At 46.3% G+C, this 71908-nt stretch overlaps 1 protein-coding gene and 1 long non-coding RNA gene across 2 annotated transcripts; both read left to right on the top strand.

The window, feature by feature from the left end:
* Positions 1 to 47621: 47621 nt before the first annotated feature.
* On the top strand, positions 47622 to 52577 carry PDX1 (pancreatic and duodenal homeobox 1). Its single transcript, XM_081547226.1, has 2 exons — positions 47622 to 48036; positions 52132 to 52577. Exons 1-2 carry the CDS (start codon positions 47622 to 47624, stop codon positions 52575 to 52577), a joined length of 861 nt encoding a protein of 286 aa, XP_081403352.1.
* Positions 52578 to 55826: 3249 nt separating this feature from the next.
* Positions 55827 to 70159, top strand: LOC145529745 (uncharacterized). Its single transcript, XR_014071327.1, has 5 exons — positions 55827 to 56233; positions 56334 to 56412; positions 57148 to 57578; positions 65897 to 65983; positions 69596 to 70159. It is a non-coding gene; the product is annotated as an uncharacterized LOC145529745 (long non-coding RNA).
* The last annotated feature ends 1749 nt before the right edge of the window (positions 70160 to 71908 follow it).

Raw genomic sequence — 71908 nt, 5'->3', positions numbered from 1 at the left:
TGTGGGATGTGTTTGGGGAGCTGGTTTTTCTTTGTGAAGTGTGTTGTTTCCATGGGTAGTGGGTTTTGCTTGTTGATTTTTTTTATGTATAGGTTAAAATTTGTCATTCTAGAAAAGCGCTTTTTTCCCAGAGTGACTTGACACATCTCTGGCAATTTCCCTTCTTAAATAACTGATGGAAAAAGAACAATGCGAATAGGTAAAAATAAGAGAGAAACTTCCCAAGGGACTGTTTATCAACCTTTGACTCCCCTCTTGCCCCCACTTCCATACACACTGCTACTGGAAATGAGATTCATTAAGTCAAAAAGCAATGTCAGAGCCGGAAGCCGGTGTTGAAATTAAACCACCTTCTCATTGTTAGGTAGATGGAACAGGAGGCCCAGAGGGGATAAAGGACTCGTCCAAGGTCACAGCGCCCTTGAGCATGGTGGGACTGAAGCTTTCATGGTGTGTGTGAAGCTTTCGTTCTACACCTTTCTATAACAAGATCACTGCAGGAAAGGAAGGGAAAGTGAAATGATTTTAACATCCTAGAATCCTATCGTTTCAAGGTGGTAGATGTTTGTATTTTTGCTGTATAATTTTCCATAATTTTAAACTTATATCAATCACTTCAGTTCAGTCGCTCAGTCATGTCTGACTTTTTGCGACCCCATGGACTGCAGCACGCCAGACTTCCCTGTCCATCACCAACTCATGGAGCTTACTCAAACTCATGTCCATCAAGTCAGTGATGCCATCCAACCATCTCATCCTCTGTCATCCCCTTCTCCTCCTGCCTTCAATCTTTCCTAGCATCAGGGTCTTTCCCAATGAGTCAGCTCTTCACAAAAGGTGGCCAAAGTATTGGAGTTTCAGCTTCAGCATCAGTCTTTCCAATGAATATTCAGGACTGATTTTCTTTCGGATGGACTGATTTGATCTCCTTGCAGTCCAAGGGACTCTCAAGAATCTTCTCCAACACAATTTGAAAGTATCAATTCTTCAGCGCTCAGCTTTCTTTATGGTCCAACTCTCACATCCATACATGACTACTGGAAAAACCATAGCTTTGACTAGATGGACCTTTGTTGGCAAAGTAATGTCTCTGCTTTTTAATATGCTGTCTAGGTTGGTCATAGCTTTTCTTCCAAGGAGCAATCATCCTTTAATTTCATGGCTTCACTCACCATCTGCAGTGATTTTGGAGCCCAGAAAAATAAAGTCAGCCACTGTTTCCACTGTTTACCCATCTATTTGCCATGAAGTGATGGGACAAGATGCCATGATCTTAGTTTTTCGAATGTTGAGTTTTAAGCCAGCCTTACTCTCTGAACAAGAGCTCCTGGAATTTTGTGAAGATGTTTTAGGTTTGAAACTTCAGTTGCTAAAAGATATTTCCATGTTTTTCTAATTAAATTGAGTCATTGACTATGTCCACAATGTAATGCCAGTCAAAAAAGAGAAAAGTACCCTAAAGGAAGGCTGCCCTGTTTCCCAGGATTCGCTTCTCCCTTCAGGTTCCGAGTCAGGGTTGGACACAAGGAAAACGTGTGTCAGACTGGGAGGTGGAGGTGAAGCTCACCATGATGTCCTGGAGGTTGGCCGGGGACCCGGCGTCAGTGCCACCCGCCCACAGTGGCAGCACGCATGCAGGGGTGGGCCACACCGGGGCCTAAAGTTGCCCCAGCTCCCACCACGTCTCCTCCCAGAACGTCTCCGGGTTGGGTGCATACAGCTTCAGGCCCGCAGGCACCAGCTCCCGTCTGACGGAGGCAATGAGACACAGATGCAGGGTCCAGCTTGTCCCCACGGGTTCCAGTTAATTCCTGCAGGGTTGAGTTTGTCCCTGTTCTCAGCCGCTTCACATCCAGCTGTTCATCCCCACTAACCAGTGTCGATGGTGACTTCAGGCCACCAGCAAACACAGAGGTCTCAGCCTCACCAGCTCCCACCACTGATTCCTATAGTACATCCTCTACTCCTTTTAGCCCTGCTTTTCTACTTCTGGGAACTTATCCACAGGAAACAAAGCCAGCATCTCAAAGAGTACCTGCACCCCCATGTTCATTGCAGCATGGTTCACAAAAGCCAAGATACGGAAACAACCCAAGTGTCTGCTGACAGATGAGTGGATAAAGAAGATGTGCTGTGTATGTGCAATGGAATATTACTCAACCATAAACAAGAATGAAATTCTGCCATTTGCAGCAACATGGATGAACCTGGAGGACATTATGGCAAATGAAAAAAGCCAGACAGAGAAAGATGAATACTCTACCATGTCACTCATATGTAGGATCTAAAAAGGTCAAGCTCATAGAACCAGAGAATAAAAACAGTGGTAGCAGGGGCTGGGGAGGTGGCGGGGGCGGGGGGGATTGGGGATATGTTAGTTAAGGGCACAAACTTTCAGTTTTAAGATGAACAAGTTCTGGGGATATAACATATAGCCTGGTGACTATAGTTAATAATCTCATCTTATATGCTTGAATGGGCTTCCCAGGTGGCACTAGTCATAAGGAATCTGCCTGCCAATGCAGGAGACCCAAGAGATGTGGGCTCAATCCCTGTGTCGGGAAGATCCCCTGAAGGAGCAAATGGCAATCCACTCCAGTATTCTTGCCTGGAAAATTCCGTGGACAGAGAAGCCTGGCAGGCTGCAGTTCATAGGGTCGCAAAAAGTCCCACACAACTGAGGGACAGAGCACGTGCTCATATGCTTGAAACCTGCTAACAGGGTGGACCTTAAATGTTCTCACCAGGCACACACACAAAGGTAACTATGTGAGACGTCGATTAGCTTGACTATGGTGCTCATTTCAGAAAGTATACATACATAAAATCATCACGCTGTGCACCTTAAATATATACATTTTGTTTGTCAATTATACCTCAATAAATCCTGAAACGGTTTTAATTTTTAAAAAACTGCAGCAAATGTGTCTTTCTGGTGGGAGATGTTGACACTGTGGGAGGCTACGCATGAGTAGGGGTAGGGAATGTATGGAAAATTTCTGTATCTTCTGTTAATTTGCTGTGAACCTAAATATAAAGTCTATTTTTACAAAAAAAGAAAGAAAAGCAAGAGAAGTTTTCCAGTGCCTCAAAAATGCGATGTGAGAACTACAATTTGAGGACAAGGAAAAGTGAACAGCACAGTCCTTGAAGCAGGGGTTCTGCTGAATGGCCCGGAGGCAGGCAGCTCACGTCAGCGGCCGCAGGGAGAGGAGGACCAAGTGACTTGGAGGGATGCGTGGATTAACACACCCAAAGCGCTGAGAACACTGCCTGACACACAGTAGGGGCTCAGGGTGCTTGCTATTACTGTAATTCTGCATTTTAACCCAACAAATAGCACTTGAGCAATTAACCATCTACCCTCTGAGAGAATGATCATAAAAGGGCTTATTTGCCAAGAGAACCTTGAGAGAAAGCTGCAAGGCTGAATTCAAGCAATGCCTCCCTTGAGGGGCCCTTCCTCACCCCAGGCTGAGTTTCCCATCCTTTCCTCTCTGTTACGTCTTTTTTTTTCTTTATATCTTTTATTTCTCCAGGCCAGAATACTGGAGCCGGTAGCTGTTCCCTTCTTCAGCGGATCTTCCCAACCTGGGAATAGAACCAGGGTCTCCTGCACTGCAGGTGGATTCTTTACCAGCTGAGCTACCAGGGAAGCCCGTGTTTAAATAGATACAACTTATTTAATCTATTAAATTTTTTTAAATGAAGCAGTTTATTTGTTTTATTTTTAACTTAATTTTTATTTTATGTTCGAGTATAGTTTAAAAGGGGCTTCCCAGGTGGCACTAGTGGTAAAGAATCCACCTCCCAGTGCAGGAGACGCAAGAGATGTGGGTTTGATCCCTGGGTTGGGAAGATCCCCTGGAGAAGGGTATGGCAACCCACTCCAGTGTTCTCGCCTAGAGAATCCCATGGACAGAGGAGCCTGGCGGGCTACAGTCCATGGGGTCGCAAAGAGTCGGACACGACTGAGAGACTAAACAACAAACAAGTACTGCAAATGCTCCCTGACCCCCATCACTCAGGATGCTGGTGCTGGACCCTGGAAAGGATGGTGCAGCCGTGGCCTCACTGCCTGTAGAGCTTATCCAAGAGCATTCCCGGGGACCTGTGCCAAATTCCTGTCCTCCACGTCCATGCGAGTGCATGTGGAATGTAGCCTGGTGCATTTTTGGCTGCAAGGGAGCAAGGAAAATAGGGTTTCAGCTTTGCAGGCTCTGAGATCAGAAAGGCGCCCTTGGAAAGAGATGGAACTGGTTGGTAAGTGCCGGTGGACCCACCCAACAAAAACCCAGATAGCGTTTCTTACCCTCTAATGGACTAGGAACCTCAACAACTGGAAAGGGCCAAGCAGCCTTGAGAAACACTATTTATAGTAGGAATGAGCAAGACAAAGATTTTATTTTTTTGACATTTATTTATTTATTTGGCTGCAGTGGGTCTTAGTTGCACCATGCTGGGTCTTCAGTCTTCACTGTGGCATGTGGGATCCACTTCTGTGACCAGGGATCAAACCCCAGCCCCCTGCATTGGGAGTATGGTGTCTTAGCCACTGGACTACCAGAGATGTCCCAAGATTTTGTTTTAAATTTACTTTCAGATTCTCTTAGGTTTTGGTTAAGCTCTTGAATATTATCTGCTTCCCCCAACACTGAATCTGCCTCTTACAGACACTCCTGAAATCACAGCCTGATTGTGCAGGTACCTGAATGTTTTTTCAGGAAGGTTTTTATGTTTTAAATTTGTTTTAAATTTATTTTATTTTTATTTTAAAATTTTTAATTTATTTACTTTTTGATTTGCTTTTTGATTGTGCTAGATCTTTGTTGCTGGGTGATGGCTTTCTCTAGTTGTGGCAAGCGGCGGCTACTCTCTAGCTGTGGTGCACAGGCTTCTTTCTCATTGCGTGGCTTCTCTACTTGCAGAGCACAGGCTCTAGAAGCATGGGCCTCAGTAGTTGCAGCATGCGGGCTCAATAGTTGTGGTTCACAAGCTTAGTTGCCCTGCGGCATGTGGGATCTTTCCAGACTAGGGATCAAACTTGTGCCCTGTCCCCTGCATTGGCAGGTGGATCCCTACTACACCATCACGGAAGTCCAGGAAGGTTCTCAAAGGTACACAAGAGCTAAAAAGGTTGAGAAACACTGTGCTGAGGGCAGTGGGGTTCACTTATGACACCCCTGAGCCTGAGTGGAGGCAGGGACCATATGGGCTGGTGGCCACTGTGAAGATAGACACCCCCAAGTGTGTGGTCTTGTGGGGGTCCCCAGCCCCCTCCATTAGCAGCTAAATTTGGGTGTGCCTCATGGTCACCTGCAGAATTTGTTCACATATAGAATTCTGGTCCCCACCCTAGCCCAGACCTACTGAGAGAAACCAGTTTGACCAGACATCCACATTTTTAACACACTTGATGACTAATTTAGATACAGCTCCAAATTTGGGGACCAAGGCACAGAGAACCCTGCGCTTTGTTTCTTCTAGGTCCTGGCTTCCTCTCCTGGTACACCCATGCTGACTGCCATCCCAGTGACTCAGGGAAGTCCGGGTACCTGCCAGGGGCAAGTGAGCGCTCATCAGCCACTCAGTGACCCCTGGGGCCAGTGCCCAGCATGTGCACAGGCTCCTTATCTGGAAAAATGAAGGCTATCACTCATAGGAGGCACCAGGGTGGAATGACTCACGTCAGGAACCTTGAAATCTGCAGATAAAAGGCAGCACCGATTCCCCACTGGAACTGCAGTCACAGAGACCACTCTCCTGGGAGGGCACGAGGTCCTTGCAGGCCATCTGTGCGTGAAAACACCCACCGCTCCATAGCCAACACGGCCGCGCCCTCCGCCATCGAAGTCACCATCCCCACTGGGTGTTAGTCACTCAGTCATGTCCAACTCTATGCGACCCCATGTACTGGAATCCACCAGGCTCCTCTGTCCATGGGATTCTCCAGGCAAGAATATTGAAGTGGGTAGCCATGCCCTCCTCCGGGGGATCTTCCTGACCCAGGAACTGAACCCAGGTCACCATCCCTACACCACGCTGAAAAGACACATTGTTGCATGAGGACCACTGCAGGGCATTTCTTCCTGAGTTTCACTCCAAATGTTTCTGCCTGGGATCAACCCCAGCTGTGGGACCTGCTGGTTGCATTGAACACTGTCGTCATGTCCCCGTGGACCTTACACTCTCTTTATTGCACCGAACAGCAGTCAGCACTCCACGGGGTGAAGGGCACCGGATGACGCCCTCGCCAGGCGGCCAGATGTCGCCATGGGGCCAGCGGCTTTTATCCTGTGGCTCCTGAATTTCACGTATATCATATTTATCAGCAGGAACGTTGTCAGTTTTATAAACGGAAACTGAACGACCATAAATCATTCTGCAAGAGGTAACTGTAGGGGACGAGGGGTAGGTCTGCTTGTCAGCCTGCCAGCCAGGTGTGTTAGTCCAGCAAGCGAGCAAATCTTCAGAGTGACGACCCCCGCCCTGACCACTGGCCCGGCTGGTGTCCACCATTCTTTCTGCTAGGAGACACACCCTGGCAGACGGGGCAAAAGCCACTCGCCAGCCTTGAAATCTTCATTGGCTTATCTATAAGATGTTCTTATATATTTCCCTGTTCTTTCCACAGCGTCAAGGTCACAGGATCAGAGTAACTAAACATATGTCTCAGGGTCTAAACATATACACAAGTATTACTGTTTGGTCTCCTAATTTGGGGTTATCCTGGTGGCTCAGACAGTAAAGAATCCGCCAGCAATGCAGGAGATTCAGGTTTGATCCCTGAGTTGGGAAGATCCCCTGGTGAAGGAAATGGCAACCCACTCCAGTATTCTTGCCTGGAGAATCCCATGGACAGAGGAGCCTGGCAGGTTACAGACCATGGGATTGCAAAGAGTCGGATGTGACTGAGCGACGAACACTTTCACACTTTTACCTTGCCTGCCTTCCATACCCATCATTACAAGTTGATTTCCTCGAGGTCTAGTCTAACTTCTTCAAGTTTATTTTATTTTTTGGCCTGGCCGTGCAGCATGTGGGATCCTTGTTCCCCGACCAGGGATTGAACCTGTGCCCTCTGCAGAGGAAGCACGGAGTCTTAACCACTAGACCACCAGGAAAGTCTCAAACTTCTTCAAGTTGAGATGACACTGCATGACTGACGGATCATACCCACCTCTGAGCATTTACTGTGTGTACACAGCGCAGGGACCTTCGGGAAGCCCTGGTCAGTTGGACCCTATGATTAGCCCCATTTTACAGACGGGAAAACTGAGGGTCAGAGAGGTTAAGTAACTTGCTGGGGTTCCCCCAGCAAATTAGTGGCAGAGCCAGGGTTAGAAATTGTATTCAGTGTGTTTTCAAATCGAGACTGTCACGATAGGATGACGAGGGCTTCAGTAGATGGGGCCAGGGGCAAGGATCCCCAGAGAACATTCCAAGGTCTGAAGCTTCAGTCCAACACAACTTTGTCGTGACAGCTTTTTCAAGGGCAGAGAATGTCAGGGAGTAAAAGACAGTCAAGAAAACAGCCCTCTGTCACTCTTCCCAAACAAGCTGTGTTTGTTTCTGAGCTATGCAGAAAGCATTTATAAAATTAACAAGCTGTTAGATTTTGAGGGGGCTATATTTTTTGCTATGAATTCCTGTGGGTCTTTGTCCTGTAGTTATTGAGATTTTCTTTGCTTTACGCATGATCAAGTTTTGTAATTAGTTTTACGATCACATAAAAGAGTGAATGAACTCCTAAACATTCCTCACTCAAAGCTGTCTCTTCTTTCTCTCTAGATGCAATGTTCTCTTGAGTTTCACTGAGAAGAGTAATATAATCAGTATTTAAAAATTCTTTTAAAAAGAAAACTGTCGTTCCCTCAGAGGCTCTCAGACTTGGGTGTGAGTCCGTGTTACCTGCAGGGCTTGTTCAAGCCAGATTGCCAGGCCCTACTCACAATCTTCCGACTGAGCAGATCTGGGCTGCAGCTGGTGCGGGGCCAACACGGCTGCTCAGGGCTACCCAACAAACAGGGTCCCAGCCTCTGCTCTTCCCACCCTCTCACTCACACCCCTCCCTCATCCACGCTCCCCAGGGGGGTTGTCCCCCAATGCCAGGTCCTGCCTGCAGGGAGGTTGGACAGTCACTGTCACCTGCAGCCGTCATCTGTCCCAGGGGTCGCTGACACAGAGCACAGGAGGGAGCGGACGGCTCCTAACCCCGTGGAACAAACCGGGGAGGTGACATTTCAGGCATCAGGCCTGCCTCTAGGCTACCTGGGTTTTCCCGGTCCCTTGAGTCGCGTTCCATGTGGTCCACATCTCTTCCGCAGACTAAGCTCCTTCCCACAGACTAAGCTCCGCATCGCAAGCTTGAGGCTACTGACCCAGATTCTACTTTCAAGAAAAAGGCACAATCAGGCATGTGTCAGACAAAAGTACAAGAATAAGCTTCTGGGAGGTGGTGTGCCATTGGTGCAGCTGAGAGGAACGACAAGTTCCCAGCTCCAGGCTGGTCTTGCCCACGTCAAGCTTAGGTCTCTGCATGGGCAGCAACAGCAGGGGTGGCTTTTCTCCCCTTATCTTCTCTCCAATCGAGTCCTGCGCTGCTTTCAAGTTACTCCTTGGGACGGACCCTGGACCTCTCTCAACCCACGCCCTCCTTTCATCTGCTCCGTCCGTCCCCACACCCTCCTCTGCCTCAACGTGACCTTTCCTCACCCAGATTCCATTTGGGTCCCTTGCTGGCTGCTGGTCACGTAGGCGGGATGCACTTTGGGAAGCTCTGGGCTTCACCCCACCTCCTGCAGCTCCTTTGAGCCCAGGCTCAGAGGTGCCAAGGAGGGCTTCGGACAGTAAAGAATCCTCCTGCGATGCGGAAGACCTGGGTTCGATTCCCGGGTCAGGAAGATCCCCTGGAGGAGGGCATGGCAACCCACTACAATATTCTTTCCTGGTGAATCCCCATGGAGAGAGGGCTGCAGTCCATGGGGTCACAAAGTGTCAGACACGACTGAGCAACTAAGCACAGCAAGGTGCCCAGGAAGCCTCCTCAACCATCAGGGCCCCCAAGAGCCTCAGCTGCTATAGCCTCAGATGAGGAATCAGACAGAGCGGAGACGACAGCATGCAGAGAGGACAGCAGGAAATGAGGTCAAGGGGACGCTGCTCCCCTGGCAGCTCCGAAGGGTCCCACTGCAGCCCAGAGCAGAGGGATGGGTTTACATAGGGATTGCAGGCTCCAGGGCTACCACCTGTCCTCCCATGAGCAGAAACAGAATCCAAGCCAAAAAGGGGAGTGAGGAGTGACTGTCCCTCCCTTTCAGGGCACCCCAACCCGGCCATAGAGAAGGGCAGGCATTAGCCGGTCAGATGTGGGTCTTTTCTGGGCAGGTCAGAGAAAGGACAGTCCTGCCCATGCGAGCAGCAGCATCGGCCTGTGCTGGCCCAACAGTCACCTCTGCCACCCCACAGAGACGCCCAGGCCCTCCCCCACCTGGCAAAGGGCTAGATTGCGATGGGCTGACCACTGTTATTTGGCCAAGTCAGGAACACAGGGGCCTGGCAGCTTACCCACAGTGGGGTCGACCAGACATCCAGGGGCTGAATCCTTGAAAGCACACTGCTCAGAGCCAGCCTCCCATGTACACACATTCCCAACATAACACAGGCCCAAATTCAAGTGCCTGCATTTCATTCCAGCTGTCAGCATTGTAGGAGGCCAACAGGTCTCCACTGCTTGGGAAGATGGCTTAGGGTCCAAGGGAAATCTTATCAAGATGGTTTTTGCCAGAAAGGGTCCAGGTCGTGGTCTAGGATTGGGGGTTCCCACTCTAGGACCCTGGCTCTTTGTACCCACCTGCTGCCAACCCCCTCAGGGTCTTTCTGAAGGGCTGGCCATGCCCACACCAAGCACCTAGATTCTTCCCTGACTCCAAGCAGTCTAGTGTTGCTGTTGAGTCACTCAGTCATGTCCAACTCTTTGCTCCCCCACGGACTGGAGCACACAAGGCTTCCCTGTCCATCACTGTTTCCCAGAGTTTGCTCAAACTCATGTCCATTGAGTCAATGATGCCATTCAACCATCTCATCCTCTGTCACCCTCTTCTTCTCCTGCCCTCAATATTTCCCAGCATCAGGGTCATTTCCAATGAGTTGGCTCTTCACATCAGGTGGCCAAGTATTGGAGCCTCAGCTTCAGCATCAGTCCTTCCAATGGAAATTCAGGGTTGATTTCTGAGTGACCACAGACAAGTTCGCAACACTGAGTCAGACTGGTCACAGACCAGCCCACCAGAGTGAAACCTACAGGACAAGCCCATCATCAGGGGATGAGTTAGTAAATGTAAGCGTATCCACACCACAGAACCCTACATCATCATTAAAAAAAAAAAAGTACTGATACAAAATGAACTCCAAAATGTGAAAAGAGCTGGGTGCAGAACAATGTAATGTATATGAAGAGGACAAAGAAGGTATTTGCATACATTTCCATATTACCTCTGATTTTACAGGAGACTGATAACACGGGCTGTCTCTGAGATGCACAGGGAAAAGACAGGAGGAAATTCTTTCAATCTTTACCCTTTTGAATTTCAACTGTGGGAATATGTTAGCTCTTCGCTAAAAACTTTAAAGTTAAAAAAAGTCAGGAAGGGATAAATTAGGAGTTTGGGAATAGCAGATACAAACTATTATATATATAAAATAAACAGCAAGATCCTACTGTATAGCACAGGGAACTAAGCACAGTATCTTGTAATAAATAGAATGGAAAAGAATCTGAAAATAGACTGTATATATATGAAACTGAATCACTTCGTTGTACCCCAGAAACTAACACAACATTGTAAATCAACTATGCTTCAATTAAAGAAAAATGATGACTCTGAGATGTGAGATGTTAGTCTGAACGACTCGATTGACTAAAAATATGGAGCCAAGGAATAAAGGGAAGTTTTCGGAAAGAGAAAATAAATTTAAACTTCAACTATTGAGGTGGAAATGCAAGAAATATCCAAATTAAGATGTTTAGCAGAAAACTGAAGACATGTCAAGAGAGCTCACAAGATGACACGGTACTGAAAAACGGAGACTTGGGGCCATGATTTCAGAAGATGTGGGATTGGATGATGGGCTGGTCTTCAGGTGAAAAGGGGCAGAAACCTAAGTCCACCTGCCTTAAAATATAAAGGGGGGAGGGACTCTATTAGAATAAATTACTGTGAAATCCAAGGAAAGGCACAGATAGGGCTGAACCTAGGCACTGAAAAAACATCGTCAAAATGCCGAGCGGGGAAAGGCAGGTCCTATTACATAAGTTCAAGAAAGAATAAGGAAATTGTTACTTAGCTCTAGTCCCAGGGCACGAGCACGCAGCCACGCAGAAAGTTTCAGAGGCACCCCCTCACTGGGTGTACATCTCACACCAATGCCACACCTTCCCTCTGAAACCAGAGGGCACAGCTGACACACAGATCAGCTAATCCCCAAACCCAAGCTGCCCACAGCTGTACACGAGGACAGTGCTCGCGTGGTTGAACAAGCAGCACAGTTCTCCCGGGTGAGCAAGAAAGTCGACGCACACACAGAACAAGCATGACGCGCCCTCTCCCTACCGTGCTCCCTTGGCTGCGGCCACCTTCCCGCTCGCCTCCGTCCACAGATGGTCCCGGCCACTTGTCCACGAGTTGCTCCCCGGCCGCTCCAGGCTCCCATGGTCCACAGAGCTCTAGTCCCAGGATCCCTAACGACGCAAGGAAGAGACACGGAGGAGTCTATCAGTTCAGTTTAGAGCACACGCTCAACTGAGTGGAAAAGAGGACAAGGCCCTAAAAAATGTGCCCCCTGCCCATAATTTACATTCTTCTCATGAGGGGTGGTGCCTGTGACCCTTTGACTTGAATCTGGGCTGGTTTACAACTGTTCTAACCAACAGAGTTCAGCAGAGGAGGGCTTGTGTGGCTTCTGAGGCCAGGTTAGAAAATGCCATGAAACTGGAGGCTGGCCTTCGGATGCTCGATTTGGGCGAAACCAGACACGACGTCAAAAGTCCAAAAGTGCTGCATCTCCTGGGCTGGTGCCTCAGGTACCAGCCTGGAAGAACCACACAGGCTGTCCCCTGCCCTCCACAGCCAGTGTCCACTAGCGGCCATGCGAGTGAGCCACGCTGAGCATCCAGCCCCATCGAGACTTCACGTATTTGGTCTACACAACACACAGGTCACCTCAAGCAAGAGCTTCCCCTCAGTCCTTCCCAAATTCTTATTCCACAAAATCATGAGAAGAGTTATATGGCTGGTGGCTTTTTTTTTTTTAATTGAAGTAAGTTGATGTACAATATTATATAAGTTACAGGTGTACAATATGGGGATTCCCACTTTTTAACTGTTATACTCCAAAATAATTATTACAATATATTGGCTATATTCCCTGTGTTGTACGAGTTACCCCGTGGCTTATTTTATACATAAGCGTTCGTACCTCTTAGTCCCCTTCCCCTCTATTGCCGCTCCTCCCTTTCTTCTCCCCACTAGGAACCACGAGTTTGTTCTCCGTGTTTGTGTATCTGCTTCTTTTTTGTTATAGTCACTAGTTTGTCATGCCTTGTCTGTTTTGGGGGTGGGGAGGGGGAACGCTGCATCGGGTCTTAGCTGTGGCTTCTCTAGTTGTGGTGTACAGACCTCTTTGGTTGTGGACCTTGGGCTTAGTTGCTCCGCACTATGTGGGATCTTGGTTCCTCGAGCATGGGTCAAACCTGTGTCCCCTGCAGTGGAAGGCAGATGCTTAACCACTGGACCACCAGGGAAGTCCCTGTTGTATTTTGCCATAAGTTGCTAAGTTTTAGGGGTGGTTTGTTACACAGCAATAGTAACAAACAGATTCTGGCGCTGGAGGTGAGGTGCTCAATATGAAAATCAGTCTTAGACGTGTGGGACTGGCTTTGGGACTAAGCCAAACAAAGCTCAGGGGACTGGAGGAGACTTAGTGATAGTCTGATGGACCTCAAAAGATCATGTCAGTGGTGGCTTAAAAGGAGAATGAGGGAAATGCTCTTGGAAAAAGGAGGAAAGCAGACCCTTGTTATAAAGTGGCAAAAAGTTCAGCAAAATTCTGTGCCTCCCATTTTCCAGTTTTTAATTTACTTTATTTTTTAAAAATGTATTTGGCTGCTCTAGGTCTTATTGCAGCATGTGGGATCTAATTCCCTGACCAGGGATCGAACCTTGGCCTCCTGCATTGGAAGCTTGGAGTCTTCGCCATTGGACCACAAGGGAAGTCCCCCATTTTTAAAATAGGAGTATCTATAAGCAGTTATCCCATGCCCAACACAGTAGTTTAAGTGAGTGGAAAGTAAATCACATGATCCTTTAGTTCACAGATCTTCAGAGAGGCACTGTACTCAAGAAAGCTCATTCATAAAGCCTCTTCTGCTTGGGGACCCAGCTTAGATGGCAGGATCCAGCCTTGGACTCGGATGCTGTAATGGTATGAGATTTTAGTGGGTCAAGAGACTTCAGTGGATTCTTGGGAGAAGAGGAGCACTTTCCATGTAGGAGAAACGTAAATAATTCATGACCAGAAGGTGGACTATGGTCATTTGAAAACATGGTCCCAAAATTTTTGACACTGCTCTCATTGAGAAGTGGGGTCCACTCCCCTCTCCCCTTGAATCTGGGCAGGCTGATACAGATTCAGTAGTGGAGTCATGAACCAATACAGTAGTGGAATCGTGAAAGTGACCTTGTGTGACTTCTGGTGTTGGAGTGAAAAGAGCAGCTTCTGCTGGGGCACTTCGGGGACACTGCCTCTGGGTCAAGCCGGCTATCATGACCCCCTGAACCTGCCAGATGGAGAGGTCAGATGGAGGTCTTCCAGCAGACAGACCCAGCTGAACTTTCAGACAAGTCAGCAGTAACTTCTCAGAGCTGTAATGACCATTAAACAAGTTAACACATGGGAAATATCCCTGAAACGTGCCTGGCACATGCTAAGTGCTGTATGAGTGAGTGCTGTTATTACTTATTATAGTGGAAAACCACTAGAAAATGCCTCAACTGAAAAGAAAGAACACGTAGCCATTTAATTATTTCTAGACATGGATATAAATACCAAAGTAATTAGGTAAAAATGGTTGCCTTTGAGGAAAAAGGAAGAAAAGAAGAAATAAATAGCTTATCCCTTCCAACAAAACAGTAGAAGTGGTTGATTCTTATGTGCGTTATAACTCTGAGAAAAATTAAAATTAATAATAAAGAAAGATGAAAAGTGAGAAGATGTCAAGCCATGGATAAGGAAAATAGCCACTGTATTTCTTGGGTGGTGGAAAGTCAAATGGTTCTATAATGTTAGAAACAGAAGGTAGAGATCAAAATACCGAGTTCCAGCAGCACATAGAAGGTGTCTACAGAAGGAAAGACTTGCTGATTTTTACTTAATCCAAGACACAATATTATGTTTTTAATCAGAAAAAAACACAACAGTTGGGCTCAGTAATGTCCTAACTGCTGCAACACAGTATTCGCTATTATTTAATGCATTACTCTAGTCCTCCCTCTCTTCTGTTCATTTGGGGCACACTAAATAATCTGTGAATCAGTTCAGTTCAGTTCAGTCACTCAGTCATGTCCGACTCTTTGCAACCCCATGAGCTGCAGCATGCCAGGCCTCCCTGTCCAACACCATCCCCAGAGTTTACTCAAACTCATGTCCATTGAGTCGGTGATGCCATCCAACCATCTCATCCTCCGTTGTCCCCCTCTCCTCCTCCCCTCAATCTTTCCCAGCATCAGGGTCTTTTCAAATGAGTCAGCTCTTCACATCAGGTGGCCAAAGTATTTACTCATAGGCATAATGTACTTTTTTGTTTTTCCAAATTAAACCACTGAATATGAGAACATCAAATAAATTTGGAGGTTTAAAGCAAATTCATTCTATTAAAGTTCCACTTTTGTCAATACTGCCATTCTCTTACAACTTTTATGTTCTAGGTAGTTTAGTTCTTACCAGTTAAAACAATCAATCCCCTAAAAACTTTTCATAAAAAAAAAGAAAGAGAAACAAAAGCTAACCAGATCAGCCAGAATATGAAATCACTTCATATAAAATTAATATTATAAGGTAGTCTGACAAAAGTATATAAAAATATGTCCCAGATTTTTAAAGAGAGAAATAAATACATAACTTCAATTGAAAATGAAAAATAAAATATAAAAGTGCATAAATTTAAAAAATAGATCTATTTTTAAAAAGAAACCACTAGAAATCTTAAAAATGAAAAATACAACCATCGACATAAAATATTCAACAAGTGGGATATGCTCAACACCTGACACGGTCAAAGATAAAGTCAGTGGACTGAGAAATGGTCGTGAGGAATTAACTCAGAATGCAGTACAGAGAGGCAGTAATGAGAACTAAAGAGACTTGGAAAAAAAATCGAGAGAGTCAAAGAAACATGTTAACAAGAGTTCCAAAATACACAAAAGCATGAATGGCATGATGAAGAAGAAACATTTTTAAAAACACAGATACTTTGTGAGAATTAAAGAAACGTGTTCTCCGTGCATGTTGAGTATCAAGCAGAGAAATTTTTTAAAATAAATTTCACACAGTGAAACTTGAGAACATTAAGGATAAAGGGACAATAGTAGAAGAAAAGATAGAAGAAAAAAAAAGATACATTATCTACCAAGGAATTTCAACAGACTTCTTATCAGAATAGTAAATGCCAGGGTAATAAGGTAATAGTGTCAAAAGTGCTGAAAGACATGTCTGCCTAGCTACTATTAACATCTCTTGAGGAGTAAACTGAGATACTACTAGCTTAAGCAATTTTCTCAAGATTCCACAAGTGGGATTTAAACCCAGAAGGCTTAGCTCCAAAATTCTTAGTGATGGAACTGCCCTGCATTTATAGGAACATAATAAAAGAACAATTCACCAAGCAACAACTAGACTAAATACTTAACAACAGGAAATGAGAAAATTATGGTATGGTCACATAGCAGATGACTGAACACCAATTAAAATGAATAAAATGTACCTACACCCATGCACATGGATATATCTCTAAAATATAACGTACCCTCTGCCAGAAACATGCATCTAGACCTCTGAACCCTTCAGCTAAAGAAGCACTGGAAGACTGATAAGAATCATTAATGGTGAGGTTCAACACTTTTCTTCTGAAAAACTTCCTCCAGGGAAATTTACCTATGTTACATCTTTTCAACAATTTTGAGATTTGAAGGAGAGAAAGAAATAATAGAGTCTATTGTTTAGACAACAGAGAATGTTTAAGACATCTTAAGCTTAATATGGTAACAATCTAATCACACCTATAGAAGTAATGTGAACAAATGAAACTCACAGTCAATTCAAAATCCACATGATCCTTTTTATAACTGACCTCTTCTCAGTCTTGATTAGAACCACTTATATATAATTTGTGATTGATCCTCTCCTGTTGATTTATGATAGAGATGCAACAGATTATCTTGTAGTTGTCTGGAACAAGGAAAAGTCGAATTTGAGAGTGAAGTTAAGGTTATTCCTAAGGACTCATGTGTGTTCAGTCACTTAGTCATGTCCAACTCTTTTTGGCCCCATGGACTGTAGCCCACCAGGCTCCTCTGTCCATGGAATTCTCCAGGCAAGAATACTGGAGCGGGTTGCCATTTCCTCCTCCAGGGAATCTTCCCAACCCAGGGATCAAACCCAAGTCTCCTGCATCTCCTGCATTGGCAGGCAGGTTCTTTATTACTGTGCCACCTGGGAAGCCCTAAGGACTTATATTAGGAAGCTAAAAATGCTTGACAGCAACCATCCATAAGATGATTTCACATTGAGAGACAGTCCTTAGAATCTCAAATATTTGTTTAAAATGAATAATTTTGGCATGATATCCCTAACTGGCCTGAGGACAGGCAACCAATGCAAATGCGGTAGCTTTTCCCCAACTATTCAATGACTAGACAAATAAATACTAAACTTTTGAACTTAGAAAGGGAGTTTTACGTTTGGATGGCTGAGACTAGTTTATTAACAGTCTAACTGGTCTTCTTGTCTGGAATCTTGTTTCTCTCAAGTCTGTGCTAAAATACAAGTGCTAAAATGACACATGTATTTATGACATGTTCTTCTCACATCACACGCCCCAAGTAATGTCCGTCTTCTCAGCTAGACTCAAAGTTTAGTCATGGCAGGGACTGCTTTATTCATCTTCAGAGCTCTAGTGTTTATGCTTGATTCAAAAAGTGTTTGCTTGTAAAGCAATTATCCTTCAATAAAAAAATAAATTAAAAAAAAAAGTGTTTGTTAACTAAGCAAAACTCAAAGAACTGGTGATAATGTAATGCTAGAGGGCGCTAGTAGGTGGTGTCGGGTTTTCTTTTTGAGCTGAATTTTTAGAATCCCTGTATATTTGAGAAAAGAAATTCAAGAGCACAGGGCATTTACGCCACAGAAGCAAACTTACTAATTGACACACTCACACGGGGACCTGGGAAGAGATACCTGTACAGGTGTACTACCCAAAGAGCCTCCTGTGAAATCTTGCTGTTAATAAAAAGTCCCTCTCTGAGAAATCCGTTTCTGCAAGATGTGAGAACCCAAGGTTGAATTTATGACATTTTATGGGGTCAGTAACTCTTTCCAATTTTAGAATCTGCCCTTTATAAAAAGATACACCTAAATTGTGCCCTGGTGAAATTACAAGACAATTATGCAGGGACCTAAAATAATCTGAGTAGGAAAATTTCTTACACTTTAATGTAAGAAAAGCTCATACAATTTTTTTAAGGAACCTAAGCAGAAGTGATTTTAAAACATTTGTTGACATATGAAAGTTTTAAAATTTGACTTTGGTGCCAAGAAGACATCTAGCTACACCAATATCTAAATTCTCTAAATATTTCCTGGAAAATGTAAAGCCCAGATAATTAATGAATTACTCTACTCATATGTATCCAAAGATTAAGAGTTATGTGGATCAACTTTTAAATCCCTTTCGGAAACAGAGGATTCTAAATTTTTTTTTTTTAATTGTGGGTGGGCTAAGTAACCAGGGAACAATTCAATTTAGCAAATATTTATCATATGCTCCCTAGGGACCAGGCACAGGGTTAGGTATTAAGCAGCCTGTGTTAAAATAAAATGAATTATTTTTTAGCTACAAAAATACTCATGGTGCATCACTGGAAAATTAAGAAGGTGAGTAAGAGCACCCATAATACAACCATCCAATGATAGCTGCTATCAAAACTGTGATGTGCTTCAACCTAAATTTCTTCCCTGACATTCCTTTAAAAATCTAAGTTTTTAAACTTCATTATAAACAACTTTTTTTTTCCATCGAGCATTTTAACAAAATTTTTCTCAGGTTACCAAAAAGCTTTCTAAACAAAATTTTAGTCTTGTGTAAAAATATACAGATTTTTAAGGCTTTGTTACCTATTGTCAAATTAACCTGCAGAAAAGTTGCATCAATCAACACAGCCACCAATAAAATAAAAAAATACTCATTTCCACATATCTTCATTAGTGGCTATTAAGATTGCTTTAAATTTTTGCCAGAGCACTTCCCTGGCAGTCCAGTGGTTAAGACTTCAAGCTTCCACAGCAGGGCGGATGGGCCACATCTCTGGTTGGGGAACTAAGATCCTGCATACTGCATGGTGCAACCAGGGAAAAAAAAAAAACTGTCTCTGTTTGCACATCACAGAACAGCATATCTGGAAAATGCTAGAAAATCAAAGATAAAGCAATCCAAACAATAAAAGAATTCCATAAGATAGCAGGATATAAAATTAACATGCAAAAATCAATAGCATTGACTTCAAGGTTCTCGTCTGACATGTAAAAAGCTTGGAACTCATCACTCTCAACTCCCAACCTCACAAAGGAAAAAAAAAGCTGAACGCACTGCTTCTCAGACCAATCAAAGAATTGAGGCCACAGGGCAAGCTGACACCCTGAAAACTGGAGGGACAGACAGGAAGATGCAGAAAATCACAGCTACCAAGGAACAGAGCTGCACCTGGAGTCTGGCAGGAACACCTGAAAGTAAGAGACTAGTTCTTAGAGTCTGAGCATGGGGTTGCTTGAGAGAGAAAACTCCTGAAAGCCTAGTCTTAGGGACACCACACTCTCCTGCATTTTACCTCCAGGAATCCCACCAGGTCCCCAGAGAGAACAGAAAGGAACCACTCTGAGATAAGCTCAAAGCACTCTGTCCTCCTCAACGGCCTGCCCTCAAGAGAAAATATTTTACCAGACCTGAGGAAAGGGAAATACCCAACCCCAGCCCACTCTAGTTTTCCTCGATGAGGACGGGGTGAGGGGTGACTTGTGAATGTCACAACTCAGGGCTCCTAAAAGACTGATACCTAATATAAGGCTCTATATAAGGTTTCCTCTCTTTGCATACTTCACCACCACAATGGCAGTTCTCCTGGAGAGCGCAGCTGAAAGAGCTGCAAAATTCAGACGCTAGTTAAGCATCAGTCTCTAGGGATTTCTCCAGTGGTCCAGTGGCTAAGACTCTGAGCTCCCAATGCAGGGGGCTGGGTTCGATCCCTGGTCAGGGAACTAGACCCCACATGCCACAAGGAAGAGTTCACAGGCCAGTTCACAGCAAAGATTGAAGATCCGCATGCAACAGCTAAGACCCAGCACAGCCAAATAAAATTTTTTTAAATATATTTTTAAAAAGAATCAGTCTCTAGAGAAACCTAAAGACAACTAGGGAGACAAAAACAAGGACATGAGAAGACATTTTAGCCTTGGAAACCATAGCTACAGCAAAGAGTAAACACAGCCAATTTCCAGAGAGACTAACATGACATCTCACTTGAAAGGCCTATTTATCTCAGTTTCTTTTACCCAATATTTTATCATAATATATATTATTTGCTGTTCAGTCTCTCAGCCGTGTCTAACTCTGCAACTTCATGGACCACAGCATGCCAGGCTTCCCCGTCCTTTACCATCTCCTGGAGTTTGCTCAAACTCATGTCCATTGAGTTGGTGATGCCATCCAACCATCTCATCCTCTGTCAGCCCCTTCTCCTCCTGCCCTCAGTATTTCCCAGCATCAGGGTCTTTTCCAATGAGTCAGTTCTTCCCATCAGGTGGCCAAAGTATTGGAGTTTCAGCTTCAGCATCAGTCTTTCCAATGAATATACAGGACTGATTTCCTTTAGGATTGAATGGTTTGATCTCCTTGCTGTCCAAGGGACTCTCAAGAGTCTTCTCCAACACCACAGTTCAAAAGCATCAATTCTTTGGCGCTCAGCCTTCTTTATGGTCCAACTCTCATATCTATACATGACTACTGGAAAAACCATAGCTTTGACTAGACGGACCTTTGTCCACAAAGTAATATCTCTGCTTTTTAATATGCTGTCTAGGTTGGTCATAGCTTTTCTTCTAAGGAGCAAGCAACTTTTAATTTCATGGTTGCATATAAGATAAAGCAAATGAGTAAAAATGTTGATGCTGTTGAGATCCAGTTCTCGCTACAGAAGAAGTTCATACAATATGGAATATGGGAAGCTCAGAAAGAACTCTGTGGAGACTGGAGACAGTGACGTAAGCTCCTTTTTTAAATGTACATATATGTAGATGATAATGTACATACGTACCTGGTAAGTGTTCACATGTGTGTCCGTGCATCTGTTTTTGTGTTTGTATATATGTGTGTAGATACATGTCTCTATTTCTCAGAACTATCTACTGAAACAGCTAAGAAGCAAGGTGAAAGTGAAAGTCGCTCAGTCATGTCGAACTCTTTGCAACCCCATGGACTATACAGTCCATGGAATTCTCCAGGCCAGAATACTGGAGTGGGTAACCGTTCCTTTCTCCAAGGGATCTTCCCAACCCAGGGATCGAACCAGGTGTCTTGCACTGCAGGCGGATTCTTTACCAGCTAAGCCACAAGGGAAGCCCAAGAAGCAAAGTACCCCAGTAGTAATGAGCACCCAGACCCCAGAGCTTGATCTCTATCTCCATGCCCCAGCAAAAAGAACAAGAGGATCTCAGAAAATGGCTAATTCCAGGGCTGACAGAATGGATATCAGATGAGCCTGGAGTGTCATGTAATGCCAGAATGTAACGAAACCCTTTGTAAAATATAGTGACACATGTCATGAAAATCAGTTTGAAAGGGCTCCTACTGGCCACATCTGGCATAAAATTTGAGCCCCAGAATAGTATAGTAACGAACTAGAAATCACTCCAAAATAGGGATTCATGAGTTTATAACAATGATAAATAGATAAATGAATGGTGAAAAAAGAAAGAGTGCTGAGGGCCAACCGGTAAATGTGGAGGGGATTCCAGAGCTGGAAATCTGTCATTCTGCAAACAGGGTGGAGACTGGATCAGCCAAGAATCACCAGTGGATGAATGAGTAAAGGAATGTAAGGACACACCCGGTGGAATCTCACACAATCTTAGAGAGGAAGGAGAGTCTGACACCAGATCCAACACGAATGAATCTTGAAGACATTATGCTAAGCAAAATAAGTCAATCACTATCAGACAAACATGGTGTGCTTCCAATTACATGAGGTTTCTAAAGTAGTCAATTCACAGAGACAGGAAGTAGAATGGTGGTTGCCAGGGCCGGGAAGGATGGGGTCATGGTCTAATGGGTACGGTTTCAGTTGTGCAAGATGAATGGAGATCTGTGGGTGGATGGTGGGGATGGCTGCACACCAGTTTGAATGTACTTAACGCCAAGGAGCTGTGCACTTAAAAAAGGATACAATGTAAATTTCATGATATGTATTATCGCAATTAAAATAAATAGGTTTTCAAAAGTAACCATCAGGGACTTCCCTGGTGGTCCAGTGGTTAAGATGCTGTGCTTTGAATGCAGGGGTCATGGGTTCAAACCCTGGTCAAGGAACTAAAATCCCACATGCCACATAGCCAAATAAATAAAATTAAAAAAAAAAAAGTAACCATCACTAGATGCCAACATCAGAGGGAAATTTTGATGAGGAACAGGATTTTTCATTTTTTGAAAATGGCTCCCCACAGATTGTTAATTAGTTGCAATGACTAAATCTGGCACCAACTTGATGATTAAAATTAACTTTACCAATGAGAGACAACTGGACATCATGTGTCTACAGGTGTGACACCCTTAGAAGACACAAGAAATATCGGACAAACACAAAATGGAAAATGTTCTATCAGGAAAATGGGAGAGGGGGAGGGACTGAATTCTCTAAAATTGTCAATGTTATAAAAGACAAATAAAGACTATGGAAATGTTCCAGGTTAAGAGAGGCTAAAGATACAAGTGAAACCCAACAAACTGGAATACTAGCTCAACTGATGAAACTGGAATTATATCAACAAAAAGGTATCAAGTTGATAACTGTACCGTGTGCTTCTGTAAGAACATATTCCTGTTCTTAAGAGACACAGACTTAAGTAGTTAAGGGCCATGACATAGAGCTGACCTGCAAACAACTCAAAAGAAAAAACTGGATATGCTTGTGTGTGTACCCTCAGCACCTGGCACCTAATAGGAACTCGATAAATGTTTGCCAAATGAAGGAAGAAACGAATCAAATAACTGGTTATCTTAGTCAGCATGGGCTACTGTAATAAATACCATAGCCTAGGTGACTTAGACAAAAGACATTTATTTCTCCCAGTTTCAGAGCCTGGGAACTCCAAGATCAAGGTGCCAGGAGATCTGGCTCCTGGTGAGGGCCCTTCTGCTGGCGATGGCCAGCTTTTTGCTGTGTCCTCACATGGCAGAGAGAGCATGCTGGCCTCTAATCTTCCCATAAGGACACTAGTTTCAACGTCGGGGGTCTATCTTCATGACCTCGTCTCAACCTAATCACTCCCACTGCACCACAAACACAATAATTAGTACTCTGATGGTTTCCTCCAATTTCACTTCCTAGTTCACTTCCTGTGCTTAGTCGCTCAGTTGTGTCAGACTCTTTGCAACCCCTCTGTCCATGGGGATTCTCCAGGCAAGAATACTGGAGGGGTCACCATGCCTTCCTCCGGGGGGTCTTCCCAACCCAGGGATCGAACTCAGGTCTCCTGCATTTCAGGAGGATTCTTTACCATCTGAGCCACTGGGGAAGCCCAAGTTCACTTCCTAGTTCCTAGTAAAAAGGAAACTTTAGTTCAAAGTGAAAGACAAATAAGTCAATGCTTCTATTTACAAGTAACTTAAGTAAAAAAAAAAACAGCTTCCACCTATTGCCTTTAGTGGAGTTTACTATTAGCCTTGGGTTCTTTGCATGTATGTTATCCACCAAGATATAACTCATTTGTCCAAAATTTTTTCATTCTTCCATGTTCCCTTCACAGAGGAAACCAGTTCGCAGTAAGTGAGAATTGAGCCAGTTCACCAAGAGAAGTGCCGTTAGGGCTTCCCTGGTGGCTCAGTGGTGAAGAATCCATGGGTTACATCCCTGGCCCGGGGAAGACCCCACATGGCGAGGAGCAACTAACCCCTTGGGCCATGACTACCGAGCCCGTGCTCTAGAGCCCGGGAGCCACAGCTACTGAGCCCACACGCCCTAGGCACTGGTGCTCGGCAACAGGGGAAGCCACCATAATGAGAAGCTTGTGTGTCGTCAGCTAGAGGCGAGCCCCCGCTCACCGAAACTAGAGAAAGGCCCATACAGCAATGAAGACCCATACAGCCAAAAATAAATAAACCAAGTGATTTTAAAAAAATAAAAGAAGTGGAGTCAGACGTAGCCGCTGAGAGCCCTGATAACTAGCCCGAGGCTTTGGATCTAGTGGTACCTGAGGTCTCCTCCATGTTCCAGGTTCCCGAGCTAATTCCTGAGGTTATTTCTCCATCCTCTTCCCGCACCTTCCTCTTTCTGAGCCTACGCACAATTTTGTCACTTGCAGCTGAGAGGATCCTGACGTACAGGTTACCGTCATGAGCGGCACCACGAGTGACAAGAACACGAAAACTTCTACAAAAAGTCAAAGCTGTGGGAGTTCTCCTTCTCTGGGGAAGATCTGAGGAAAATGGCATCTGAGCATATTCCTAATGCGTTACATCTTTGGTCAGTGAAAATAGCCAAGAGAACATTCTAGGTAGAAGGAACACAGGGAAAACAGTAAAAAAAAAAAAAAAAAAAAAAAAAAGTTGCCTAAAGCAACAAGAGTGTATTCACAGCAGAACAGTGTGGGAGCCAAGACTAAGAAGGTGAGTTTGAGCTGCTCCGTGGAGGACCCTGCACTCTGACAGAATATTCCAGGTCGTACAGTCTAGCTGGAAAGGAAAATGTTGTCCTGTAGCTCAGGAGAATGGCTGGGGCTGGAGACTTGGATTGGGACTTGTTTGCAGAAAAAAAACTATAGCTCAAAGCCTGAAGTGCTGGAACCGCTCAGGCTCACACTAGCAAGTGTATCTGGAGAGTCTGTTCAGGTTACATTGTGCTAAAGGATGGTGACAGGATAGGTTCGTTTACTCCTTAGAGAAACCCTGTAAGGCAGCCACTATGTTCTGACCTCATTTGGGAGCTGAAGTTTGAAATAAGCTTAAAGAGTTGGCCTGTTCAAAGCAGCCAGTGGAAAGATCCAAAGCAGTTAGTGCTGCAGCACTTGGATCTGACCACTTCCAATTTGCCTTGATTCATGGACCTAACATTCCAGGTTCCTATGCAATATTGCTCTTTACAGCATCAGACTTTACTTCAATCACCAGTCACATCCGCAACTGTGTCTTGTTTTTGCTTTGGCTCCGTCTCTCCATTCTTTCTGGAGTTATTTCTTCACTCTTCTCCAGTAGCATATTGGGCACCTATCGACCTGGGGAGTTCATCTTTCAGTGTCCTATCTTTTTGCCTTTTCACACTGTTCATGGGGTTCTCAAGGCAAGAATACTGAAGTGGTTTGCCATTCCCTTCTCCAGTGGACCATGAACCTCTATACAGTCAGCAAAAAAAAAGACCAGGAGCTGACTGTGGTTCAGATCATGAACTCCTTATTGCCAAATTCAGACTTAAATTGAAGAAAGTAGGAAGAGCCACTAGACCATTCAGGTATGACCTAAATCAAATCCATTATGATTATACAGTGGAAGTGACAAAATAGATTCAAGGGATTAGATCTGATAGACAGAGTGCCTGGAGAACTATGGACGGAGGTTCCTGACATTGTACAGGAGGCAGTCAAGACTATCCCCAAGAAAAAGAAATGCAAAAAGGCAAAAAGGTTGTCTGAGGAAGCCTTACAAATAGCTGAGAAAAGAAGAGAAGCTAAAGGCAAAGGAGAAAAGGAAATATACACCCATTTGAATGCAGAGTTCCAAAGAATAGCAAGGAGAGATAAGAAAGCCTTCCTCAGAGATCAGTGCAAAGAAATAGAGGAAAACAATAGAATGGGAAAGACTAGAGATCTCTTCAAGAAAATTAGAGATACCAAGGGAATATTTCATGCAAAGATGGGCACAATAAAGGACAGAAATTGTATGGACCTAACACAAACAAAAGATATTAAGAAGAGGCAGCAACAATACACAGAAGAACTATACAAAAAAGATCTTCATGATCCAGATAACCACGATGGTATGATCACTCACCTAGAGCCAGACATCCTGGAGTGTAAAGTCAAGTGGGCCTTAGGAAGCATCACTATGAACAAAGCTAGTGGAGGTGATGGAATTCCAGTTGAGCTATTTTAAATCCTAAAAGATGATGCTGTGAAAGTGCTGCACTCAATAGGCCAGCAAATTTGGAAAACTCAGCAGTGGCCACAGGACTGAAAAAGATCAGTTTTCATTCCAATCCCAAACAAAGGCAATGCAAAAGAATATTCAAACTACCACACAATTGCCCTCATCTCACATGCTAGCAAAGTAATGCTCAAAATTTTCCAAGCCAGGCTTCAACAGTACATGAATCATGAACTTCCAGATGTTCAAGCTGGATTTAGAAAAGGCAGAGGAACCAGAGATCAAATTGCCAACATCTGTTGGATCATCAAAAAAGCAAGAGAGTTTCAGAAAAACATCTATTTCTGCTTTATTGACAATGCCAAAGCCTTTGACTGTGTGGATCACAGCAAACTGTGAAAAATTCTTAAAGAGATGGAAATACCAGACCACCTGACCTGCCTCCTGAGAAATCTGTATTCAGGTCAAGAAGCAACAGTTAGAACTGGACATGGAACCACAGACTGGTTCCAAATAGGGAAAAAAGTATGTCAAGGCTGTATATTGTCACCCTGCTTATTTAACTTATATGCAGAGTACATCATGGGAAATGCTGGGCTGGATGAAGCACAAGCTGGAATCAAGATTGCCAGGACAAATATCAATAACCTGAGATATGCAGATGACACCATCCTTATGGCAGAAAGCGAAGAAGAACTAAAGAGTCTCTTGATGAAAGTGAAAGAGGAGAGTGAAAAAGTTGGCTTAAAATTTAACATTTAGAAAACTAAGATCATGGCATCTGGTCCCATCACTTCATGGCAAATAGATGGGGAAACAATGGAAACAGTGAGAGACTTTATTTTTGGGGGCTCCAAAATCACTGCAGATGGTGAGTGAAGCCATGAAATTAAAGGATGCTTGCTCCTTGGAAGAAAACCTATGACCAACCTAGACAGCATATTAAACAGCAGAGACATTACTTTGCCAACAAAGGTCCATCTAGTCAAAGCTATGGTTTTTCCAGTAGTCATGTATGGATGTGAGAGTTGGACTATAAAAAAAGTTGAGCGCCGCAGAAGTTATGCTTTTGAACTGTGGTGTTGGAGAAGACTCTTGAGAGTCCCTTGGACTGCAAGGAGATCCAACCAGTCCATCCTAAAGGAAATTAGTCCTGAATATTCATGGGAAGGACTGATGCTGAAGCTGAAACTCCAATCCTTTGGCCACCTGATTCGAAGAACTGACTTGACTGAAAAGACCCTGATGCTGGGAAAGATTGAAGGTGGGAGGAAAAGGAGACAACAGAGGATGAGATGGTTGGATGGCATCACCGACTCAATGGACATCAGTTTGAGTAAATTCCGGGAGTTGGTGATGGACAGGGAAGCCTGGCTTGCTACAGCCCATGGGTCACAAAGAGTCGGACATGACTGAGCAACTGAACTGAACTAAACTTGGATCTGATCTCGCTTCTGGGGACAAGCTCTTAACTACCATGCACACTGTGCTCCCTGGTGCGAGAATGCAAGCACAGGAAGAGGGCAGAGAAAGAATCTCAGGAAATAGGTAGCAGAAGCAAGATTCTGGCCACCTCCAGGTGAGCTGGGAACCTGGACCCTCAGCTCCTATTTGAAGGTAGAAGAGCCAGGCAAGGATTTCTGGTTTATCTCCATTTGCTGGGGTACATGGCTATCACTTCTGCTCCTCTTTCAATAAGAACTTAGCCTAAAAACTCACCCACCTGCTTTCAGATGCCCTTCTCACAATGTCTCAATCTATCTTTTTAAAACAAATATTCCCTCATAGCTCAGTTAATAAAGAATCTGCCTGCAATACAGGAGACCTGGGTTCAACCCCGGGATCGGGAAGATCCTCTGGAGAACGAAGTAGCGACCCACTCCAGTATTCTCGCCTAGGAAATCCCACAGACAGAGAAGCCTGGCGGGTTACAGTCCATGGGTTTGCCAAGAGTCGAACACTACTTAGCGACTAAACCAGTAAAGATGTCAGAGTTTCCATCGGTACAGGTACCTGAATGACTGCAGGAAATAGACCCTTCTCTCTACTATAGGCCAAAATTTGAGAGGTTATTAGTTAGAGTAACTAACATTACCTTAGTTAGCATTTAAGGAGATTCAGTGAAAACATTAAACCAACTAACTCCTGAAATTTAAAGATAGAATTCTTCCCAAACTGAAAATTTCAATAGGCAAATTGAAGGACAGAATTGCCACTCATGAGATTAAAAAATCATGGTCTTAAACACCACATGGAAGAAATCACTTCAAAAACTAGGACAGATATGCAAAGAGAAGGAATATGCAAAAGAAAACAAAAGTTATTTAGAAGATAGGTCCTAACGATTCAATATGCAAGTAACATGAACACTAGATCAAGAACAAAAAAATTGTAACAGGTGGGAAAAGTAATGACCAGAGAAATGTTTGTTATTTGCAGAGTTATTTATGCAGGTTTAGGAAAAGGCACATACCTACGCATATCCTTGTAAAATTTAAAATGCCAAAGTTAAAGACAAATTTTGCATGCTTCTAGACCAAAAGAACAAGTTACCTACAGAAGAAGAAAAAAAATCAACCAGCACTGGACTTCAATGCAGCTGCACAAGTCAGTGGAATGGAGGATTAATGTGGACAAATTGCTAAGCGAAAAAGACTAGGATGTATCATATGTCAAGATATTATCTAGTTGCTAGGGTGAAAGATATTTTCTGCAATGCAAGGATCCCAATACCATCCTTTACATAACCGGAGGAAAAGGTTCCAGAAAGCACTCTGTCAAGAGGAGGGAGGAGGAAGAATGCGGATGAGAAGGAGATGAAAAAAACTGATAGAGGAAGGAAACAGGAAAGGAGTCGATGGTAGGCAAAGAACTTTGCAATATAGGTTGTTTATCTAACTGGATAATAATTGACTGGGAATGTGTACTATGAACACTAAGGAACCTTGAAATATGAGACATACTGCAAAGGAAGCCTAATAATAGTCTAGGGCAAAAAGTAATGTTCATCTCAGCAATATCCAGGAATTGGGAATTGGCAGGAGGCATATGTAAAAAAGTGGTAACACTAAAATTGTCTTCTAGTGGAGGCTAGGGCGAGCACGGGGGAAGGAAACTTAGTGAAGTGATATCATCTTGGGTAAGATTTCAGCAGTAAGGACAACGATTAGGAATAGGAATGCTGAATGGGAAAGCACAGGAAAAATTCCAAATTAACATCAGGGAGAGAAGAGAATAAAGACCAACTGGATCAATCAGTTAAAATAAGCAAATAAAAAAATAAAATATGGAAGTAAAAGAATAAAGAGGGTAAGGTAAAAGATGAGGATGGTCTCCTGGGAAAAGACAGAAAGAAAAGCTTAGTTATATGTTACTTATGGGCTTCCCAGGTGGCTCAGTAGTAAAAAAAAAAAAAAAATATGCCTGACAAGCAGGAGACACGGGTTCAATCCCTGAGGTGGGAAAATCCCCTGGAGAAGAAGAAAATATCCTGTACTCTTGCCGGGGAAATCCCATGGACAGAGGAGCCTGATGGGCTGCAGTCCATGGGGTTGAAAATAGTGGGACACAACTTAGCGACTGAACAACAGCAACCCACTTTTAAACACCATTGTTTTGAGTACCAGATATTGTTATATTTTTGTTTCATTCACCAAATATAATTCATAAAACTCTGTACCCATCTTTCTGCTCTTTCTGTTGCTCTTCCTTCCCAGCATTCCAAGATTCCTTCTTTCATCCTTTAATCTCTGGTTTAACCTGGTTTTCTTCAGCAATTCTTTTTGGGTAGGCCTGTTAGCAGCAAGTTTCTTCAGTCTTCTTTCATTTGCAGAGGTCTTTTATTTCCACTTCACTTCTGAAGGATGGTTTCACCAGATACAGTATTCATAATTAACAGTCTTCTGCTTCCAGTATTTTTAAAATGTGTCACTTCCTCCTGGCCTCCAGGGTTTCAGATGAAAACTCTGTTATCTTTCAAACTGGTGTTTTCCAACAGATGATGTGTCTTTTCTCTTGGCTGTTTTCAAGGTATTTCTTTGTTATAGTTTTCAGAAGTTTGATTATATATCTTGGCGTGGACTTCTTTCAGTTTATCCTACTAAGAGTTCACTCATCTTCTTGAATTTGTAGGTTGATGTCTTTTACCAAATCAAATTTTTAGCCATTATTTCTTCAAACACTTTTCCAGCCCCTCTTTTACATCTTTCCGTCTAGGAGTCCCATGATACAAATGTTGGATCTTTTATTACTATTTCACACATCCTTGAGGTCTGCTTTTTTTTTTTTTTTCCAGTCTATTTTCTGTATCTCAGACTGTGCAGATTCTATTGATCTGTCCTCAAGTTCATTGATTCTATCCTATCATTTCTACTCTACTGTTGAGCTAAGGTAGTAAGAGTTCTACTGTGATTACTTTGCTTTTCAGTTCTATCATTTCCACTTGGTTCTTTTCTGTTAATTACTTCTTTGCTAAGATTTTTTTTCATTCATTTCAATAGAACCTATAATTACTTGTTGAATATTTTTATGATGACTGTTTCGAAATACTTGTCTGATAATTCCAATATCTGACTCATCATGGTGTTGGTACCAGTTGATGGTCTCTTATCATTCAAGTTGTGATTTTCCTGGCTTTTGGTAATAGGTGATTTTGTTTACTTATATCCTTGACATTTGATTTTCATGTTAGAAGGCTCTGGGTCCTATTTAAATCTCTTATTTCAGCAAGCAGTCACCTGGTTTAGATTTAGCACACAGACTCTTGTCTAGTTTGGGGGCCCCTGGTTCTAAGGACAGATAAACCTTTAGAGCTCTTGTAGTGTTATCTGGGTCAGCATGGCTCACCTGGTGCACCTGGAGCTTCTGCTCATCTCTGCATGCATTGTTTAATGGGACGGAAGGAGCTTCTGGAGGCCAGGGTACCTGTACCTCTCAGGGGCCAGGGGGTGGGACGTGGGCATCTCAGGCCCATAGGAACAATAAGGCTTCCAAGTTGCCCACTTGTGGTAGGATCCCCTTGGTCAGTGCCATCCTGCTTCTTGGTGTCTCTCAGTGGCAGAGGGGCCCTCTGGCCAGGCAGAGAAGAGAATGTCCCTTGGTCACTTTTTGTCAGTGAATTTCTGGATTTATCTATCTCACTTGCCAGTGCTGCTGGGTTCACCTGGTATGGTCTGTAGGTCTTCTGTCTGATCCAGGAACCTACCTCAGCTGTCTTCTGTTGCTAGACTGGTGGTCAGGAAGCATCTGCCTTGAGTCATATTTCTCTGTCGGTTGAGTGGCTGTCAGACACCCACGTCACCATGTTGTTCCTCCTGTCCTGGGGCGCCCAACCTGTCCACCTGCTTCTTTCCACCTTTCAGAGCTGCCCTTTGGGTCTCTTCTGTTGTTTTCGGAATTTACTGTTGTACTGGGAGTCAAGGAACAGAGAGAAGCGAGTCTACACCTCTACTCTAGACCCCAAGTCTGATCTCCTCCAAGAGCCTTTTATTAACTAAACCCAACTGCCAATGGGAGAGTAAAAGAGCGTGTCAGTGCAATACAGCCTTGGCGGTCCAGTGGCTAAGACTCTGAGTTTCCAATGCAGGAGACATGGGTTCGATCGCTGGTCAGCGAACTAGGATCCCACATGCTACCTGGCCACAGCCAAAAAAAAAAAAAAGTCAACTTCCCAGAGCACAGCGCAGAATGAAGAAGGGTGAAGAGTGGGCTCAGACGGACAAGCAGAGAAGATCCAGCACAACTACCACGTTTTGGAGAAGGTAAAATCAAAACATTTTAAATATGCAAAGAGTATTTATCTATCCCATAAGTGTAAGTATTAGTTGCTCAGTCATGTCTGACTCTTTGTGGCCCCATGGACTGTCGCCCACCAGGCTCCTCCCTCCATGGGATTCTCCAGGCAAGAATACTGGAGTGGGTTGCCATTTCCTCCTCCAGGGGATCTTCCACATTGAGAGCAGATTCTTTACCATCTGAGCCACTGGGGAAGCCCTACCCTATCCCATACTCTCTTTAAAAGAATATCATCTGAAGAAGGAAAGTAACTTCAGAAGGAAGGATGGAAATGCAAGAAAATGAGACAAGAAATGAATAAAATAAGTTGGTGTAGTCAATTAAACATTTGTTAACCACCCAGAGACCTAACTTTGGGATTTTAGAAAGATGATACAAAGTCCTTAGATAAAACAAGGAATACAAAAAAACAAAACAAGGAATACAAGGGATGGTTCCCTGGGTAATTAAACTGCAATGTTGTCCCAGTCTTGTTCTGATGTAGACAGCAGTCTCAGATGACTTTAGACTCTGTTGGAAAATTTGGGGAAGATTCTCTGATGGTCCAGTGGTTAACAATCCACCTTCCAACTCAGGAGGTTCAATTCCTGGTTGGGGAACTAAGTAAGATTCCATATGCCTCGAGGCAGTTAAACCCAAGAGATGCAATGAAAGATCCTGTGTGCCTCAACAAAAACCTGATACAGCCAAATAAATAAGCTAATTAACTAAAAATAATCCTTGTTCATTAAAAAAAGGAAACTTCTGATCATAATGGATGTTAAAAAAAAATTAAGGCAACTACTAAAAGAACAGCTATTTAAGATATAGTTTCAGTCACATACACAAGGGAAATGGGAATTATAGAAATTTTTATCAGTTTTAAAGAAGGCAGGTAAAAAGGAGGGGGAAGCGAAACACGGCCAAAAGAGATGGCAAAGGTACAGAAAACAACAAAATTCTGTAAAGCAATTATCCTTCAATTAAAAAATACTTTTTTAAAAAAGCTTAAGAAATTATAAAAAAAAAAAGTTTAAAGCTCCATCAAGTAGATGGATGAAAAAATTAAAAAAAAAAAAAGGCGGTAAAGGTAAAACACCTGTTATTTGCTGTAGTGACTATTCTAATGGACAAATCATTCAATTCCACAAAATGCCGATGTTTCAATGAACTGAAGGCATATCACGTATAACCTGCTTTGTGTTCAAATGAATTTAAAGAGTTAGGCAGCTTTGGTTTCTCATGAAAATTGATAATTAACCAGCTCTGTGGAGGATACTGATGGGGGTAGGGGGTGGTTAAAAATCAATCCCTGGAAAAGCTGTGCCCCCCGCCCCCTCCCCTGCAGTCCTCTTTCCCCGGCCACCCTCCCACCCACCTTAAACCCTGGATCTTCCAACACAATCCATTCCTGCACTCGTTTTCTCCTTCCTTTCAGGCCTCTGAGCCAAGCACTTGCTCTGCCTCAGGCGGGGAAAAAAAAAATGGGTGAGGAAGGCAATAATTAGTTAGGAATCTCTTTTGCTAGAATTTTCCAAATCAATAAAACAACCGATAGCAGTGGCTATGGCTAATCCATCTTTAAATCCTCAGGACCTAGCATAACAGTGACCCCGAAGTTAGGAATATAAGAAGAGGGGGAAGCCTGGGAAGCTGGGAGGGAGGGTGAGCAGGAGAACCAATAAACATTTCCTGTGCACTTGCTGCCTGCCTCGCAGTGAAGAGACAGAATGACCAAGTCACGGCATTAACATCTGGGGGTCCATATCTGATGGTGCCCACGGTCTCAGCTCCATCGGCAGGAATCCAGCATGCCCTTGACCAGACAGAAGTGCTGAGCCAGGGCACACTGACACGGCTTCGTCCTGAGTCTTGGCCATTCCGGGGGCTACCACAGAACACCACAGATCAAGCGACTTACAAATAACAGAAATCTATTTCTCATAGTTCTGGAGGCGAGGAAGTCCAAGTTCAAGGCACTAGCAGATTCAATGTCTGATGAGAGTCTGCTCCCTGGTTCACAGGCTTCCACTCTCTGTGTCCACATGGCAAAGGACCAAGGAGCTTTCTGAGGTCTCTCTTATACAGGCAGGAACCCCACTCAGGAGAGCTCCATCCTCCTGACCTAAGCACCTTCCAAGGGCCCCTCCACCAAATACCCTCGCATTGGGGGTTGGGATTTCACCACAGGAATTTGGGGAGGAGACATTGGGTCTAAAGTAGCCTGCAGTGGTCCTCCCTCCGTCCACTAGGGCAGAGAGCATCAGGGTCACGGTGCAGTGACAGTAATGTGACAGAATTCCATCACTGCTCTTTCCTCTCACTCTTGTGCAGGGTGAGAAGGTGACACGTGGAACTGGTTTGTGCGTGTCCTCAGTCATCCCCGCTCAGTCTCAGGACCCATACCTGACTCAGGTGAATGTCCTTCTAGAGCCCAACCTGAGGGCGTGCCCTCAGTGCTCAGCACACAAGCAGAGTAGCACAGTATTTTTATCAAATGAACAGGACAGTAGGGTCCTAAATGAAGGAACAGTTGATAAGAACTGAGATCGAACTGAGTCAAAGAACCTGAAAAGCATGGTAATTTCAAAATAGTAAAATAGTGTTGGAGAAGACTCTTGAGAGTCCCTTGGACTGCAAGGAGATCCAACCAGTCTATCCTAAAGGAAGTCAGTCCTGAATATTCATTGGAAGGACTGATGCTGAAGCTGAAACTCCAGTACTTTGGCCACCTGATGTGAAGAACTGACTCATTGGAAAAGACCCTGATGCTGGGAAAGATTGAAGGTGGGAGGAGAAGGGGATGACAGAGGATGAGATGGTTGGATGGCATCACCGACTCAATGGACATGCGTTTGAGTAAACTCCGGGAGTTGGTGATGGATAGGGAGGCCTGATGTACTGCAGTCCATGGGGTTGCGAAAAGTCGAACACAACTGAGCAACTGAACTAAACTGAAGCTTTAGGAAAAAGAAGAATTTTAAAAAACCTTCTGTGTAACAGTAAATATATGATAGGTGCATTTAAAACATCCAAAGGTAATTTCCTGAGATAGCTCTATCGCCTTAGTGAATTCATTAAATTTTTATATCATTTTTTAGCACTTCTAGGTCTAAAAGCTAAGATCCTTTGACCATCTCTGCCAAGTATGAGAAAATACATTAGGAATGGCTCCCAGGTACACTTGAGGACACACTTGTGTGACAGAGGTGAGGCCACTTTGTTACAAAAATAACTGATACCTGGATAGCCAGTTTGCATATCCATCGTAAGAACTTATTCATCCTCCTTGAAGTGACTGGAATTTTCCAGGCTGTAGAGGTTCAAGAATATCTTACTTGAGGTCTCAAATTCACCTAGCCATCAGGTATGCTCACCTTTGTGCTGGGAGGTGTTTTTCCCCATGTTAGGAGCTATACAGTGAAATAGGGAAGAGTAATGAGATAAATCATCTGATCTTAAAAAAAACAATTGCTCAAATGTGAACAAAATAGGAAGAGCCTGCAAATTTTATCTGTGTGCCTCCATCAACAATTTCTCTTTTAACCCTCACAACAACCCCATGAGGTATTATTATTATTATTATCATTTCATGGGTAAAAAGATGAGATTTGTCTCTTTTCATTTCCTAGGGTCGCTATCACAAATTATTACAGACTGGGTAGCTTAAACCAACAGGAATTTCTCTCACAACTCAAGGGTGTCAGCACTCACCAAGTGTTGGTAAGGAATTGGTTTTATGGGCAGGAGAGAAAATAGCTTTTAGACTGAGAAATTATAAAATATATAGTATAAGAAAAATAATTCTACTGGTAATGTGCACATGCTGGGTGTGAAGAAGCAAGAAGCAGAGAGCCTCGGTGGACACCAGTCACAACAGCCTAGTGAGACCTAATCTTTGCTAAGGCAGTGCCCATGACATCAGGGGAAAAAGAAATAGTCATTCAGTTATGTCTGACTCTTTGCAACCCCATGGACTGTAGCCCACTAGGCTCCTCTGTCCATGGGATTCTCCAGGCAAGAATACTGGAGTGGGTAGCTATTCCTTCTCCAGGGGATCATCTTGACACAGGGATTGAACCCAGGATTGAATCCTGCACTGGCAGGCAGATTCTTTACGACTGAGCCACCAGGGAAGCCCTTAGCGCAGTGTAGGCAATCCATAAATATTTATTGACTATGAATGAACGAAGGGCTAGACACTCTATGTGTGTGTTCTTTTTGGAATGTTTCTCAGGTATTTATTATTCACTCACGGGATACAACTCTGTGGTAGGTACTATCATTACTCCCATTTTACAGAAGGAGAAACTCAAGCACAGAGAGGTTAAGACACTTCCCCAAGGTCACACAACTAATGAGTAGTTACACTGGGATTCAAACCAGGACAGAGTTCATGCCGTTAACCACCGGCCAAGCTGCCGCCTGGTAGATGAGAAATTTGAGCCCTGGTCAACTGAAAGTCCAAAGTCAAATGGCTAGTAGATGATGGGCCCAGAGGATGCCCTACCTGCTTTCAGGGAAAAACTGAAAACAGGGCCCCACAGGAAAGCTGAGTGTCTCTTTCTGTGAACAGTGTGATCACCAGCTTCCAGTAAGAGGTTGCAGAGCCACAGTCTCAGGGCACCTGCAGTTCTTTACTGTGTGTTTTTATGAGCTTGCTTCCTTCCCACTGCTGGAATTGAAGACTGGATCCCAGGGTGGGGCTCATGTCCTATTCTGCCCTGTCCCCACAGCCTGCCACAGTGCCTAGTACTGAAATGACACTCAGACAAGAGTCTACTCAAAGAGGGAGGGGAGGACAATCTTTTTGTTTGATTTTTGCTTTTTTGGCTTCACCACGAAGCATATGGGTTCTTAGTTCCCTGATCAGGTATCGAACCTGCACCCTCTGCAGTAAAAACAGAAGTCTTAACCACTGGGCTGCCAGGGAAGTCCCTTTTTCTTTCTGTTTTTTTTTTGTCAAGGGGAGAACAATCTTATTAAACCCAACTGCCATTTATGACAGCAGATCGAAGTCACAGCTCAATGTACCTGAAAGTCTATGAATCCCTAACCAATCTTAGAATTGTAAATTCACCTCCTCCAAACTCACCATTTGATCTCATTACATTTATTATCCTCATGGAACAGGTAACTACAGCTGGAAAGTTGAGCAGTAATTATCTAATGTATAAGTCCTCTGTACATAGCATGAGTATTCAGTCAAATAAACAAACATGATCATTGTGAATATTTACAAGGCAGCAAGGCTACCCACTCCAGTATTCTGGCCTGGAGAATTCCACGGACTGTATAAGTCCATGGTGTCGCAAAGAGTCGGACATGACTGAGTGACTTTCACTTTCACTTTCAACATTTGCAAAGTTCCAGCTCGTGCACTGTACCAGCAACCCAAATTCCACAAGTGGGCACAGAAAGCACAAGTTGGGCATGGACTGGGTCCAGGTAAACCTTTCCTTGTGAAGGATGGCAGTGGACAGGTCTGGATAGGCAGGGAGTTATGAATTTCCTGAAATCTCATGCAGAATTTTGTGTGCTTACACACTTGTGCCTTTTTCTGGGGAAATGATTGGTGGCATTTAATACAACCTCAAAGAGCTACTTGAGTGAAACTACAAAACCAGAATTATGGCTTCAGTGTCTTTGCTTACTGATGGTAATACAGTGTTTCCTTTCCAGGCACCAAATGAGAAAGAACTACAAGGACCCCTTGGTATAAACAGAAGTGCTTCAGGGCCCCTCGTGGATGAAGAAGGTGAGAGAAAGGAGATGAATCTGGGAAACATAATAACCTGATAGATGTGAGGCTGTGTGCAAAATTTGGTGCTAAAGTGCTAATTGCTTCTATTTCCCTAATTAGTTATTTTCTTAAGAGCTGAACAAAATTGAGTCTTTTCAAGTACATTTTTTGAGAAAAGCGAGCTTGAATTAGATGAAGGAGCCGATCTGGCCTGTGCCTACCTACTTCTTTTCAAGACCATTCCACTACCTTTTACCTAATGTATTGGGGGAAAAAAAACTGGTGGAAACATCACTCAACTCTGTTAACTTACTTTTTCAGCTGAAACATATTACATAAACCATCTCCATTTCCTCCCTCTCCTCCTGTCAAGCAGTAAGCAGAACCCAGGTCCTAGAATATTATAAAGAATAGACGGAGTACTTCCTTGGTGGTCCAGAGGTTAAGAATCCGCCTGCCAAGCAGGGGGGACTCGGGTTCAATCCCTGGTCCGGAAAGATCCCACATGACACAGAGCAACTAAGCTCTTGAATCTCAACTATTGAGCCTGTGCTCTAGAGCCCAGGAGCCACAACTGCTGAAGCTGCATGCCCTAGAGAAGCCACCAGAATGAGAAGCCCATGCACATCGCAATAAAGAGTAGCCCCCACTCGCCGCAACTAGAGAAAGCCCATGCACAGCAAAGAAGACCCAGTACAGCCAAAAATAAATATGTAAATAATAAAACAGTTTTTTAAAACTGTATATATGTGTATAACTGAGTCACTTTACAACAGAGATTGGTACAACGTTCTAAATCAACTACACTCCAATTTTTAAAAAGAAAAAAAGAGGGGAGAAGAAGTAATGATAAGTGCTAATCAATTATTGTGCAGGGGAGAGAGAAGTAGTAACTAATAAATCTTTAAAAAAAAAAGAGTAGATGGACTAAGATCAGAATTCTCTTTAAAAATGGCCCTGGGGCTTGAAGGGGAAAGGTTCATAAGGAACTAGCAGGAGAAAGGGGGAAGTTTGAATGTTTCCCAGGAAGTACTTCTCCTTACTGAACTTCTCTAGTTATCATATTTAAGTTGGGCTACTGGTCATATAAATAAATAAAGGTAAATAGTGTCACTCCACTCTCTTGAGAAAACTTCAAATTCTGTGTAATTACAGGCCAGGCGACAGATAACACCAGGTTAGGGGCTGGAGACTGTGTTTGCTTTTTTGTTATCATCTGTCACAATTTGCTGGGAAGGTAAGAAAACACTGCTGTTTATCTGGGTTCATGGCAATCTCTGACTCCAACTTTCAGAAACTTCAAGGTTTGACTGTGACCATGTTGGCAGCGTCTAATAAATTGCTTTGTAAATGAAGCAGACAACGCTGACTGATTATGTTTTACAATACAGCATTAGTAAAAAGAGAAAAAGATTTTCTTCCCCTAAGTTGAATTTTAGGTTCGTATGTGTGTACCTTTTTCCCTTTCAAAAAAACAATAAAAATTAGATCAGTTTACGTATATATACAGGCTAGTCCATAAAATCTGGGATGCAGAGATAAAAATTTTTTGTATGCATGGAATACAAAATGTCATGTACATTTGCTTGTGTTCAGACTTTAAGGACACGCTATGTAAGGTGTTAGAATGACAATGAAATGTGAACCAGTTGAAATTCTGAAAGCCTGGCATCCAAGCGACAACTTGGGTGTGGGTTGGAGCAGTAAAAACAGACTAACGTGATCATTTAAGCCTCTGAGCTTCTATGTTCCCTTCAACTATCCGAATGAATGAAGCCAGGAAAATCTCTGTGCTTGTGTTATCATGAGTTAGTTGCTGATATGAATGCCTGCATTGTAGGAGAGATGGCTCTCTTCAAACCAAGATATATTACTTGACTCTTGAACAGAGTCACAAATATTTACATGCAAAGAAATAAACAAGGGAAGACCCAAATCAAACCAGGCCCACTCCCTGCTGTTTTATTTTAGATCTTTCAGCACAGAGAGCCCTTCCTGACTCTGAAGACTCAGGTGTGAACCAGGAAAGCCCTCAGAAGAGCACACAAGCAGGTAAGAACGGACGTAGGAATGACAATCAGGTTGACCAGAGGACCTGGATACTTAAATGAGAGTTTCACATTTAAGGTTCACAAAGTTGATATCATTGTACAATTGCTGATGTTCTATCAGATAAAAAGAAGAAATAGGGACTTCCCTGGTCGTCCAGTGGTTAAGAATCTGCCTTGCAATGCAAGGGACACCAGTTCAATCCCTGGTCCAGGAAGATCCCTCATGCTGCCTAGCAACAAAGCCCGTGTGCCACAACTAATGAGCCTGAGCCCTATAGCCCTTGAATCACAACTATTGAGCCCATGAGCCACAACTACTGAAGCCCACACACTCAAGAGCCCCAGCTCTGCAACACGAGGAGCCAGCGTAATGAGAAGCCCACAAACGGCAATGAAGAGTAGCCCCTGCTCACCACAACTATAGAAGGCCAGCATGCAGCAATGAAGACCCAGCACAGCCAAAAAATAAAATAAATAAATCTTAAAAAAAAAAAAAAAAAAAAAAGACCGAGCAGGACACAACTAAGCCCAGAGGCAATGAAATATTCTTTTTAAAAAAAACACTGAAAATTTTTTACAGAGTAATAATACATATTAGATGTAAAAACCCAAATTCCTTCCCATGTTTTAAAATATCGTGTCTAAGTGGTTTGGGTCTGGCATGGTTCTTTCCTTGGGCACTTTCTCTAGCAACCTAATCCAGTGAGAAACATTCTGTGAAAAATAATTTACTATCCAGAAAGTTTTCCTGTTTCCAAGATAAGAAAGCCTGTTCTGCCGTCCCGGGCGGGCAAGGGCTGTTTAAGTTACTAGATAACAAAGTTGTTATTGATTCTATTATTTTTACTCTTCCTGATTCCCTGTGGTCCAAAGGGAGTTTGTCAGGCTAAGAATGATTTTTATAAAAAGGAGTAGTTGTTATTGTTGTAACTGGCCTCATTGTGACAGATGGGATCCCAGTGTTTTCTCACCGCTCTTTACTCAGGAGCCAAGAGAACAGAAAGCAAACAACCAAGAAACCAACACACTCACAGTAATCTGGACTTCTCAGCGCTGAGCCAGACCACTTGGAAATCAAACACCAGCCTCCTCCTGAATGCCCCTTTTAGCCTGTGGTTATTGACCAGCCTAACATTCCCTTATCACATGTGCATGTGGGCAGAATTAAATGGAATTAGTTGCAAATTATATAAAATTCATTTACCTTTAAAGGAAGCTATTTGGTCATGTTCAGCGTAGGGAGCGTAAGGCATTAAGACACAAGTTAATGGTACTGCCTGGAGATGGATCAATCTGCTTTGGTTTTATTGTCTCCCTTTATTTGCCCTTGTGGGTTAGCTGCTGTGGCTGGAAATGCCCAGCTCAACTTCTCTGAGCCCACACTGGAGCCATGTTAACACCCTAAGTAGAATCTCACTCTTTCTAAAGAGCTCAGTGTGTAAGCGTGAGTAAGCGTGATAATAAAGTAAGGTCACGATGATTCTTTCCAAATCTTTACTCAAGTAAAGAAAGAATGAATGGAGACTTCTTTGGTGACCCAGTGGTTACAAATCTGCCTTGCAATACAGGGGACATGGGTTTGATCCCCAGTCAGGAAACTAAGATCCCACATTCCGAGCGGCAACTGAGCCCACGTGCCACATCTAGAAAGACTGAAGGCTGCAAACGGAAGACTCTCCATGATGCAACTAAGACCTGAGGCAGCTAAATAAATAATTTAAAAAAAAAAAAAGAAAGAAAGAAAGAATGAATGTGCAAGAGAGAAAGGAAATCTATGAAAATGTTTAGGATTTGCATGTATGCTGTCCATGCAGAGATTCAAATAACATGCCTTTTGCACTAACCTGGGCTTTTTTCCATACATTTCCTCACTTTCATCTCCTGACAATCTTACAACACAGATTTTATTTGTGATTTTAATTTGAATGTCCGTGCTTCATGCTTGTTCCTTAAGAGTATCTATAAGCTTCCATAGAGCAAATAAACTACTGTTTAAGTGTTTGTGGTTGCTCAGTGGTGTCTGGCTCTTTGAGACCCCTATGGACTGTAGCCTGTCAGGCTCCTCTGTCCATGGGACTCTCCAGGCAAGAATACTGGAGTGGGTAGCCATTCCCTTCTCCAAGGGATCTTCCTAACCCAGGTCTTCTGTATTGCAGATGGATTCTTCACCATCTGAGCCACCAGGGAACCCCAGGAGAATGACCCTGGATATGTTTAAAAATGCAGATTCCCAAGGCCCAACCCCCACCATATGGTTATTCAGTAGGTCGGGATTGTGCTCAGCATGACATGTTATAAGCATCTCAGTGATTTCACACATACAGTTCATGAATCACCCTTCCAGAAACACTAAACCCGTGTGATTTCATTGATTGGCAGCAGTCTGTACCTCTGTGAGATTTGCCTAAAGATAGAATGTTGCAATATGCAATTGGAGAAAATAAACATATTCAAATACAGCTTATCTCTGCATGAGGATACATTGATAAGAGACACCTACCATGGGAAGAATTACTAAGGGGCAAACTTGGTGGGGCTGAGACCACAGTCAAACAACAAGCCTTTACTTTAATCACTGCCAGAGAAGGCATGAATCAGCCTTGGGCAACCAAGACTGAGGGTCTCAGCTGTGTGTCCTGAGCCTGGAGTTGACGCTCTCACATCCATCCCCATAGATTTCCAATTTGAACACTTTTGTCTGCATCTTAGATTTGGGCGACAAGCAGAGGAAACATTTTGACAAGGGTGTTTCTACAGCCTCACAAAGAAGACCAGGGTTGCAATGATCATCTTCATGACCTGGAGGAGGCAGGAATGAAGCAGGATTCCTGCCCTGCCTCAGTCCAGACACTAGAATCCTCCTCTGGAATCCTTTTCTCTTGGACCACTGGAGGGCTTCCTCTGAGTTTGTGAGAGCAGCTTAGAAATGGAAAATGAAAGTGTTGGTCGCTCAGTCATGCCCCACTCTTTGCAACCCCATGGACTGTAGCCCGCATGGCTCCTCTGTCCATGGGATTCTCCAGGCAAGACTACTGGAGTGGGTTGCCATTCCCTTCTCCAGGGGATCTTCCCAACCCAGGGATCAAACCCCAATCTCCTGCACTGCAGGCAGATTCTTTATTATCTGAGCCGCCAGGGAAGAACCATGGTGGCAAGAAGGCCTTTTGTCTACCAGAGGGGCTTAGATCCTTCGTTCTTCACCTACTGGTGATGGGGGTGGGGGTGAGGGGTGTTCATCCCTGCACGGATGTGATGGGCTCAGGTCATTCTTTCAGGTTCTCCTTGAAGAAGAAGAGGAGGAGGAGTGGAGAGAAGAAGGAGGAGCCCCCGCATCTCCTCAGTCCTGTTTCTCCCCATGTGATGTCTTCAGGGCTGGCTGGAGCTGGTGCCAACAGCCTCTCCCCCTCCTCTCTCCCCTTTAAGTAGAGGGCACATTCCCCTAAAACACAGGCATATATCCACCCAGTGCTTTCTCCGTGTCCTTGAATACTTCTCTCCAGGCCTACCTGTCTGGGAATGTCTGCAGTCAAGTGCTCCTGGTAACGGCTCTGAGACTCTCAGAGTCTGCAGTGATTACCAATAGTTAAATGCTTGAAAGTGCATGAAAGGGCTTCCCCCAGAGCTCAGCAGGTAAAGAATCCACCTGCAATACGGGAGACATAGCTTCAGTCCCTGGGTCGGGAAGATCCCCTGGAGGAGGGCATAGCAGCCCACTCCAGTGTTCTTGCCTGGGAAATCCCATGGACAGAGGAGTCTGGTGGGCTTCAGTCCAGGGGGTCACAGAGAGTCGGACGTAACTGAAGTGACTGAACACAGCACAGGCGCGTGAAAAGCAATGCCAGGGGAGAAAGGAAGAGATGGGCCATTTACTGAGTGCCTACGAATTGCCACAAACATTAGACATTTTGTCTCTTTGAAATCTCACAAAAATAATCTTAAAAATTAGTATTTCCTAAGTGCTACTACACAGCAAGAGAGTGTGATGTTATTATTATATGGGTATATGTTATAGAGCAGTGCCATTGTTTTCATTTCACAAATTAGGGTTTTGGGAAGTTGTATAACTTGCCAAGGGACATGGCTGGTGCAGAGCAGATTCAGAATACAGGTATACGCAGCTCCTAAGATTTCTACGTGATACACCAAAGTCCAAACTTGTTCACTCCTGACTTTCTGTAACTCAAAGAAATTGCAGACAGGCACAGTAAGAACTGTATAGGTATTTGATGAATAAATATTATTGAAAGTATTCCTCCTTCAAACCAATAAGCCAAGTGAAATGCAGAATGGTTCAGGAAAGTGTGGGTCAAGGCTTCCTTGGGCTACAGCAGGAATATGGAAGTAAGGAAAGGCTCCCAGGAGATCAAAGGATCAGTGAGGAAACGGTGAGGCGGGGAGCAGGGGGCTAAGAAAGGGAAGCTCAGTGACGGCAAGAAGCTGGTTATCCAGGACTAAGATGAGAAGAGAAATGAAAGGCCTGGGGTTTCTAAAGATGGCACATTGGGATGATGGAGCACCGATGGGAGCCTGGGTGAGGGCAGGCCAGAGGGGAGAACCCAGAGCTGCAGGGCTGGCCACAGGGACGCTGGATGGAAGACAGGTGAGCTTAGGCCCGCTGGAGTCTCCACTTTTGTGAACACTTTCCTTTCAGCTGCAGAGTACACTGAGGGCCTCAGAAGGATGAAACAAAAATCAGAGGAAAGGGCTGGAGTCTCGGGGAGAGGGGCACCAAGCCCAGTCCTGGGGCACAGCCCCCCCCTCCCCGCCCATATGCCGGTTCCACTCTTCCCTTATCATAAAGAGAGCCGGTGACATAGGGAACAAGACAACTGCCCAATTAAATTAGGTCTTTAGGCTGTATTTACTAGACATTTGGGCTTTCCTGGTGACTCAGATGGTAAAGAATCTGCCTGTAATACAGGAGACCCAGTTTGATCCCTGGGTTGGGAAGATCCCCCGTAGAAGAGAATGGCTACCCACTCCAGTTTTCTTGTCTGGAGAATCCCATGGACAGAAGAGCCTGGTGGGCTACAGTCCATGGGGTCATAGAGAGTCAGACACGACTGAACAACTAACACTTTACTAAATATTTAGAGTGGTAAACTGACCGAATTATCTGGAAAATAATTTCAACTCGCCACTGAATTATGCTTGATTGTTTTGCCCTAGCAGTCAATGGAAAGCCTTTGATTCAAAGTCTGGGGTCCTTTTTCCTGAATGAGTTAGGTTTTCCTTGGCCCCTCTCAGACCCAGGTGCCAGAGTCTGAGGAAACCCCAGAGTAGGAAGGAAGGATGATGGACCTGGGGGAAAAAACACTGACTCATCTACCCAAATTCAAGGTACATTATGGAAGGAATGTCCTCATCTCATAGAGTACATCCTTTGCTTTAGTGCTTCACCTCCGGGTATCATTTAATAGCAAGTTAACTATAAAGAATACACTCTAACAAATTAAATTGCACACAAATACATCACGAACGCATCCTCCAAGCCAAATGACGACCATATATTGTTTTCCCTTTATAATGGAATAAAATTTGCTTAAAAATTCTCATCGCCGAGCCAAATTCATCCTTTGGCACGCTTGTGAAAACAGCGAGGAAGACTCAGTCACTGATGGGAGGGCAAGGTGACCTCCGTTGGCGAGCCGGGCCTCGGGAAGTGGGGAAGAGGGCAGGCGAGGACCGCCAGTATCAGCCATCAGGACGTCCTGCTAATAAACGACTTTTTCACTGTCCACACTTTAATTGGTTTACAGCCTTTTCTGTTTATTTATCCATAAGAGCTGCTGCTAAATGGCTCGAGAAGGCGCTCGCCTAATGGCTCGGTATCGCTGCCTGGGCTGTGGGAGGCGAAAGGGGCGCGGGCGTCAGCGGGAGTGAGAGCGGAAATGCATTTCACCTTTAATGGACTTGGCGCTTTTATGACACCCTGAGCCCGGTCCACAGAAGAAACGCAACGCGCCACCCAGCTCGGTGGCGAGGATCTGTATTAGCCTGATAATCAGGCGATCCCCAGATCTTCTTACTCTGTCCCACCTAATAACAACCGCAAACGGCCGTCTGATCTCGGGTTCCCGGGCCACTTATTTGGGCAGGCAGCAGCAGCAGAAAACGCTTACTGTGGGAGCGGGAGGGTCCGGGCGGCCCACCTTCAGCCCCCACCGCCCCCTCCCCACATTTGGCGGCGTTGGTCCTGGCCCCCTGGATTCCCGGATTTTGCCAGCGAGCGCAGGGGGCGGGTTGGCTTTCTGCTGAGTGCCCCTTTTCTTTCTGCAGGACCGAGCAAAAATATTAAATGAGAGCAAATGAAGCATCGAAATGGAGACCAATTTACAGAAATGTGCAATTAGAAGAGAAGTGCAAAGTAAACACGTTGAGGAGGGGGGAGGAGGAGAGGGCCGGGGAAGGCGGGAGTCAGCGGAGAAGAAGGCGGGGGCTACCGTGCGGAGTAGGGGGACTGCGGAGGGGGCAAGCGAGAGGAGGAGGGGGGAGGGGAAAGGTGCCCGATCTTTGTCCCAAGCGGTGCTGCCGCCCGCTCATAACCACGTCGCCAAGTCAACCCGCGGTGACCGAGCCGATTATCTCTGAGGGTCAACACTCGGCGGCCCGGCCACCCCTCCGGCCCTGCCCTCCGGATCGATGTGGTCGCTCGCGGCCGGCGATAGCGGGTCCTCCGCGGACGCCGGGAACAATGGACTCATTGACGGGGGCGCGGAGAGATTAGGGGCGCGGGTCCCACGGCCTTTCGCTCCCCGGCCCCCTTCGACTGCAGGTGGCCCTTTTCCCTGAAGAAATCGCTGGAACTGCCCCCCGCCGCTCTCAGCCGGCCCTTCGGTGAGAGGGGCGCTCGGAGGGCCCCGGAGCGGCGAGCGTGCCTACCCTCGGGCGGACCCCTAGGTGCCCAGCGCTTACTCACCCCAGCACAGATGACGCCCGCACCAACATCTCACCGCAGAAGGAATCTGCCAAGAAGTTCAGATCCCCAACTAAGTTTTGCTTTTTAATGAAAACGAGGCATATTTCGCGGGGTAGCGCACGCACTGCATACGCATTCGTGTTTTCCACCAGTCTGTTAAAATCTGGTCAAACCTGGTAAAGGACTGGACGCAGTCTGCAGTTTAGGAAAATCAGTGCAGTGATTTTCTCTTGCTGGTTCCTGGTGCTCCACGCTCTTGCTTGCCCAGGCTTCTCTGCAAAGGGGTCCAGGGTTTCTAAAACCCGCCTAGGGTTGGAAGACTGCGGTCATTTCGTCAGGACTGTCAGAATGCCCAGGGCGAAGGGGTCGGTGGCGTGGGTCCGCGGTTTGGTGCCAATGCGACCTCGAGATAGTCCGTGGGCACCACTGGTTTCGAAAAAGCGTTTCTATTCAGTGAGGACCCCAGAGTGCTTTTCTGAGCACTCCCCTCCCGGGCCTACCTTGTTTCCGTCGGACCCAGGAGTCGACTTTCTGCAGCCGCCCAACTCCGGCCAGGTCTCCCTATTCCTGGGGGTCTAGCAGATCTGCAAACAGGGTGCCAGCCCCCTCCCCCGGCCAGACACAAGAGGGGCCGCAACTTGCAACTAACTTCGTTTTCCCCTTGCCCCAGTAGGAACCTGCATTCTGAGTTGACCAAATGAGCCTCAATTCCCCCAAATCAAAAATTAATAGTGCCTTTCAATTAAAAAAATTTTAACCCATTGTGAATGCTTCTGAAGTTATAGTTTACACTCCAGAAATCCCCGGAGCACAACCATAGACAAAAACACACTGCGAATCCTGGATCTTTATGTGTTAGCTCACTGACATCACTCATGGTCGTGTACAAATTGCAGAAATAAAATAGAACCAACGGTTTCTGACCTGCAGAGCTGAGGTCTGTGCATTTTGGGGGGCCATATTCCCTAACAATATTTTTAAAGTCTGTTTACAACCTCAACATATATACTTGTAAATTATATCAATAAACTAATATGTACAGTATGAAACATACAAGGAAAAACAGACTGTTTATGATGAAATATATTCCTATAAACGAATAGAAGTTCCTGCCCCACTTTGAATGTTCATTCCTGCCCCACTTTGGCACTGTCCTTTCAAGTGTGTGCAGGAAACCGATCGGAGGGAGAAAACGGAAACATCCAGGGGGCTCGTGGGGACCCGGGTCTGGCTTCTTAAGGCCGCGGGCCAGGCCAATAATGGCCTCAGACAGAGCCACGTGGGGCACAGCGGAGCCTATGGCGCGGCGGCCGCCCGCCCGTCCCGCCGGCCCCGGGTGCCTCTGCGAGCCGTGCCGAGCTGTCAAAGCTGCAGGGGTGGCGCCGGCAGTGCCAGCGCCGCGCAGCTCCAAGTCCCCGGCCCCAGCTCGTTCTCCCGGGTCCCCAAGCCCGGGCGGCAGCCATGAACCGCGAGGAGCAGTACTACGCGGCCACGCAGCTGTACAAGGACCCCTGCGCGTTCCAGCGGGGCCCGGCGCCCGACTTCAGCGCCAGCCCCCCTGCGTGCCTGTACATGGGCCGCCAGCCCCCGCCGCCGCCGCCGCCGCCGCCGCCGCCGTTCCCCGGAGCCCTGGGCGCGCTGGAGCAGGGCAGCCCCCCGGACATCTCCCCGTACGAGGTGCCTCCGCTCGCCGACGACCCCGCGATGGCGCACCTCCACCACCACCTCCCGGCTCAGCTCGCGCTCGCCCACCCGCCAGCCGGGCCCTTCCAGGATGGAGCCGAGCCGGGCGCCCTGGAGGAGCCCGGCCGCGTCCAGCTGCCTTTCCCGTGGATGAAGTCTACCAAGGCTCACGCGTGGAAAGGCCAGTGGGCAGGTGAGTCTGCCCCCCTCCCCCACAAGCCGCTCTGTCCTCACCCGCTCTCCGTTCGACTGCCCCTGTCTCCAAGCGCTTCCCAGGACCCTCTCTCGGTCTGTGACCCCAGCCCCCCACCCTGGATAACCCAGAGTCGGACTAACCCATAGGGAGCTAACAAGGGCATATCGCACAGAAGCATGTTTTTCTGGCTCAATCTGGAGCGGCCTTTCTACTCAGCGCTCTTCCTGGGAGTTTAAACCCCTTCCTCCCCTGTCCGCTGAACTCCAGGAGCCTGCGCTTCCCGACAGCCTAGGCCTGGCCGAGTTCAAGGCTTCCGACCTTCCAATCCTCCTCCAGCAGGGGTTCCCCAGCCCAGGACTCCCGGGGTGCTGTCTAGGGAGCCGAGCAGGGCTCTGGGATGCTCTGGACCCCGGCTTCAGAGCCCCGGCCTCCTTCTCACTCTGAATTCCACTCCCCCCCCTCCCCTTACTGGCGGCTTCTGTGAAGCAAGCCAGACCATCTCAGGGGCACCTAGTAGGTGCAGAGAAGCAAGGAAGAAAAACTGTAGCCAGGCATGCAGAGGTGTCCAGCAGCCGGGTCTGGGCCAGGAGGGGGCTCACTGCAAGGCCAGAGACTGGCCACTCAGCCCCCGGTGAGGCAGCTGGAGAGGCATTGGGGAAGCTCACTCACTTTTGAACAAACACAGGCTGCTTCCCAGCAAGGCAGTTTGAGGAAGGAGATGCCCTCCTGGCACAGGCGGCTCGGGAGGCCCCTAGCACTGGCCAGTACCGGAAAGTTGGCCTGGAGCAGCCCCCAGGTCCCTTCCCGGCCCGACCCGGTGGCGAGTTCCCGCCGCGTGGCCTGCACCGCCAGCACTGTGTGACCACTTCCGTACGGAAGCCCCTTCCAGGCTCACCTGCACTGCAAGTCATGGACTTTTCTCCTCCTCCCAGCTAACAGTCGGGAGTCGGGGGAGGAGGCTGCAGGTGCCCCCACCCCGGGAATCCTCGGCCCCCAGTCTGCCCGGCCTGACTGGCCTGCTTGCCTGTGAGCTGGCGAAGCCAGGCGGGTCTTTGTGGGATCCGGGCATGCCCAGGGTCCCGGGGCTCGCCTCTTTCAACCTTTCTCCCGAAGGTTCCGTGGGGTCTCAGGCAAGTCCTGAGGCAGGACAGAGTCCAAACTCAGGCTGTGATCTTTCCCCGTGCCAACCAAACCCTGGATGGACCCTTATCCAGCCCGCTAGAGGTTGCAGCCAAAGGCCTAGGAGCCTTGGGAAATGCGGGGTTCTTGGGAGGCGGGAGGCCAGCAAGCCTGAACTGGACGGAGTTTGCTGCCAGGAGCTGCCTGGTGCGCTGGGGACACGTTTGTCCAATTCCTGGCCCTCCCCTGCAGCTTTCTCAGGAAAAATGTGAGGGAGGTTCTGAAGAAGCCTTTTTGAGGTGGAGTAACTTCCCTACCTCCTGGACTCCTGTGGACGGAAGAGGTCAGAGTGTAAAACCTGAAGGAAAGATGGCAGCGGGGGTGATGGGGGGAGCTCTGGAAGGGTGACATCCCTGGATTGGAGGACCAGGGTCAGAGAGACCCGTGCCGGTGGGGCCTCCGACCTGGGGGAGGGCCCCCTCCAGCCACGATGCTGCTGCACCAGCGCAGTCCTCCCTGGAAACTCTGGAAGGAACCCAAATTCAAGGTCTGTGACCCCTGCCTGGCCGCTCCTAGAGGGGCCTCACACCCCTGGGGAGAAAGAAGTGACCCGAAGGGCTTTTATTCACAGATCAATCGGGTATGATTATTAATAACAATAGGAACTTCCAAAACCCTCAACCTAAAAAAGGAACTACATCCACCTAACTGGTGGGCTTGCCCCTAAATGCCGCCCCTGCCCCGTGCCTCAGGGAAAGGTACAAACTGACCCCTTCCCTTTCCTGACCACCAGCGGCCTCCATCCAACACCTTCGCGTTCACTCAGTCGCGCAGTCATGTCCGACTCTGCAATCCCATAGGCTGTAGCCCGCCAGGCTCCTCTGTCTGTGGGATTCTCCAGGCAAGAATACTGGAGTGGGTAGCCATGTCCTCCCCCAGGGGATCCTGCCAACCCAGGGATGACCGCTCATTACCGGCAGGCAGATTCTTTACTGCGGAGCCACTTCGGGAAGCCCATCCTACACCAAGGCCCCTGAGCTAGTGGAGCCTCTTAGAGCACTGTGGTGAGGCTGGTGAAAATGGGGCAAAGCCCTGCAAGATTGAGGGTTGAATTTACGAACTCTGAAGGACCTTTTTAGATGTTCTTTTTTTTTAATTTTTTTAAATTGCTTTACAATATTGTGCTGGTCTCTGCCATACATCAAAATGGCTCCCTCATTTCTCTTGAAAATCAAGAAAGGCTTGAAGTGTTAAAATTCTGAGATGCCCCCAGCAAGCAGGACTCTGCTGACTCAGACCTGAGCCTCCGCCTTGGCTTCTGGGCACCCCCTTTCAGTCTGGGGGAAACCCCAGAGGATTGTACAGGGTGGTTAACCCTCCTAGCAAACACACACACTAGCTTTTCAACTCTAGCCGACAGGCATAGGAGAAATGTCTGCCCTACGCAGGAAAAGATGACTTCGGCCTGTTCCTGATGTTCTGGTGGAACCGACTGCCCCAGAGTCCACAGCCCGGGTGCAGCAGGTGTCTCATCCAGAAAGGAAAATATTAGGGCCTGGAGGCTCGCAGCCACGGCCACAAACTCCGAGTGAGCAGCGCTAATCCACCGGGCTGGGCCTAGCTGTTGCCTTTTTGGCCTGGAGTTCCTCTACCACCCACCACTGCCACCTCACCAATAGGGTACCCAGCTCCCCGGTAGGGGCCCAGCCAAGGTCAGAACGACAATTGCAGAGAATCTACCAGCTGTTGAGTTGGTGCTGATCACAACACAACTCTATAGAGAGATAATATGTGATATAACATATGAGATACAAAAATACATGTCATAACCTCCAGATTCTTATTAGCTCAAGGTCTTTCCAACTGAAGGTTGCACCCATTTGTTGGTGGTGAAATTCATTTACTGTGTTGAGACCTCTTTATTTATTTTTTAATGAACTAGTAAACTCCAGAATGTGCCCAAAATGTGGGAGACTTGGGTTTGATCCCTGGGTTGGGAAGATCCCCTGGAGGAGGGCATGGCAACCCACTCCAGTATTCTTGCCTGGAGAATCCTCATGGACAGAGGAACCTGGTGGGCCCCAGACCATGGGGTCACAAAAAGTTGGACATGACTAAGCACAACCCAATAAACAATAGGGAAAATCAGACAGCATCATATGTGGTAAATATGCCTGGTAAGTTGCCTGGAGAATCCCAGGGACGGCGGAGCCTGGTGGGCTGCCGTCTGTAGGGTCGCACAGAGTCGGACACGACTAAAGCGACTTAGCAGCAGCATATGTGGTAAAGTTTGGTTTAATGTCCTAGATTTTTTATATGTCGATTATATATCAGTGTGTGAACTGAGTGATGATTTGAAATACATTTCTTACTATGAGTCGTCATCAGAAAGTTTTTTTTTAAGTCCTTGTTTAAAGACATTTTTTGCTTTTGTAGAATCCAGTTGGTTTAGATCCTTATTATGTGCATTTTGGGCTTACCTGGGAGCCCAGACAGTAAAGAATCTGCCTGCAAAGCAGGAGACCCGGGTTTGGTCCCTGGGTGGCGAAGGGAAGATCCCCTGGAGAAGGGAATGGCAACCCACTCCAGTATTCTACCTGGAAAACTCCCTGAATAGAGCAGTCTGACGAGCTACTGTCTGTGGGGTCGCAAAGAGTCGGACAGGACTGAGCCACTAACACTTTCACTTTTTCACTATGTGGATTTTAATCAGCATCAACCCAAACAGGGTGATTCTAGAACCACTGGTTGATAGAGCCACTGGGAGATAAAAGACCTCCAAGAAAAGACAGCCTTACTAGGGAAGGCCTTTGAGCCCCAGACTGTACTCTTGCATAGATAGTTGGACCTCAGCAGCCAGAGCGGCTGGGAAAGGGCCAGAGCCAAGGATGGGGCTGCTAGGGTGGGAGCAGGCGGGAGGAGCCTGGGGTCGGGGGTCGGGGGGCCCATATTCACGTGCGGTGTCGCCCGCAGGCGCTGCCTACGCCGCGGAGCCGGAGGAGAACAAGCGGACACGCACCGCCTACACACGCGCGCAGCTGCTGGAGCTGGAGAAGGAGTTCCTATTCAACAAATACATCTCCAGGCCGCGCCGCGTGGAGCTGGCCGTCATGCTGAACTTGACCGAGAGGCACATCAAGATCTGGTTCCAAAACCGCCGCATGAAGTGGAAGAAGGAGGAGGACAAGAAGCGCAGCTGCGGGCCCCCGGCGGCGGGAGGTGGGGACGCGGAGCCTGAGCAGGACTGCGCGGTGACCTCCGGCGAGGAGCTGCTGGCGCTGCCGCCCCCTCCGCCCCCCGGGGGTGCCGTGCCGCCAGCGGGCCCCACCGCCGCCCGAGAGGGCCGCCTGCCGCCGGGCCTTAGCGCGTCGCCGCAGCCTTCCAGTGTCGCGCCCCTGCGACCGCAAGAATCTCGGTGAGAGACTCGCCCAGGCGGGAAGAGCGGACCCAGGACCCCGGGTGTGCCACCGGTCCAGGCTGCAAGGGAGAACCCGGGGGCTCTGAGGCGCCTGTGCCCACTGGGAAGAGGTGGGGAGACGCTGCCCCCCCCTCCCCCTGAAGAAGAGACGTTCTCTGTAACGTCCGGGGCCCCTTCGGGTGAAACTGCTGGGACTGGCAACGTCTGGGCTGTTGGACCTCTTTTTAGAGAAGCCAACTCTTCAAAAGGACTATAAAAACTATACAGATAGGAACCTTGCCCCAACGCAAGCAGGCGAGCCGGCTGGAGCCCCTTCATCTGCCCGGAAACAGAGCCATTTTTACTCTAAAGGTCTCTCTGCCTTTACCTTCAGAAATAATTGAAAGGAAACATCCGAGGTTTCAAAGACCTAGTGAAATGGATGCCGGTGGAATAGAATAATTCCTCCTCCTCTTCTTCTCTTTTAATCTTTTCATCAGAACCAGGCACCTTACTGCACATCCTTCGCCTCCACTTCTTTTCTCTGAAGAAGAGACCGCCTTGCAGGGGTCACTGGGCAGCAGCATGGCTAGGGGGTAGGGTAACCCCCCTGTTCCAGTGTACACCCCCGTTGGTGAGGTGGGAGGGACCTGGAGGTTTGGGGGAGAAAGAGGCCCCCCAATCAATCGCTGAACCAGAGATATGTGGGTGTGCATTTAGTTCCTGGCCTCCTGGCAGGGAAGACTGTGCGGAGGCAAGCAGGGGGGCCTGACTCACCTTGAAAACTATCGAGAGTGTGATTTCCATATCCTCAGAGATGATGAAAGCTTATGTGGTTGGGAAACTTTGGGGGGGGGGTTGGCTATTTTTATTTAAAGTTTTTAAATTACCTCACAGTGCTTTACAAACAGGTCTGTGGTTCCCAGGTTAGTTGGTTGTTTCAGGGTCTGGGTCTTGTGTTCAGGTGATGTTTGTGGGAAACGATGAATAAATACAGATAATTGGAAAGAGATCAAGACTGATTCCCCTTGCTTTGTATCGAACCCATTTTGTGGCACAATGATTCCAATTCATTAAAAAAAATTAAAGCATCGTATTTTCTTTGGCACTAACCAGAGAAAAGTCGGTAATTAAGACACCACCTTTGGGTTATGAGGTTGAGAAAGCCTATCAGTGGGTGGATTTTTGGATTTGTTTTATTTTAAAGTTAGGAGTCACTTGAAGATGAATTAATTTCTTAGGCAACAGAGCCCAGAGATGGGGGTTTGGAGATGGGGGGGCTGTCCATGAATAGGTACAGTGTCAGAGCTGCCTCCCTGTACCGCTGGCACCCAGGCCGTCAGAGAAACGCCCATAGCTGGCGGTCCTGGATGAGTCTCCGCCCCTGGAGGCCGGAGGCCAGGAGGCTTGTGTTGGGGGCACATAGGCCGCAGTTCTGTGGCTCCAGACCTCCAGACACCCCCTCCTCCCCATGACCCTTGGACGGGCTGCTGGCCCAGCTGAGCGCCTGAAGGCGCCTCCCAAGCGCTCCCACCAGTTGGTCCTGAGACATGGACTCACGACCAAGAGTCGATGATATTTTCTTTAGCAAAAAGACGAAACGTTTGTTTCATTGGTGGTTTTTGCTTCTGCTTGTTTTGCTGTTTTGTTGTCATTGGGTTGTTTTGCTTTTTGTTTTTCTGAGAGAAATCGAGTCGCAATGTCCAAAAAAAAGCAGGTTCTGTGGATCAGAAAGGAGCTCTTCCTCGTCAGTGAGACACCTCACAAGGCAGGCAATGCCCTCGCCCTGCAGCCTCTGTGCACCTGCCTGGGCTCCGGAGTCCAGTACCTTTGGGCTCGGACCTGGGGTCCCTCAAATACCTGCCGCGACTCTGATAAAACGACTCCACTTCCCCGTGCCTGGGCTTCCTCATCTGACACGTGAACGCACCTCACAGATCTATGAGGTTTACACCAAAGAACACAAGCAACTCGCTTAATTCAGTGTCTAGAAAATAGTTATCCCTGTAAAATAGTTGTTTCACAACTGCGGTCGTTTTCTGGGGAACTGCGGCTGCCATCTTCGCGGGTCCCCACAGCCTCTCTCCTTCGACAGATCCCTTCTTGGTCACGTACCCACTGACCTTTACTGCGCGCGTCCTAGTTTCACGCCGCCCCGCCTCGTAAGCACACTTAGACTGCCCAAGGCATCCCTGACCAAGCGAGCTGTCCGAGCTGGACACCGGGGGAGCTGATACTGGGGAGCAGAGAGCGGACCCTCTGGAACTAGGGCTCCCAGTTGGTGGAGGTAAGGAGATTTGAGCTCGGAGACTAAGGAGATGTTGAGGTTTCCCGCGGGGACTCGGGGTTCCAGGGTTCCGCATCCCGAGGAGAAGCCCCGGCCGCCGGGGCGGACTCAGGAGTGGAGAGCGCGGTCTGCCTCCGGCCTGCCTGCGGCCTCCAGCTTCGCGGGCCGGGGCCTCAGCATAGGAGAAGCCCAGCTTTCAGTTCTGCCTCCCCGGTCTCCAATCACCCTCTACCCCTTTAGCTACGCGGGCCCCGGGGCAAATTCCTGAGCTCTCCGTTTCCTCTGTCTTCCCTGGTGCCTCAGAAGGTAAAGAATCTGCCTACAACGCAGGAGACCCAGGTTAGATCCCTGGGTCAGAAAAATCTCCTGGCGGAGGACATGGCAACCCACTCCAGTATTCTGGCCTGGAAAATTCCATGGACAGAGGAGCCTGGTGGACAATAGTCCACAGTCCATGGGGTCTCAAAGAGTCGGACATGACTGAGCGACTAACATTCTGGAATATAATGGGCTCAACGCGAGGATGAAATGAGATGGTGTCTTTCAAGTTTACTGCCGGCCCGGCGCACAGTGGTGGGGGAGGCCGAGAGGAGATGCTGTTGCCAGTGGAGGCCGCCTCCTCCCCACCCCCTCGCCCCGGTCCGCCCCGCCCAGGAGACCCAGGAGACCCAGGAGACCCAGGGAGGCGGCGGAGGGCGGGCCGACTCTCCAGGTGGGCCTGGAAGACAGCGAGGAGGGGACAGAGCTCCGGCCGGAGCCACGCGGGGCCTCACCTGACCGGATGGGGCTTGCGGTCCGACACCCCCGGCCTCCCAGGCCCCAGACCCGCGTGCGGCTGGACGTGCGTTCCCAGTCCGCGTGGCCGCTCTCGGCCATGGGCTGGCGGACGCGAACCGCGGACCGAGGGCGCCCGGAGCTACCAGCCGAACCCCCGCGTGGCCCAGGTTCCGGGTGAGGAGGCCTGAACGACGACGAGCCCTCCCTGGAGCCCGAAAAAAGAGTCAGCCGGCCGGGGCTCAAGGGACCGCCGGGTGCCGGGACCCACAGTGACCAGAGTACCTACCTCCCCGGTGGGGCCGGCGGCCTCACTCCGCTCCTGGGCTTGGTGAGCTCGTCCCCGCGGTGGACACTTGGAGCCCTGGCGTCCAGACAGCGGCCCCAGCGCGGAAGGAGACGGCGCCAGTCCACGCCTGCCGTCCGGCGCAGGACCTACGCGCTGGACCGCGGACCCCACCTCTCCGCCTGGAATCTGCCGTCTGCCATGAGATACCATCGTGGAGCCGCGGCACCGTCCAGGCTCAGCCACAGCTGCCCTCTCTGATTCCGGAAACCCCGCCCTGGCACCGCGCCACACCACCAGCCACCAGGAGCCATGGAAGGCGCGAGCCGCGGTAAACTCCGGGTCTCCTCGTGCAGAGCATCGGGAAATCAGGGTACCGGCCACACTGCGCAAAATCCCCTTTTCTTTTGCGGTATTATTCCTTCCTGTAGATCTGCTAACGGTTTCACCAGGAAGTTCTCACCTTGAAAGCCAAGTTCATACCACGCAGTAACCACAACTGAATTCGAGGTGATTTGGGGGATGAGGGTGGCATCTGTAATTCTCTTGCCCCTTCAGATCCGGGCCTGGCGCCTGAATGCGCTCTTGACTGGGCTCCTCCTCTGGGCCAGCACCTCCATAAGCCTGCAGTGTTTGCCCTGAAAGCACCCAGTTTTGGAAAGCAGGGTCACCTCTCCTCCTGATGTCCCTCACGGTCACGCAGATTGGATAGATTACCGGTGAATTTATCACGGTGAACAGGAGTCACTCGGGTTCCCCTAATTTCTCCCTGTACACAACAGAGGGCTGTGTTGATTTCCCAGATTAATCTTGACCCTCTTAGTCCAGCGCTGTCACTCTCTCCATATGCTCTCCTTCAACTAATTCTGTTCAGTGCATTTGCTGAGGTGAAATCTAACTATTACAGTGCCCTTTGCCTTTGTTCTTTCATTCCCATTCTCTTCCTCCTTTTCTTTCCCTCCAGATCTGTGTTTCTATGTAGGTGTGCGTATGCCTTAGGGTGAGCTTCCATCTTCATTTCTCCGTTTGTCTGTTGGCCTGTGTGCATTTGTGTGCATGTGTTTAGGATGTGTCTTACGTGGGTTGCAGTGGTGGCACTGATCATTGTGTGTGTAGGGACCAGGGACACCTTCCTATACACTTTCTCCCCCCACCCAGGACAGCTTGATGACAGTGCTTCTGATGCAAACTGGCCCCTCAGGTAATTGTGTCAATTCTGTGTGTTGACACTGTGTTTTCGGGCAGGAAAATCAGTCTTCAGAAGAACACATGTTGGGGACTTGAGTAGAAGCTGGCTGATTGCTCAAGTATTGCACGATTGCCTAAGGAATTGAAATTGTTTTTCTTTCTAAGAAAAAAGTTCACAACTGAGTCTTTCATACTTCAAAGACTGAGAAACCATCCTGAAAATCCAATACTTTGAAGGGTCGGAAGAGGGAAGTACAGAGTTGACACTAATCAAATTTTACTCAAAGCTATTCTGACAAGCTAGATGTGGGAGCAATGAGCCTAAGGGGACACTGAGGCAGTGCAGCAGGAAGCAGAAGGGCTTCCTGGCAACAGAACTGGGAGTGATGGAGCCTCTCAACTGGCAGCCAGCGTTCAGGAAATTACCACCGGAGGATGGTTTGAGCCACAGGAAGTGATCTGCTGTTGACTCCTAGTAGGAAGAAGAGGTGAGGCTATACAAATAGTGGCTACCACTAGCTGTTTTAAGAGTGAAAGTGACTGATATGGGTCTTTTGGATTACCTAGTGATTACCTATCAATACCAAGTTCCCTTATTAAAGTGTGCTATGTTTATATATCATGAAAGAGAATAGGTGTAATCAAATTTTATTCCTTTTTAAGTTAAAATTATTTTTCTTTATAAGTGAAATGCCATGACTTTTATAGTCTTTATTTTTTTGGGCTGCATCATGTGGTATGCAGAATCTTAATTCCCTGACCAGGGATGGAACCCAGGCCTGCTGCATTGTGAGCATGGAGTGACTGGCCTGCTGGGGAAGATCCTAAATTCACTTTTCAGTAGAGTTGCTTAGAGTCTTTCCCTAAATGCAGAACATGTGGACACCTTAAATATATGCCATATTATCAGAATGCAGTCAAGATTCTTGCCTGCATCATAGAACACACTGAACTCTCACATCTAGATAATTACACACATAAAGTTGTAACAGTAATTTTTCTGTGATTAATTTATAGCAATTGAAAATCTGTTATTTTTCTGAATTCTCAATTAATCTTACACCCAAGGGAATGAGAATTTGAAAAATCATTTACCCTATTTACACATGCTCTAAAAAATTCAGAAGTTTCACACCTCTAGATATGTCTGGAAATACTGCCAATTTGAAATTGATGTATTACATGGAACTATTTCCTCCTTGGTAGTTCTAGAAATGCAATAAAAGGTATAAAATAAGCTCCAAGGTTTAAAAATAAATAGAAAATACAACTGAATTTATTACAATCAACAAATATATTATTTTAATTTAATGTTGAAAGTCTAATTTGCTAGACCAGAAGTACAGTAGGTTATTTTTCCTCTGGATGAGGAGACACAAGAACACACAGATGTTATAAAGCACAAGCCAGCTTTCACGCTGCCAGATGTCCTGAGATCCAGTGGAGGAGAGAGGGAAGGATGTCTGGACAAATACAGAGATTAACAGTGCTGTTTCTCAGTGCTCTGGTCAGGGTTTAACTTCTCCTTTTGCATCCACTATTTATGGCAATTTTGAATGAGGGCAAATAACTTAATCCCTTTGAGCTTGTCTACTTGCCTGTGAATTACTGATAATGACACCTCCTGTGATTGATCTGCAATCTGCATGCATGCTCATTCATGTCCAACTCTTTTTGACCCTGTGGACTGTAGCCTGCTAGGCTCCTCTGCCCATGGTATTCTTCCAGCAAGAATACTGGAGTGGGTTGCCATTCCCTCCCGCAGGCAATCTTTCCCACCCAGGGATTGAACCCATGTCTCCTGCATTGGCAGGCAGGTTCTTTACCCCTTAGCCACTTGAGAAGCCCATTCTCATGTGATTGCTGAGGGTTAAATGAACTCATGTATGTACAGTGCAGACATGAGTGATCATGTGTGTACAGTACATTCAAGGTTGGTTGGTATGTTTCCTCCAGAAACTGAGATCATTCACATCTCACTTGAGCAAGAACAGAGCTTTGCTCAGTGGACCTCAGAGGTGACAAGTGACACAAAACACGTGTGTGCCCTTTTGTCAGGGACCTCAGATCCTCCCTCTGACAGGGGAGCTAGGTCTCATCCCGTATCTTCACAAGAGAGTGTCTGGGCTGAAAAACCACATTGGTGATGACCAGGCAGAAGCAAAAATCAACCACCAACTCTATCATAGAGGCAGAAGCCAGTCATGCTGAAGTTACACTTCAGACAGTACTGATGCCCCAGTTTATCTAGCGGTATGTGTAAGGCACATATGTTTTAACTAATTTAGGGATTGTCTGATGACCAAAGAAAGTGTCTTGACAAAGGGGAATTTAAACAAATTTAAACAAGGGGCCCCCAAGCTCCCTAAGATAGGTGATTGTCCCAGACCTCCTTAATAAGTCATTTCCTTTGATGTTATTGTGTGGTTAGGTTTGGCTGTGACTATTGGAAACCCCAAATAGCCGAGGCTGAAGAGTGAAGTTAATTTCGCTCCTACATGGAAGTGTGGAGGCAGGTGATTCAGGACTGGAATATTGCTTCAGAGTTGCCTGGGGCCCAGGCTTCCCAGGTGGCTCAGTAGGTAAAGAATCCGCTGCCAATGCAGGAGATACGAGTTCGATCCCTGGGATGGGAAGATACCCTACAGGAAGGCATGGCAATCTGCCCCAGTATTTTTGCCTGGAAAAAGTCCCATGGTCAGAGGAGCCTGGTGGGCTACAGTCCATGGGGTCACAAAGAGTCAGATGTGACAGAAACGACTGAACTCAGCACAGGTTATTCTGACTTCCCTTTCTGATACCATTAAATTTGCCCCCATTTCATGGTTCCATAGGGCACTCCAGCTACGACAACCACTTTCTAAGCATCAGGAGGAAAGAAACAAGGACAAAGGGTAGGCCCCTGTGATGGGTGGAATATTGATCCCTGAGAGATGGCCACTTCGTGATCCCTTGAACCTGTGGATGTGTTCTGTTATAGCACAAAAGGGTCTTTACAGATGGAGTTAAACTGGGGACCTTAACTTAATCCTGGATTATCTGGTGGGCCCAGTCTAATCATACAAAGCCTTAAGAGCAGAAAGCTTTCTCCAGCTGGATTCCAAGAGATGCAGCAGCAGAAGCATCAGATTCCATGTGTGGCAGGTGCTACTGCCAGCTCTGGGGTGCAGGACCCGTGAGCCAGGACTGGCCAGAGGCCTCCAGGGGCTAAGGGCTGCCCTCAGGTGAAGGTCAGCAAGAGAGTGGTGACCTCAGTCCTGCAACCACAGGACCTGGATTCTGCCAGCAACCTGAGTTCTTCCCAGAGCCTCCCAGCAGAGCCCAGCTGGCCAGAAACTTGACCTTGACCCTTGTGAAACCCAGAGCACAGAAACTTGCTGGTTGCAGAAACTGAGAGGTAACACATTTGTGTTGTTCTGTGCTGCTGTGCAGTGATGTGTATGCAACAATAAAAAAGGAATACCGTCCCCTTTTCTTGAATGACACTGCAAGGAGGTGACACCACACCTGCTTACACGTCATGAACAGGATTTCAGTTACATGAAACCACGTGGCTGCATGGCAGGCTGGAAAGTATAGTCTTTATTCTGCGTGGTCGTTTGTCTAATTAAAAACAGGAGGGGCAGCATTAAAGGAAGAAGGGTATCACGGATACTGGGGACAGCTTGACGTCTCCACCACTGTTACCAAGAGTCTGCATTGAAAACTTGACATCATAACTCGGTGCCTTCTGCAAAGCCCCCAAAGAAAACAGTACTCATTATACAGCCCTCGTGCTGGGATTTAGTGTCAGAAGGAAGTTTGCTTGGACAAACTTGCTTACTTTCATCAGGCCGTGAACACTGTACAAGGTATTGTTTGCCTTGTCAGTTCGAAAGCTAAAAGCTTAACTGTGTCTCCCAGCCTGGCAAAATGATTGGCTTCTATTTCTGCTTTCACCATTTGTCGCTCTTCTAGACTGTGTGTCAAATGACTGGGTATCTTTAAGTCTGCTTTTTCACTGGTAAATTGGAAGAAATACCCATCTCACAGGACTGTTGTAAGAGTTAAATAACGTATGTAAAAATTACTTTCTGGCATGGAAATGGGCCTTCAGTGTCTTTCATGGTGGTGGCGGTTTAGTCGCTCAGTCATATCTGACTCTGTGACCCCATGGACTGTAGTCCTCTAGGCTCCTCTGTCCACGGGATTCTCCAGGTGAGAACACTGGAGTGGGTTGCCATTTCCTTCTCCAGGGGATCTTCCTGACCCAGGGATGGAACTCTGGTCCCTTACATTGCAGGCAGTTTCTTTGCTGACTGAGCTACCAGGGAAGTCCCATATAATGTATTCTTTTATAATAGAAGTATATGGAGGGAAATGCCCCATATTAAGATAAATGTCCTCTGATGTATTCAAATCCTCTTGTGTATGCGTGTGCTAAATCACTTCAGTTGTGTCTGACTCTTTGCAATCCTGTGAACTATAGCCCACCAGGCTCCTCTGTCCATGGGATTCCCCAGGCAAGGATACTGGAGTGGACTTCTCTGCCTTCTTCCGGGGCATCTTCCTGACCCAGGAATTGAACCTGTGTCTCTTGTGTCTCCTGCATTGACAGGAAGGTTCTTTACCACTGAGCCGCCAGGGAAGCCCCTCAAATTCTCCTAGGCACATCTAAATCATAGAATATTGGGTCTGTTCATTCTCCCCTCCAGGACTGTCTCAAGTCTCTTTCCTCCTCAGCTTCCTCACCACCTTGGTTCCCCCTCACCCTCCTCCCTCCTCACCAGTCCCACTGTGGGAGTCTCCTTGGCTCAGGCTGCACCTTCCCCTCCACCCCGCTCTTGGCATAGGCCAGAGGGTGGTCGTGCCTCTCCATGATGCAAAGCTGCTCAGGGGCCTCCACAGTCTGAAGGTCAAGTCCAAGTCCCTCAGGCTGGACTCTCAGGCCCGTCGGTTCTCTGAGCCCATCAGTACTCGTGCAAGTCATGAACCCCCAGGGCTGCCTCTAAACAACATTCTTTTCCCTCTGACTGGAAAGGCTACCGATTCACCCTTCCTGTGCTCACCTGCCTTCCCTTTTTTCCCCCACCCTTCCTTACACTGAGGTTTATCAAGTAATAGCTCTGCCGGGCTCTGGAGCAGGCCCTAGGTTCTCTGTCAAGTCCGCTAGCTCATCAACCACTGGACGTTCTCCATGGATTTCTCCACACTTCCAGAGCATCTCTCTGTGGCAGCTCATTTCTGAGATGCCTGTGAAGCAGGTTTCTTGTCTCTACATCTTGATGTAGCCCCAGCTCACTCCAGCTGGGCCAGGCCGATGACTTGAACCAGAAAACTTCAGTAAAACAGATGCTGTGCCAGTTTCTGGCCTAGAGGAAGGCCTGGCATGTGTGCTTTTGGAAGCCACCTTGCTGATGAGGCTATGTGAAGAGGCTGCGTGGAGAGGAGCTGCCCTGGGACAGATGGAGACAGAAGCCCTGGCCTTGGGATGTCTCAGCAGAGCCTCTGGAGAGCCCCAGCCCAGCCACCATCTGACTGCAGTCATGTGAGGTCAACAGAGTTGCCCAGCCCAGTCAACGGGAAAAACTGTGAGCGGCATGGACCCCTATGTCTGCAGTGCAGTAATGGATGCCTGGGACACCCCTTCCCCAGTGGCTCAGTGGTAAAAAAAATCTGCCTGCAATGCAGGAGATGCAGGAGACACGGATTTGATCCCTGGGTTGGAAGATCTGGAGGAGGGCATAGCAACCCGCTCCAGTATTCCTGCCTGGAGAATACCATGGACAGAGGAGCCTGGCGGACTACAGTCCACGGGGTCACAAAGAGCCTGACACGTCTGAGTGACTGAGCACACACCGCACGATAGACACCTCAGACACTGCTTCCCCAGGCCCTGCTCCCACTCTTCACCCCCATGGTACCTTTGCATCCACAACTTTATCATCTTCCTCATCACCTGGCATGGTCTTCCTCCTCAAATAGAGAGTGAGTTTCTTAAGGGCAACCCTATTTCTTTCTGTTATCTGAAAAGATTCAGTATGAAAATAGAAACCACTTGAAGTATTTCAAACTAACAGTAACTCAGCACTCACAAAGTCATGGGAAGACAAGCTCCCGCTGGACTTTCGGCTTCAGAGTCTTCTTACCATGGTTATCAGAAGAGGTCTGGAAGCCCTGCTCATGGCAGCCCCACCTCCAAGAAGACAATGGCCAAACAGTAGAGTGTGGAATGTGGCCACGGAAACACTCACAGGACAGGTCAGCCATGACTATCACAGGAAGAATGACTCCTGCCCTCTCTTTGTCTTCCAGATACTACATGAGTGCATCTCACACTGGAAACTTAACTATGCCCACTGGTCGTGCTCCTAAGACTTCTGGGAAATGTAGGTTTCAGCCTCCCAGCTAATGCTCAACAGGGGAGACAGGTTTGAGAGAATCATGAGAGCCAATAGACCACACTTGTGCACTTCCAGCTCCTAACACAACATCCTGGCCGGTGCAGAGTCTTCAGGATAGACTTGCTGAATGAATAGATGAAAATACAAATTAACTGGAGTATCAGTCAGTCAGTCTAGGGACTTCGCTGATGGTCCAGTAGTTAAGACTCTGTGCTTCCAATGCAGGGGGTGTGGGTTCCATCCCTGGCTGGGGAACTAAGATCCCACATGCTACACAGTACAGCACACAGACCCACACACACAATCAGTCAGTCTGCTCTACAATTGTTGTTGTTCACTGGCTGAGTCAGGTCTGACTCTGCGAACCCATGGACTGCAGCAGGCCAGGCTCCCCTGTCCTTCACTATCTCCTGGAGTTTGCTCAGACTCATGTCCTACAATTACAGGCCTGTTATGAATTCTTTCCTGTGTTAGATGGTGGGAAGGAAAAGGTAAATATATAATTTTTAAAAAATTTTTCCCAAGAGCAAAATCTGAGCATAGAGTTGAGTCACAGCAAGGGTGGAACACAAGAATGAATTTTGTAAGGTTCTCACTGCAGTTTGTTGTGGGGTCTGCATCTTCTCCCTTGTCATAAAAGTGGTGGTGGTTTAGTCACTAAGTCATGTCCAATTCATGGGACCCCATGGATTGTAGACCACCAGGCTTCTCTGTCTATGGGATTCTCCAGGCAAGAATACTGGAGTGGGTTGCCATTTCCTGCTCCAGGGGATCTTCCCGACCCAGGGATTGAACCTGGGTCTCCTGCGCTGCAAGCCGATTCTTTGCCAACTGAGCTACGTAGGCAAATATGGAATCCATTTCAAATGTTAACTTTTCAAACTGTTTTGCAAATTGTAACCAATTTCTCCTGGAAATAAGGACGTTGCTTTTCCAAAGCCAGCCTTGTAGCTGATTCTGGAAACACAAAGTACGTTTAAAGAAAATAAATCAGCCACAAAGATCAGGTTCTTGAAAACAGTCACAACTAAGTCCCATATTGACAGGTAAACTCTATGGCTTCACCTTGAACATTATTTAACCTTGGAGGTTAAATAAAATCTCTTCACACATACTATTTATCAGGCTATCACTTAGGGTGCCATGTAGTTGTCATTTCCTCAGGGATGAGGAACTCTAGGTATCTTAGTTCAGCCAGTAATTAGTAAAGGCAGGTGAAGAGCTCATTTCAGCTGTGTTATTTTCACTGTTTAAAAAGTATTTGTTGAGTAACCAAACATATACTAGAAGAGTCTTCATCAATTCCATTAACCTCTAACCTTGTCCACTGTATATCAAATATCTGAAGGTTTGTGAGACCATATGGCCCACGTACAATTATAAGCACATCCCCCATGCAAGAGGTCTAGCCATTTGTGAAAACAAGACTAAGGGGTTTTTTTTGAGAAATTAATTGACCTGTGGAATTTTTGTCATTTATTTACATTACTGTTGTTGAGAACTTTGAGTTGCTTTATATTAATATGGGCTTCCCTGATAGCTCAGCTGGTAAAGAATCCACCTGCAATGCGGGAGACCTGGGTTCGATCCCTGGGTTGGGAAGATCCCTTGGAGAAGGGAAAGGCTACCCACTCCAGTATTCTGGCCTGGAGAATTCCATGGACAGTATAGTCCCTGGGGTCGCAAAGAGATGGACACGACTAAGCGACTTTCACACTTTATATTAACATATATATAAGGCTAGACAAAAGTACAGCCAGGGACTTCCCTGGTGATCCAGTGCTAGAACTCCACGTATCCAATGCTGCTGCTGCTGCTGCTAAGTCACTTCAGTCGTGTCCGACTCTTAGTGACTCCATGGACTGCAGCCTACCAGGCTCCTCCGTCCATGGGATTTTCCAGGCAAGAGTACTGGAGTGGGGTGTCATTGCCTTCTCCAGCACCCAATGCAGGGGGGGCCTAGTTCAGTCCCCGGTCTGGGAACTAGATCCTGCATGCCGCAACTAAGAGTTCTCATGCCACAATTAAGACCTGGCACAGCCAAATAAATACATAAATAAACATTTTTTAAAAATATAATCAAGTATTAATAAGTAGCTAACCCTGGGTTGTGGAACTGGGTATTCTTTTATATTTGACTTTAAGTTCTTCTGCATTGTTTATGTTTTTGACCATAGGGTACTCATTTTAACATTAATAATACTATTTTTAATGTTATTCATGATTGAGAGAGATTACAGATGATTTTTAAACCTTTTTCTTATTCGAACCTTACTTTTTGTGTCCAGAAGAAGTGGACATGATTTAGAACACTTTCTAAATTGTCTGCTTCTCCTACAAAAAGTGCAACAAATGTATCACATTACAGCAGGGACTGCTCTCAGAGGCCCTAAACCATTCTCCACCTCATTTATCATCCTCAGAGCTGGAAGCCTCCACAACCAGGCGGCACAGCACGTGGGAAGCCATCAGACTAAGGAAGCCAGCAGCCTGGAGAGGTCAAGGTCAAGGTGCCTGGGGGAGGGAAGGTCGCCTCTGGGGGTGGGAGGGTGTGGGGACAGGAAGACACAGCCCCACCCTTCTGTGCCTGTCATATCCCGGTCCTAGAATCTCAGGACTGTGGATTGAGTCACCTTTATCATGGGCTTCCTATGCTGTGATTTCTTACTGTGGTTTCCTGTTTCATGGTTGGTTTTTCTTCCATAAACTTGGATGGACTACGTACTATTTATCAGACCCTGTGCCAATTGTGTTAGTCGTTCAGTCATGTCCGACTCTTTGCGACCCCATGGACTGTAGCCCACCAGGCTCAGAGGAGGAATTCTCCAGGCGAGAATACTGGAGTGAGTTGCCATTTCCTTCCCCAGGAGATCTTCCTGACTCAGGAATCGAATCCAAGTCTCCTGCATTGCAGGCAGATTCTTTACCATGTGAGCTATAGGGAAGTCCCTACTGGGGGTAGAAAAAGAGAAAATATAGGATCCTTACTTTCAATAAGTCCATCATCAAATGCAAGAATCAGAGAAGGGAAAGAGTGTATTATAACACAGTGCAATGGTGCTTGCACACAGATTTATGCAAAGTGTTCGAGGAATACAGAGGAAGGGGATATCAGGCCTGGGGGACCTGGGGAATCTTGGCAAGAGTTTGAAGGAGGTGAATTGGAGAGAGGGGACCAGGGGAGGAAGTTTCATGCAGAGAGAGGAGAATAGACCAAGACCTGGAGGCCAGAGAGAGCACAGAGAAAAGACACAGGTGAATCCTAGAGTGGCTTTGAAAGTATTGCTGCTGTCAAATTACTACAAATTTAGTGGCTTTTGTTTTTGCTGTTCAGTTGCTAGATCGTGTCGGACTCTTTGCAACCCTATGTACTGCAGCATGCCAGGCTTCCCGGTCCATCACAATCTCCAGGAGTTCACTCAGATTCATGTCCACTGAATCGGTGATGCTGTCTAATCATCTCATCCTTTAGGCAACACAGACTTATCCTCTAACAGTTCTAGAGGTCGAAGTCTAAACTGTTGTCTGAACACAGGTCTGGAGGCCGTGGTCCTCTGGGAAACCCTTCCAGCTCTGGAGGCCGCTTGCACTCCTGGGCTCCCACCCCTTCCCCCACCCCACCAGCCTCTGCTTCCACAGTCAGCACACCTGTCACCAAATCTCCCCTCTCCCCACATAAACACCCTCGTGATGCTCCAGATGGTTGTCCGCATCTAAAGATCCTTAACCACAGTCCCTTCACCCTGTAACAAAACACCTGCGGGCTCCAGGTTAGGACCCCCAGCCTTGCTTGGGGCCGTTAGTCAGCCTGCCATTGTCCCCCCTGGCATGGATATCTCACCTCTTATATCAACTCTGACAAGAGTCCATCATCCGAGAAAGCCAAGTGCATCCCACTCCTGACCTGCAATTCTGGAACAGGCTAAGCCACACAGACTTCCAGGGAACTGCACCGAGTCTCCATGCTTCTTTCCCAAGCATTTCCTCCTCCTTTCATCTTGACTTTCCTCTAGTAGTTCTACCACTGCTGTGACACACAGCATACAGTCCTGTGCTTGGCCGGTGCTTAGCAAATAGGAAGGACTCGTTACAGGAATGAATGCATGAAGGAATTCAGTGCAACTAGCATCTCCCTTCTTACCATCCAGTCCTTTTGCTTCTTTTTGGATTTTCATTGTTGAGGTTATAATTTCCCAACGCGTATGATTCTTTCTGATACCAACATGGTCCATGGATTTCTTTACACTTTTCACTTTATTTACCACTTCTATGCTCTGATCCACTTTAATGTAGTTTCTGGAGAGATTTCAGGAGGCCTGTTTGGATTCCCCACTTTTGGCTAAGAGATACAGTTATGTTTTCAAAGAATAACTCTTCATATGTGTTGTATACCTCCATTTATCATTTATCTCAGAAATGGGGAATACATTTCTATATTTATGAATATAATCATACAATTATTAATGATGATATAATCAGCAAACCAGAGTGTAGACTACTCCATGGGACAAATAAACCTGTTCTCTTCAACAACTAAATTGCTAAGATATTTTTAAGAGAGAGATTGAAGTGTTAATCTCTAATTAATATAAACCAGTGATGGCTATGCATTTCTATTTTCTCCGCTTTAGAACAGGAATATCTATAGCAGTTATCCTATACTTGTCCCACCATTGTATTAACGCATGCATGCTTAGTCACTTCAGACATGTCTGACTCTTTGAGACCCTATGAGTGTAGCCTGCCAGGCTCCTCTGTCCTGGGATTCTCCAGGCAATACTGGAGTGGGTTACCAGAAGATCCTCCAGGGGATCTTTTCAACCCACGGGTCCAACCTGCATCCCCTGCATTGGCAGGAAGGTTCTTTACCACTAGCGCCACCTGGGAAGCCCCAATTATATTAATATGTAAGGCTTATTTGAGGGAGAAAAAGTGACAGAAAACTTGTCTCTAATTCATCAGTTTTCAGATTAAGTGGAACCAAACCCAAAGAAAGAGCTGAAGTCAAGGAGTCCAACATCCACCGGGACCTGATTTGTATCAGGGGACCCTGTCACGCGAGCCTGAACCCAATGCCATAGTAGGAAAGATAAAACTTGAGGAGGAGAGAGCTTGCACATGAGGAATGTAAATAATTTGTGCATGGAACTAACTTGAAAATACAGCCGCAAATCCTTTGACATTCCTCCCATAGAGAGGTGGATTTATTCTCTTCCTCTTGAATTTGAGAAGTGTGTCAGTGCTTCAACCAATGGATTGAAAATGACACTGTGTGACTTCTGAAAGTGAGTGAGTGAAAGTCTCTCAGTCATGTCCGACACTTTGCAACCCCATGGACTATACAGTCCATGGAATTCTCCAGGCCAGAATACTGGAGTGGGTAGCCTATCCCTTCTCCAGGGGATCTTCCCAACTCAGGAATCAAACCAGGGTCTCCTGCATTGCAGGTGGATTCTTTACCAGCTGAGCCACCCGGGAAGCCCTAACGTGACTTCTGAAGGTAGATAATAATATGCCACAGAGCCTCCCTCCTGCTCACTGGGATCACAAACTTCCAGAGTTCTGCACCACAATGGAAAAAGTGGATTTTACACTTTTTAAGTTTGCTGGGAGGAGGTCCAAGCCACAGGAAGAGGTTAACAATCCACAGTGATCCCAACTTTGGCTCCTTTCAGCCTGTCCACCAAATAACTGAATAAAAGAATCTCTAGGGAATTCCCCGGGCGGTCCAGTGGGTTAGGATTCATTACTTTCACTGCGTGACCCAGGTTCAATCCCTGGTTGGGGATCTAAGAACCTGCAAGCTGAGTGGTACAACCAAAGAAATAAAAATGTAAAATTAAAAAAAAAAAAGCAACCTCCAAATGATTTCTGCCCCGGGCACTCAAGTCTTCCTGAGGGTCCTGACATTGTGGAGTGGACACAAGCTATTCTTGCTGTACCTCATGTGGGTTCCTGACCCACAGAGTCCATGGACATAACAAAGTGCCTGCTGTATGACACTGAATTTCAAGTTGCTTGTGATACAGCAGAAGAGACACCACCGTATTAGTTTCCTGTGGCTGCTGTAAGAAATTATCATATATGTGCTGGCTTAAAACAACAAATTTATCCTTTCACAGTTCTTCAGGCCAGAGTCCAAAACCAGGCTGAGAACAAGATGCGGGCAGAACGCACTCTGGAGACTATGGGCAATGGTCTCATCCTCGCTTCTTCCAGCTGCTGCTGGCATGTCTTGGCTTGCTTGCAGCTTCATCAACCCCGTCTCCCAGGCCAGCCTCAGATCTCTCACTGCTGCTTGTTATCACCTTCATGTGTGTGTGTGAGAGAGAGAAATCTACTTTTGCCTCTCTGAAAAGGACACTGACAGTGGCATTTAGGGCCTGTGTGAATAATCCAGTGTAATCTCTCCATTTCAAGGTCCTTAATTTAATCATATCTGCACCGATTGTTGGGGTGGGATTTCTGGGTTTTTGTGTTTAGTTTGGTTTTGATTTCAGTGTCTATTTTCTTGGCTTGTTTGGTTTTTGCCACACAAGGTAACAGTCACTGTTTCCAGAGCTTGGCCTGTCAATGTCTTTTAGAGGGCCATTTTTCAGCCTAGATACATAAGTACATGGAAGAGGATACTGTGTAATTCTTTTGTGCACTGCCTTTTTCGATGTATGAGACAAAAAAAAAGAAAATTACTCAGATCACTAAATATTCTGAAAACTTAAATAAAAAACATTAAATAATACTGAAAACAGTGGCTTTAATGGTTATACAATATTCTACTGAACGGGTATACCATAATTTAGTTGCTCAAAATATTAATATTGAACACCTGTTTCCAACTTCCCATTTCTGGTTATTTCCCTAGATTAGTTCTAGATATGAATTTACTAAACTTGAGTGTATTTTTTAAGACTTCTAAAATATATTGCCAAATTGCCAAAGATATATCAATTTACAGTTTTATCATTAGTATAGGAAGTGCCTGCGTATCTTTCTCTCACCAGCACTGAGTATTAGACTTTTTTAAGTATTAAGTTATTTGATGATATCTCATTAGCAGTCTAGAATTTTTCTTATTATTTTGCTTTGAATTCTGTATATATCAAGGAAAATAATCCACTGACATTTTTGTAGCAAATACTTTTGTCATTTTTATTTGCTTTTAAATTTTAAAAATGATATTTCTGATAATTATGTACCATTTTATGATTCTTCCTTTGCCTTCATACTTAGAAAGTGGACCACATTCAAAGAGCAGATTCAATGGTGGCTTAAATAACACAGTGTTTGACCCCAGAAGGGCTTCCCTGGTGGTTCAGACAGTAAAGAATCTGCTTGCAGTGCTGGAGGCCTGAGTTCGATCCCTGGGTTCTTCTGTTCCTGGAGAAAGGAATGGCAACCCACTCCAGTATTCTTACCTGGGAAATCTCATGGACAGAGAAGCCTGGCAGGCTATAGTCTGTGGGGTCACAAAGAGTCAGACACAACTGAGCAACTAACACTTTCACACACACTTGACATCAGAAAGGCCTGGATCATAATCTATGTCATAGGGCTAGACGTTGGGTTTTGCAAAGATTTTGTTGTTGTTCAGTTGCTCAGTCGTGTCCGACTCTTTGCGACCCCGTGGACTGCAGCATGCCAGGCTTCCTTGTCCTTCACCATCTCCCGGAGATTGTTATTTCATTTGCAAAGATTAAATGAAATCATTTAAAGGATCAAGCACAAGGCCTGGGATGCGTAAACACTCTGTTTCTTTTCCATCTGTTTACTAGAAAATAATAGATTCAAGCAGAGCACAAAGAAATGCAAAAAAGAAAAGAAAAGAAAATATGCTCAACCTGCTTAGTAAATTATGGAACATAAAATTAAATTAGTTACCATTTTCTGTCTATCAGAGTTAAAAAATGTAAGCAATAATTTCTAGTGCAAAGAGGCCATGGAGAAAGGCAAATTCACTTATAGGCAGCTGGGAGGTACTGTGACTTGTTAAACCCTTTTGGGAAGCAATGTCTATATTTATTAAAAAATGAAAAAAGAAGTTTAAAATAATAAATTTCTCTGACCTAGGATTTCCAATTTGAGTTATCTAGCCTTTAAAAATATAAATATACAAAAGAATATATGTAAAAAGATGCTTACCCTTGTACCATTTATGATAGAAAATGCTGACAGAAACATGAATATCAATCAGTAGGAGGGAAGTAGTTGAAAAAATGTTTTCAGTCTCTACTCTCTAGAATGTAAGCTTCCCAAGACCTAAGATTTTTATCTGTGCTCTTAAAGCTGTTTCCCAGCACCTAGAACAAAATAAACATTCAAAGAAATTGGTGAATAAGGAATGAGTAAAGTTTTGGCATATAAATTTACAATGCAGCAGCCATTTAAGAGAGTCAATTGGGTTTACATATAATGACCTGGGGAAATGCCCTTGATAT

The sequence above is a fragment of the Giraffa tippelskirchi genome, chromosome 12 (assembly GCF_054371585.1).
Source record: "Giraffa tippelskirchi isolate mGirTip1 chromosome 12, T2T-mGirTip1v1.2.pri, whole genome shotgun sequence".
Lineage (NCBI taxonomy): Eukaryota > Metazoa > Chordata > Mammalia > Artiodactyla > Giraffidae > Giraffa > Giraffa tippelskirchi.
The sequence above is the reverse complement of the archived record's forward strand: the minus strand, read 5'-3'. Positions and strand labels throughout refer to the sequence as shown.

What these genes read in the sequence shown, in the direction of transcription:
- PDX1 (XM_081547226.1), top strand. Translation starts at nt 47,622, where the DNA reads ATGAACCGCGAGGAGCAGTACTACGCGGCCACGCAGCTGTACAAGGAC. An exon ending in GTGGAAAGGCCAGTGGGCAG is followed by an intron (nt 48,037 to 52,131) that starts GTGAGTCTGCCC and finishes TGTCGCCCGCAG; the next exon opens with GCGCTGCCTACGCCGCGGAG.